Source organism: Carcharodon carcharias, chromosome 32, assembly GCF_017639515.1.
Source record: "Carcharodon carcharias isolate sCarCar2 chromosome 32, sCarCar2.pri, whole genome shotgun sequence".
NCBI lineage: Eukaryota > Metazoa > Chordata > Chondrichthyes > Lamniformes > Lamnidae > Carcharodon > Carcharodon carcharias.
In genome coordinates, this window is record NC_054498.1 from 9,145,148 (window position 1) to 9,216,398 (window position 71,251).

General features: G+C 43.9%; 2 protein-coding genes across 6 annotated transcripts; both read left to right on the forward strand.

Annotated features, from left to right (window-relative positions):
• Window positions 1-2,520: 2,520 nt before the first annotated feature.
• Window positions 2,521-30,684, forward strand: mpi (mannose phosphate isomerase). The gene is made up of 8 exons (XM_041178479.1): window positions 2,521-2,568; window positions 8,249-8,376; window positions 10,151-10,351; window positions 11,903-12,044; window positions 13,865-14,044; window positions 15,444-15,617; window positions 23,282-23,490; window positions 25,121-30,684. Exons 1-8 carry the CDS (start codon window positions 2,553-2,555, stop codon window positions 25,331-25,333), a joined length of 1,263 nt encoding a protein of 420 aa, XP_041034413.1. The 5' UTR covers window positions 2,521-2,552; the 3' UTR covers window positions 25,334-30,684.
• A 1,061-nt stretch (window positions 30,685-31,745) lies between these two features.
• Window positions 31,746-47,267, forward strand: stoml1 (stomatin (EPB72)-like 1). Of its 5 annotated transcripts, none has more exons than XM_041178605.1 (7): window positions 31,746-31,943; window positions 37,712-37,818; window positions 38,907-39,056; window positions 41,265-41,468; window positions 41,949-42,183; window positions 43,308-43,502; window positions 44,876-47,267. In XM_041178605.1, the coding sequence occupies exons 1-7, from the start codon at window positions 31,832-31,834 to the stop codon at window positions 45,070-45,072; spliced, it is 1,200 nt and encodes a 399-aa protein (XP_041034539.1). In that variant the 5' UTR covers window positions 31,746-31,831; the 3' UTR covers window positions 45,073-47,267. The 5 variants fall into 5 exon arrangements, with proteins under 5 accessions (XP_041034539.1, XP_041034540.1, XP_041034544.1 ...); XM_041178606.1 differs by having other exon boundaries at window positions 31,746-31,937; XM_041178610.1 differs by lacking the exon at window positions 41,949-42,183 and having other exon boundaries at window positions 43,298-43,502.
• The last annotated feature ends 23,984 nt before the right edge of the window (window positions 47,268-71,251 follow it).

Consider the following 71,251-nt stretch of genomic DNA (forward strand, 5'->3'; position numbering starts at 1 on the left):
TGAACTCTTGATACTCTTTCGAGTACAAACCTGTTTCCATCTGTTTCAGATGAAGTTACATGTTTCACAGTTTGCCATTGTGAGATTTGAACTCTTGATCTCAGGGTTACAAACCCAGTACCATAACCACTTGGCTATTTAGGCCAAGCCTTACATTGTTTCATAGTTTTGCCATTGTGAGATTTGAACTCTTGATCTTGGGGTTACAAACCCAGTACCATAACCACTTGGCTATTTAGGCCAAGCCTGAGCTAGACATGACCTGGTAGTCGTGATAATGAAAAGCTTATTAATGGAAACAACCCAAAGATGGGTCTTGAAGATTTAAAGTTACCTCGAGCAGTCAGAATAGTCAGATCCGGAATGACGCCCCTCGTCAACACAATTTCAACATTTTTAGCGTATTTAGAAAATCAAATTCAACACATACCTCACCCAAAAGCAAAATACTGCAGATGCTAGAAAGCTGAAATAATAACATAAAATGCTGGAAATACTCAACAGGCCTGGGAGCAAGCACCTGGGTGGATTGCAGCCGTTCAAGAAAGCGGCTTGCCACCAACTTCTCTAATGGGGCAATTAGGTTTGAGCAACAAGGGCTGGCCTTGGCAGTGACACTCATCCCATCTATTAGCGACTAAAAAAAAATCTGCAAAAATTAACGTTTAAGGTTGACGACCTTTCTTAAGAACATGTGTGCCTTTATTTCTTAGCTGTTCAGAAGTTTGTGCGGACAGTCCACACTCCTGAATTCAAACACATAAGACATAACCCAAGCTGACATATATCGTAGAATTATGGAAATTTACAGCGCAGAAGGAGGCCACATGGCCCCAAACAGTAGCTTTCTGAAAGAAAGCTGCATCATCGAGTGATACTAACTCTCAGATGATAAGTTATATCAAAAGGCTGCCTGCCTGTTCAGGTGGATATTAAAAACACTAATCAGGGAAAAAAAAAGTGAGTCCTCTTAATGTTCTAACCAACATTTCTCCCTAAAAAAGCTGGTCATTTATTATTTGTGGTACTTTATTGTATATAAATTGGGTGTCATGTTTGCCTACATAGCAAATGTGGCATTTCATAAAGGCTCATTGGAAGGGCAGTGATTTAGGATGTCCTGAGGATGTGGTAGATTAAATAATTGTTTTATTTTCTTTCAACAATATAAAATTAGATGGGGCAAGTGGAAAGCCGATTAATGGACACTTACAGAGGACCTCTAGGCCAGAATCTTATATGAAAGCACCAACAGCACTACATATCAATTCAAACTGCAATTAAATCCGGAGCCAAAATAAAAACAAAAAAACTGCGGATGCTGGAAATCCAAAACAAAAACAAAAACAGAATTACCTGGAAAAACTCAGCAGGTCTGGTAGCATCGGCGGAGAAGAAAAGAGTTGACGTTTCGAGTCCTCATGACCCTTCGACAGAACTTGAGTTTGAGTCCAAGAAAGAGTTGAAATATAAGCTGGTTTAAGGTGTGTGTGTGGGGGGCGGAGAGAGAGAGAGAGAGAGCGGTGGAGGGGGGTGGTGTGGTTGTAGGGACAAACAAGCAGTGATAGAAGCAGATCATCAAAAGATGTCAACAACAATAGTACAAAAGAACACAAGTGTTAAAGTTAAAGTTGGTGATATTATCTAAACGAATGTGCTAATTAAGAATGGATGGTAGGGCACTCAAAGTATAGCTCTAGTGGGGGTGTTTTTTTTTAAAAATAATGGAAATAGGTGGGAAAAGGAAAATCTTTATAATTTATTGGGAAAAAAAGAAGGGGGAAACAGAAAGGGGGTGGGGATGGGGGAGGGAGCTCACGACCTAAAGTTGTTGAATTCAATATTCAATTGAATTCCGGAAGGCTGTAAAGTGCCTAGTCGGAAGATGAGGTGTTGTTCCTCCAGTTTGCGTTGGGCTTCACTGGAACAATGCAGCAAGCCAAGGACAGACATGTGGGCAAGAGAGCAGGGTGGAGTGTTAAAATGGCAAGCGACAGGGAGGTTTGGGTCATTCTTGCGGACAGACCGCAGGTGTTCTGCAAAGCGGTCGCCCAGTTTACGTTTGGTCTCTCCAATGTAGAGGAGACCACATTGGGAGCAACGAATGCAGTAGACTAAGTTGGGGGAAATGCAAGTGAAATGCTGCTTCACTTGAAAGGAGTGTTTGGGCCCTTGGACGGTGAGGAGAGAGGAAGTGAAGGGGCAGGTGTTGCATCTTTTGCGTGGGCATGGGGTGGTGCCATAGGAGGGGGTTGAGGAGTAGGGGGTGATGGAGGAGTGAACCAGGGTGTCCCGGAGGGAGCGATCCCTACGGAATGCCGATAGGGGGGGTGAAGGGAAGATGTGTTTGGTGGTGGCATCATGCTGGAATTGGCGGAAATGGCGGAGGATGATCCTTTGAATGCGGAGTCTCGAGCCAAAAATCCGGAGCCAGCCCCACTTCAGACCGAGGACTACAACTCCCGGCGGGCACCGCGGCCACGCACGTCACGTGCCCGTCGCCTGCCGGTGAGATGCAACGCGCAGGCGCACGGCAAAGCTGAGCGGGGACGATGGCGGCGGTGAAAGGTGAGCGGACTGTTCGATTAGGTTCCAGTCAGGGGAAACGGCGACACCGAGTGATGGCCGTTTGTGGTACCGAGGTAGCTGCAGGCTGGAGTGCTCGGTAACGGTTATTCGGGGATGAGCGAGGACTGCGTGTTGTGACTTCTGAACGGTCGCATCAGCACCAGCAGCAGCACCAGGGCCACCAGCAGCAGCACCAGGGCCACCAGCAGCAGCACCAGGGCCACCAGCAGCAGCACCAGGGCCACCAGCAGCATCAGGGCCAGCACCAGGCAATCCCAGAGCAGAGCTACAGAGACATCTGCACCGCCCCCCCACCCCTCGCCTTTTCCTGCTGCATCCATGCAATTTTTTCAGTGTTAACCTTTCTAACACAGCAAATTTTAACTTGGCAACTTGATTGTATTCTCTCCGCCTGAGTCAAAAGGCTGGGGGCTGAAGTCCCCCTCCAGAGACTTGAGCACAAAAATCTAGGCTGGCAGTGCGGATGCCCCGTGAGGGTATCCGAGACCGTGGACTTCCACGTTAATCTTGCTCTTGAGGCGTGGATCATCTTTGTTGGCGGTACATTCATCCAGCTTGTGAGGCTCTGTTAAAAAGTATTGTTCTTTGTCTATCCTGATCTCTTCTGTGCCCAAGAAGCTCCAACAGTTTCTTCCTGATCTTGGTCAGCAGAGTTCTTTTGGTCTCAGATTTTACTGGCACCTCTTGTGGTTTGTCCAAGATATCATCATTATTTGCCTCAAAAGCCATGCGAGCATATGAATTAGGAGCAGGAGTAGATGCAACTGTGCAGCCTCAATTCTTCTCTGCTTTGGTTCACTAATCATCTGACACACTCTTCCATGTGTCAAAATTGGTGTGATGTGGCATTCCAGGATTCTCGGCTTTGTTTTCATGGCTAATTTTGAGTTGATCATAATCTTTTCCATTTCTTGAAATGTGTCTTTGGTCATTCCAATCCTTTGTCTTGTTTCTTGGTTGCACTTTCTGTCTGATGTTAACGTACTTCCTAGGTATGTATGAATTAGGAGCAGCAATAAGCCATTTGACCCCTTGAGCTTGTCTGTCATTTGACAAGATCATGAAAAATGAGAGGTGATTTTATTGAAGCATATAAGATCCTGAGGGGAATTTACAGGCTAAGAAGATGTTTTCCCTAATGGGAGAGACTAGAACTAGGGGGCATAGTTTAAAAATAAGGTGCCTCCCATTTAAGTTGGCAATAAACAGAAGTATTTTATGTCTGACGGTCATTAGTCTGTGGAATGCTCTTCCCCACAGAGCAGTGGAAGCAGGGTCATTGATTCCCTTGTTTATCAAGAATCTAACTCAGCCTTAAAAATATTCAAAGCTTATAGGGGATAGACAGGAAAGTGAGGGAGTGTAGCAGTGTTGAGAGGTGCGATTGAGATGTTAAACTGAGGTCCTGTCTGCAGGGGCAGGTGGGTTTAAAAGATCGTTGGATGCTATTTTGAAGAGGAGCAGGGGAGTTATCCCTGATGCCCTTGGTGTTTCAATTGACATCACTGTTCTAAAAAAACTAGTTAATATTGTTTGTTGTGGAATCTTGCTGTGTAAAAATTGGCAGCTGAGATTTCTACATTGCAACAGTGACTACACTTTTAGAGAGTACTGAATTGGCTGTGAAGTACTTTGGGATGTCCTGAGGTCATGATAGGTGCTATATAAATAGAAGTGTTTATTTTTGTCTTCATTTTGCAGTGAATTTGTATGTGATTGCTGGTCTGAATTAACCTACACAGTCGTAGAGTTATACAACAGAGAAACAGGCCCTTCGGCCCATCGTGTCTGTGCCAGCCATCAAGCACCTATTTATTCTAATCCCATTTTCCAGCACTTGGCCCATAGCCCTGTATGCTATGGCATTTCAACTGCTCATCTAAATATTTCTTAAACGTTGTGAAGGTCCTGGCCTCGACCACCCCCTTGGGCCGTGTGTTCCAGATTCCATATACACTCTGGGTGAAAAAAAATTTCCTCAAATCCCCTCTAAATCTCCTGCACCTTTCTTTAAATCGATGCCCCCTGGTTATTGACACCTTCGCCAAGGGGAAAAGTTTCTTCCTATCTACATTATCTTTGCCCCTCATAATTTTGTTTACCTCTATCAGGTCCCCCCTCAGACTTCTCTGCTCTAAGGAAAACAACCCTAGTTTATCCAGTCTCTCTTCATAGCTGAAACGCTCCAGCCCAGGCAACATCCTGGTGAATCTCCAGTGCAATCACATCCTTCCTATAGTGTGGCAACCAGAACTGCACACAGTACTCCAGCTGTGGCCTAACTAGCATTTTATACAACTCCAGCATAACCTCCCTGCTCTTGCATCCTATGCCTCAGCTAATAAAGGCAAGAATCCCATATGCTTTCTTAACCACCTTATCTACCTGTGCTGCTGCCTTCAGGGCTCTATGGACATATACACCAGGGTTCCTCTGATCCTCTGTACTTCCTAGGGTCCTACCATTCATTGTGTATTCCCTTTCTGAGTTAGTCCTCCCAAAATGCATCACCTCACACTTCTCAGGATTAAAATCCATTTGCTACTGCTCTGCCCATTTTACCAGCCCATCTATATTGTCTTGTAATCTAAAGCTTTCCTCCTCACTGTTTACAACACCACCAATTTTCGTGTCATCTGCGAACTTACTGATCATACCTCCTATATTCATGTCTAAATAATTAATGTACACTACAAACAGCAAGGGCCCTAGCACTAATCCCTGCAGTGTACACCACTTGTCACAGGCTTCCAATCGCAAAAACAACTTTTGACCATTACCCTCTGCCTCCTGCCACTAAACCAATTTTGGATCTAATTTGCCAAATTGCCGTGGATCCCATGGGCCCTTACCTGCTGGGCCAAGCAAGGAGGTATGTGCAGATTTGTAGCTTTCTTGACCTGGCTAATATGTTCTTGGAATGATCAGCAACAGATAGATCAATAGGTTTGATGTAGTTGTTGTGAAAACAGTTCAGGGACTGACTTTTTGAGCTCTAATGTATTGTTGCTATGATTTAAAATTGGACTCCATGCACCCTTAATTTAGTCAAAAAAGGACTTGATTTATAGGCAATGAGTGAACTTGTACCTGTTCATCATTCAAGCGACAATGGAACATATGTCATGCTTCATGGCTTGGCAGCATGTAATCAGTTTATGTCCTGGCAAATGAAATGAAAAATGACCTGAAAATTTTAAAATCTACACTGATGTGCAGATTGTGGACTGATTTCTAAACCAGATATTAGTGAATAATCAATCAATCATATCCTTTCTGTGTAATGCAAAAAAAATGAGATCGGTGTCATTCATGGGTATTTTTCCAGAATTTACATAGATTCTCACAGCACAGAAGGAGACAATTCGGCTCTTTGTTCCTGTACTGGTTCTTTAAAAAAACTACCCAATTACCACCCCATCCCCACCCCTCGTGCTCTTTTCCATGGTTCTGCCATTTTTCTTCTTTTTCCTCCAATCCCCTTTAGAAAGTTGTTATTGAATCTGCCAGCACCATTCTTTCAGACAGCATATTTTAGGTCATAACTTGGCGCATTTAAAGAAAAGGTTTCCTCATTTCTCTCATCATTTCTGCACTCATTCATCTTGTCAACAGGTTCATCCTTCTAATCTGAATGTTTAAAATCATTGAACCGAGAAATTGCAATGTTAGGATCCTGAGAGCCATTAAGGATGTTCTGTACGTTATTACGAATAAGTTCTAATATAGTTCTCTGCCTTTATAAAATACAGGTAGAAAAAGCATCTTTGTAACTTGGGTATCCCCTAGACTTTATTAGTCAGTCATTGCTTGATTTTATTGCGGGCCTAGGAGATAGTTTAGAGAGTGACAGGCAAAGTGTTCATTGTGGAGGTACAGCTCCAGAATCTTGGCATGGAAGACATGTCTGCACAAGGATCGAAGACCACATAGCAAAAATTAGTCAGAGGTGGCAACCTTGCTGTCAGATTCTTCCATTACAGTGAACCAGTAGTGAATAGCATTCAGCCAGTCTATCTGCACGGCCAGCAGTAAAATGCAGCCTAGCAGATTAATTAAAGAAAACAAAAGTTTTTTTTAAAGAAAAATTGCCATGGAGTAATTCAATAATCATATAAGCAAAGAAGGACTGTGTGGAACTTTTCCAGTATTTTGTCCATAGTGGGCAAACCCTTGGACATAGGCTTTGATACTGTTTGGAAGGTGCCCAGTTGCTGAAAGTTCACATTAGGTTTGCTAATCAACTTGTAAGATAATGAATGAAGCACATGTTCTAGATACTTGGCAATGATTCCAATGAGATATTCTAGCAACGGAGCTCATATCAGAATTTTAAGGTAGTATAACAGATAACTTGGAATGATTTCAAGTTGGTCATTTATTTTAAGGATTCCGTTAATGCCCAGAAGTGCAATAAGGTTGAATAAATTTTTTATTCACTCTGACAGGGATCAGCTACCTTGTGATAGACTAGGATTTGAATACTCTGGCCTGTAAGAGTTCAGAAAGTCACCATGTGGATTGAGAAACAGGTCTTTAAAATTAAGGTGCTGATTTCTTGCAGGGTACTGTCCCCAAGCCTGTTCAACTACAGAGGGCATTGCAATTGAATATGATTTGTGTCTTTGTCTGTCATTACGATCAGTGGGAGTCACTGAGGAGTGATCGTCCCAAGCTCAAATGTAGCGGCCCAATTGCTGCACCTGCTAACGTCAGAGAGCTCTGGTTAAACTTGGTCACTGTGACTGCATTCACCCACTGAGCCAGCTGGTTGGTTTTTGAATATCACGTGACTCGCAGGTAAGATTGTACTTGTGTAATCATTGCCGGGTGTGTATCCATTTTAGATTTGCTTTTGTGGTTAGAGCAGCTGTCAATGTGATAATATGCTCTGTATGGATGCTCAATGACTGTCAGGTAAAGATTAATAATTGCAACACCATCGCTGCAATGTTCCATCATTAAATAACCCCTAGTTTATTCCTGGGAATTTTTTCCCCCCAGTATATATTACATCAGGTCACAGGGATTGATTAAGTCATGAAATAGTTTATTATTTCCTGGGATTCCAGGGTCTTTAAGTGTTGTGTGGGGATAGCGATACAAACATATGCAAAATTTTTGAGAATAAGGCACTCATGTCCTGGTTATCAGTATTTTAGGTAAAGTTTGTGTCAACATCTGACTTTGTCAATGGCTGTCAACATTTCCCATTTGATGAGCTTTTGCAGTGAGGCTCTGGCCATTAGATAGCTCCGTGTCCTGCATTTCTAAGACCTCTTGTCCACCATTGTCACAATCTTGGAATTTAAAAGAATGCGTACTTATCAATTAATCATGGGCAGTGCTACTGGCAGTTTCCTTGTGTAAGCACATTAAGGTGAGAAGTGTTCTACCTATCTATTCGTGCATCTCCCTCCTGGCTTGTCTGATGCAAATATGAACCTGGAGCTTGGATGCAAGTGGGAGGGGCAAACTCAAAGTCCTGTTTGAATTGTAAAAATAACCTTTTGCCTTGTTCTGTGTAGATTTGCAGCTTTCTTACTGCATGATTGGTTGGAAAGTTAAAACCGAGGCCTGTATCTTTCTTCCAACATGCACCACATGTTGTGTTGTAATTTTGAGACCAATAGAGATCATCAATCTTTTGTTTTTCCAGTGTTCCCGCTGAAGTGTGCCGTGCAGCATTATGCCTGGGGGAAGGTTGGCCTGGAGAGTGAGGTGGCAAAACTCACTTTATGTGATGATCCCTCTGTAGCCATTGAGCAGGAGAAACCCTATGCTGAGGTATTGCTGTTCACTTCACTTTATGTAAACAGAATCTGAGGTGGTTGTTTCGAGTGGGAGATCAGCTTTTAACAAGGGTCATGCTGTCAGTAAACTACTTTTTTGGGAGAGAGTGAACTTTATTTTCCTATTTTTTCGCTGGCTGCTCCATTAATGTTGGTGCCTCTCTGGCCTCCATCAGTGCTGCTTTGAGCCAGGTGCCCAGGAGAGATCACCCTATGGTGGGCTCTCCGTTTTTCTCTCAGCCGTCGTGCTTGGTCTCTGCTCAGTTCTTCAGATAGACCAGAGGTTTGGGGATGTGGCACATTGACTTGAGGCTGTATCTCCACTCTCTTGTGATGCTGTGCTCATAACTACTCTTTAACTGCTTAATTTAGTTTTAAGAGCATTCGAATCAGCATGGCTCAGCAGTAGTGCTTTCAGTTGTCAGAAGTTTGTGTTAGCAAGCTTCATTTCAGTAATTTGAACACGTAATCTAGACTGGCAATTCAGTGGTGTATGGAAAGAGTGCTATACTGTCAGATGTGCCTTTTGGACCAGATGTAAAAAAGGCCTGTTCAAGTGGATGTAGTTACTGGATGTTATGGCCTTCCTCATCCATATTTATAAGACCATAAGACATAGGAGCAGAAATTAGGCCAATCGGCCCATCGAGTCTACTCCACCATTCAATTCAGCCCAATCTAATTTGTCCTCTACGTAGAAAGGTCTACAATTCCCCCCCCCCCCCACCCCCCAGACTACAAAATGCCAGTATCCAACTGTTTCTTAGCCTGGGGTTTTTGCCTCCATGACTGAACCTGAAGGCTTGCTTGATGTGCAAATTCACTTGTGGACAGATACAGAAAAGAATTGAAATAAAAACAGAAAGTAATGGAAAAACTGAGTGGGTTTTTAAAAAAATGTTTTACATTTTTATGAATTTTTTTAAAACACCAAAGAAGAGTTATATTGGACTCGAAATGTTAACCCTGTATCTCTCTCCACAGATGCTGCCAGACCTGTTGAGTTTTTCCAGCACTTTCTATTCTTATTTCAGATCTCCAACATCTGCAGTATTTTGCCTATATTACAGAAAAGAATGAGATGCCTTGTGGTGCAGTGGGTAGCGTTTCCACCTCTGGACCAGAAGCTCCAGGCTCAACTTCTACTTCAGGACTTGATGGCCACGGAAAGTGCATTCACAACATGGCCAAACAGCTTGATTAGCAGCCTGTAAAATCCTTCCAATACGCCTGGTAGCAAACAGTAAGAGCGAGAGAGCTTCCTGGTCAGCCATACTGCAGAAGGCAATGGCATACCACTGCAGTACTTTGTGAAGTGTAATCATGGACCAATCCAATGAAAGTCCATGGTCACCAACGCCCTCTTAGGGCATGGTATCTGAAGGAGAAGGAAGAGAAATAAAAGAACTGCCCCACTTGCTGAAATGTCAGTTCTGCACACAGTGTTCTGGTGACTATTGTATAAGCAGCTGTATTGTGGTAAATTATACTTCTCTGCTCTGGACAACATTGGGTCACCTGCAGTCCAGTTGGGGAAGGAGGAGTGCCGATAAGCTCAGATGGCAGTTTAAAAAATGCACAGAACATGCAAAATTATTCATAACATATTGCAATTTTAATGCTGTTTCCCTGTTAATGAGCAACATCAAAACACAAGAACACCAAAATGTGCAAAATAATTAAGGAAAACATATTTTACAATCTGGCAAAATACAGAAATGATTAGCTTGCTTGAAAAGTGATGCTCTTTTGTTGCAATTTTCTATTAGTTATGGATGGGGGCACATCCCAAAGGGGACGCCATGATCTGCGACAACAGAATTTCCCAGAAGACTCTTGGGGAATGGATTGCTGAGCATCCTGACTGTTTGGGGTCAAAGGTCAAAGATATTTTCCAAGGGCAGCTGCCTTTTCTGTTCAAGGTGCTTTCGGTCAACATCTCGTTATCTATTCAAGCTCACCCAAACAAAGTAAGTGTAGAAACGATTAATTACGACTTTAAGAGTGTTCCCAGTTAAACGGGCAAATTACCACTATGCAAATTTGTATGGAATCTACACTTTGATCTTGGACATATTTTTTGTACACCTAGAATCTTCAGTCCTGAGCAAAATTGTGCTTCTAAGAGAGGAAAGCTTGGTGTGGAACCTGAATGTCATTTCAAAAGGTTTTGTGCTGAAATGTATCACGTGCAAAAGCAAAACTTCTTACCTTTGACAGTGATTTCCATCTCCAGCTATTGACACACTTCCAGATGCCTGTGTCCTGTCTTTTAAAGATAGGGGGGCAGTTGCCCACAGGAAAACGTTTCTATTTTTACAGAATAATATCTTTCTGGTATCCAGCAATGTAAAGAGTTTGTTAATAAGTTAATGCAGAGCTGTCAAAACCTTATGCTTGTTCTGCTTATGCCAATCTGTCTGACTCCAGACTGGCAGAAATCCGTTGAATTCAGGTATTTCCTCATGGGTCCCAGTTTGATCTCCGATTGCAGTGGGAATCAAGTCAAACTGTGTACATTTCACTGCCTTTTCTTTGGGCTGCTAAAGACAATTTTTAAAAAATGTTGTAGGATGGCAAACTGCTTAATTTGGAATCCCGACAAAATTAGTGGTATAGAGTGAAAGAGAATGCATTGGACCATTGCCCACATTGATCAAGCGTATAGGCAGAGTGAGCAACCATGCAGCATTTTGTATATACCCTTCCAACCAGACTGACAAAGTGCATGCACCCGCTTATAATAACCAACTGTGCAGATTCGTTAGATGTGTACATTGACCCATCTGAGCATAAAATAAAATTTAGTGTTTCCAAATATGCTGAAACAAAGAAAATGTTTCAGTTTGTAGTCCTTTTTTGCACAATGGTGACTGTGTGGTTTACATGCCCTACTTTCACCTCTGGTATTTTTAATTCCAGCCAAGGCTGATTGGTCAAAAGCCTCCCATCTCTCTGCCAACTGTAAGGGTCCTAAATGAAGTAAAGTTTGAGCTGTCTCAGTTAAAGACAAATACACAGTACAGAACTATCCTTAATTTAACTGATGCAATCTGATTGCCACTTTCACTGGAGACCATAACTATAGCTGATGTTTATTTACATGGGCACATTAAGGAACTCTCCTCAGGTTGGAGTTAAGTCAGTGAAAGAGCTTTTATATCCACTTTCTACTGTTTATAAAGTCATAAATGTGTTATTTATACATTTATTTATGATTTTGTCGAAAATAATGAAGCAGAACTCTTCCCACTTAATTGGAGCAAAGTGGGTAAAGTTATGCCTCCACACTGTACAGAATCAATTGAGATTGACCCTAAGTTTTTGCTACACTTGGAAGTGCTTCATCCTGTCCCTGCCTCCTGTCCCAGAGCTCAAGCACGTTGAAAAATATAAACGCATGTTTTTTTTTACAGAAATCAACATGCCGTACTGTATTGTTATATAACTTATATGGCCTTTTTCTGAATTGTTCAGAGATTAGTCAGTGCCGCATGGCTCATAGTTTGTGTCTTTTCCAGGAGCTAGCTGTACAACTCCATGCTCAGTTTCCAGATCGCTACCCAGATAAAAATCACAAACCAGAAATGGCCATAGCACTGACTCCATTTGAAGGGCTGTGCGGTTTTAGACCAGTGGAGGAAATTATTGAATTTTTGAAAAGTAAGAGGATTTCTAATGTATTGGTAAGAACTCAAGTAAATTTTGATCATAGACTTATAGATAAAACACTGTGTGCTTTTTCCGTATGCTAAATATACTGTCATGTTATGACTTGGAATCTCTGGAGCAGTTTTGAAAGTTCAGTCCTCCTGTTAATGTTAGTGTGTGTGAAATCTAAATGATCAGTGATCAAGTGGGCTTATTTGGCAGTATTCCTACTGTCAGGACTGAGGGTTCTGGGCTTAAGCCACACTATTGCCTTGAACACATCTGGGCTAACACTTGGGTATGGTAATAAGGGATGGCTGCATTGTTGGAGATACCAGCCATTTGCCTGCTCAGGTGGCTATAAAAGGTTGTGTGTCACAATTTGAAAAAGAGTAAGGAATGCACCTGGTGCTCCAGCCAATCTTTCCTCAGCTAATACCAACAAAATAGTGTTACCTGGACATTCATTGATACACTATGTGTCAGATATTGCTGTATGGCAAATTGGTTGCTGAATTTACCTTTTTAAATTGAATGTTCATCAATCAGCTATAACAAGCTTTGTGATGGACTGAGGATGTGATGAAGCAACATACAAATGCAAGTTCTTTCTAAAATCAATTGCACTGTGCTATCTGTTTATAACTTATTAATGAAAAAGTATTTTGAGAAGTCAATGGCATATCCACTAATAAATCAAACTTAAAAAAATAGTTTAATGACCCTTGTTTCTTTATCCTCTCCTAATATTGTCCTTTTACCTTTCCTTTCCTAATGGGAATGACTTACATGGGGTCATGGGTTCAAACAGTATGCTCCAATACCTTGTATAAGTGGTTATTCTCAAAAATTGAATGTGTTCAAATGTGTGAGCCTTTCAGTGAAACCTGCCCCTCTCCTCATCTAAAATCTGCAGATGTGGCACTTTAGCCATTGTCTGCATTAACTATGAGCAGGAATTTTGGCTGATATTCTGTCTGTTTCTCTCTCTCTCTGCCCTCCCCCCACTCCTCACTGTCCACAAAAAGATAGTCTGCAGCTATAGCAAGTGATTAGGAAGACAAATGGAATGTTGTCATTTAGTACAAGGAAAATCGAATATAAACGCAGGGACGTTTGCTACAGTTGTACAGGATGTTGGTGAGACCACATCTGCGGAACTTGTACAGTTTTGGTCTCCTTATTTAAGTAAGGATAAAAATTCATTAGAAGCAATTCAGAGAAGGTTCACTTGGCTGGTACCAGGGATGCTGGGTTGGTTGGGGGAGGTTATCTCAGGGGGAAAGGTCGACAGGCTGGTCCTGTAGCCATTGGAGTTTAGAAGAATGAGAGGTGATCAGATAAGATCCTGAGGGGCTTGACAGGGTGGATGCTGAAATGATGTTTCTCCTTATGGGAGGAACTAAAACTGGGGAGGGGACACGTTTTAAAAATAAGGGGTCTCCCATTTAATATGGAGATGAGAATTTTTTCTCTCGGAGCATCATGAGCCTTTGGAACTCTCTTCCGCAGAGAGCTGTGGAGGCTGGGTCATTGAATATTTTTAAGGCAGAGGTAGATAATTCCTGACTGACAAGGGGTAGGTGGGGATGTGGAGATGAGGCCACAATCAGATCAGCCGTGATCTTATTGAATAGCGGACCAGACTCGAGGGGCTGAATGGCCTACTCCTAGTTCATTTTTTTGTATCCTAATTATTCTGATGAAGTTTTACACCCAAAGTATTAGCCTGCCTTTCTCTTTCAGATGGAATCTGAGCTTACAGCATTTCGCAAATTTCTGATCTGCACTGTTTTCCTTTTCGCCTCCGATGGGTGTCCGCTTTATTACAGATGTCCCGGAATTCCACGCAGTGATTGGCAATGAGGCTGCAGAAATACTTGAAAATAGTTTGGGTGACTCACACCGGGTATCTGCTGCTTTGAAGAAGTGCTTTACCAGAATGATGAACTGTGAAAAGAAAACCTTTGTTGATCAGCTGAACATGTTGGTGAAAAGGGTGTTGCAAGAAGGTTTGTGATATTAGTAATTCAACTAAAGAACAGGGTTACAGTCAAATGTAAAATAGGTTGTACTTACTGAACTAATGTTTATCGTGAAATTTTTTTTCAGTAAGCGTGTTGACCTATGGAACTCTTAAATGTTTGCATTTACCTACCACGTCACAGCTGTCAGAAAGGTCTCATTGACAATTACTTGAAGTGCAGCTACTGTTATGCAAATATGTGTCACAGCCATTTTACACATAGCAAGATCCCCGAGCAGTAATAAGATGAATGACCAGTTGGTGAGAGAGTGATGTTGTCCAACACACCAGGAGAACTCCCTTTCCTTCAAGTAGTGCCATATGATCTTCATTCACAAGGACTGCCAGTGCCTATATAAAGTGCCTTATCAGCAGGATGGTGGCTTTTGAAGTTAGTATTCCCTTTTGAAGTTACTATTGAATCTCTTTCCACCTTCCATTTCAGGCAGTGCATTCCAGATCATAATGACTCACTGTGTTAAAGAAGATTCTCCTCATCTCTCCTCTGGTACTTTTAATATCCGAACATGTGAATTAGGAGCAGGAGTAGGGCTTTTGGCTCCTTGAGCCTGCTCCGCTACTCAATAAGATTATAGCTGATCTGATTGTGGCCTCAATTCCACATTCCGCCTCCCTCAATAATCTTTGACTCCCTTGTTATTTAAGATCTAATCTACCTCTGCCTTAAAAATATTCATTGATTCTGCCTCCACCATTTTCTGGGGAAGAGTTCCAAAGACTTACAACCCTCTGAGAGAAAGAAATTCTTCTCATTTCTGTTTTAAATGAGAGACCTCTAATTTTTAAACTGTGTCCCCTAGTTCTAGTCTCTCCCACGAGGGGAAGCATCCTCTCAGTATCCACCTGTCAAGTCCCCTCAGAATCTTATATGTTTTAATACGATCACCTCAAACCTGTAACAAAAACAAAAATACCTGGAAAATCTCAGCAGGTTTGACAGCATCTGCGGAGAGGGATACAGTTGACATTTTGAGTCCGTATGACCCTACATCAGACAAACCTGTGTACTGTGGTTACTGACCCTCTCACTAGTGGAAAGACCTTTGTGATTTTGGTCAAATCTGCGTGGTTTAAATTCTATAAAAAAAAACTGCAGATGCCGGAAAATAAAATGCTGTAATTTGCACAATAAGTTGATAAGTTTGGAAAGAAAGAATAGTCATTGTTTCAGACATGCTCCCTCAATGGAACTGTTAAACACGGCCTGCTGGAAGATTAACCTCTACTGACTGTGCTTCGCACTTGTACCATTTTCATGTTTTTAGATTTTAATATTTGCCATTTTAATTTTTTCACTTGCAATGGCACCATTTTATGCAGTACATGGCACAGTTCAGAACTAACAGATGTCCCATGTTGTGTAGCTGCTGCAGGAAAGGACACTACGGGAAGTAACGGTGAGCTGTTACAACGGTTGCATTCTCAGTTTCCGGGAGATGTCGGGTGTTTCATCATTTACTTTCTGAACCTTGTGAATCTGCAACCCGGGGAAGCCATGTTCCTGGGAGCTAATGAACCACACGCTTATCTTTATGGAGGTAAGACTTGAAACCCTTTTATGAACTAGCAAGGCAGGAATGATAAGTGGCACCATTAACTCAATGAAGTGTAATGGTTTGACTGTTTAATGTTTGGCATTGTTGCATAAAAGGGTTCCCCACCCCACTCCACACTCATTTTGACAAAAGCATAATTGTCATCATTTGGCTCTCATTCATGTGGAAAAACAGCCAACAGTCTTTTTTTTAATTGTCCTTTGTGGTGGTAAAAACAATAAATCAACCACTGAGTCTGTGAGCTTCAAGTAAACAAAGATTTTAATCGAAGCATATGCTGGGAGAGATATATCCTGGTTGGTTTCCGTGGTCTCTCTCTCTCTGACACACAGTCTATGTAATCACATTTCACTACGCTGCTTGGTACAAATTTCAATGACTTGCATCATAAAATCTAATTAATGAGCTGGACATTTCAAGCTCGCCGATGTTCCCTGTTATCTCGCCCTTTTGGCCTCTGGAAGTCAGATAGCATCTGGTGTTCAATAACCCCCTTGTCTTTTTTCTTATCTCCTTAACACCTTGTTTACCCAAGCTGTGAAGGCCATTACATTTTATGACTTCCATTCTCACCTAGGTTCCTGCAGTAATGGCTGCACATCCCATCATGCTCAGAAAGAAATTGTTTACTCTAAGGCTATTAAATGTTTTGAGAGACAAATATGAAATCACTGCATTTATCGCACTTCAGTCCCTCCTTTTGTCCACCAGTAGTTCTAGAGATCCTATTTGAGTCCATTGGATTTTGGATCTGTTATCCTACTGATCTCTTATGGCTTTGCCAAAGTCCTAATCACCTAGGCTACGCCTGGAAGCACTATCTCATTAGATAGCAAAATCTTCATAAATGTTCCCAACTTTCATGGTTCCCTGGGAGGGGAGTTTCGATTGTGGCAGATATTGGGGTACACCACTTATTAGTCAGCATTACCATTTGTACCGCTTGGGATACTAGCAATCTCTGGTAGTAGCAAATAGAAAGACTACCCAACAGGACCACAATAGCTGCAATGGCTGCTGCCATCCTCCCTACTTCCCACCAGTTAATACTGCATTCTTGCCATCTTGACTCGATTTCTAGCTGAGTCTTCCGGTTCACCTGCACCCTGCCCCTCAAGATTGCTTGATCGTTTTGTTCCATAAACCTCCTGGTAGTAGTTAGGGCTCTTTCCACCGCTACCTGGGCCATTCTCTCTGGGGCGTTGTCGATATTTAATGTACCGTACCACCATGGGCTGAATATGTAACCAGTGAAGACCCTACCCACAGGATGAAAGTCCTCCACAGTAAAGGAGTCAGTGATGTGTAAGCAGAAGGTGTGATTGTTGTCACGCTCTAATTCTCCACATAGGAATCTTGTGCTGTCCATTTGAAAACACCAGAGCGTAGGGGAGGTTTGGACTGCCTTGGAAGCTCTTTAAAGAGGGCTGACTGAGACCACAATGGCAGAATTGTGATGGGTTTTAGGGTAATACAGGAGCAGATGATGTAATGCTGCGATTCAGTACAACATTCTCACTCTGTCATTAAAAGGGTGCTATTCAAACCTGGGACCAGATATCCCTAGGATCCTACTTCGTGCACCCACCTGCTCTTTTCCACTCCCAGGGTTTAAAACTTATACTCCAACCCCGGCCTACCAATTATTGTGTTCCTTTATTGTGTTCCTGTGGCATATTCATCAGAAATGTTATCGTGTCCCCCACTCCTGGACCCCCGGGGCTATGTGGGTTTGGTAATCCTGGATCAGACGCTGTAACTTTTGTCTTGTCCACCTAGCAGATTCTAAATGATCTCTACAGTTGGGATTGGGTTGAGCCCAAAATTGTAGGTCACCCCTGGGGTAACCATTATAACACCATGTAATACAACTTTGGGTTTCCCGATTCTGACTATACCATCCGGGGGTGGTGACACGGTGGCTGGGCACTTAGTGGGTTTCTGATACCTGCAAGTTGATAAATTAAAGCTTCGCGTATCGCTACAATCACACCGATTAACAGTGTCTATATAACGCTCTAGGCAGTATTGCCCCTCCAGCTCTGGCGCCCAAACAAATGGCGGCAGGTTAGTCCATCCTGCGATGATATTCACTCCTGTGTTGGGCACCCTCAAGTGAATGCTGAGCACAGATAACAGAATTGCCCCACGCCCGAGCTGCTGTTGTACACTAACTTTATGTCCACACTTCCAGCTGTATCATTAGTGTAAGAGGTCGGGGCAATGTTACCTGAGTCAGACTGTCCCCTTTTGATAATATAACCTGAATGACATGATGACTCTATCAGAAACCCATACACTCGGCTTCCTTATCCATTCTCTGCTCCCTCCTTTAGGTAGTTGCACATACTGTCCTGCATGCAGACAAGTGGTTTTATTGATGTTCACAGTGGGCACCTCCCATGCTGCTGTTATTGTTAAGAGTGTGATAGCTGCTGCTGCCGTCCTCCAGATTGGCATTGCTCTGAGGATTTGTCTGAGACAAAATAGTTAAGCGAGCTGCTGATTGCTTTCCTGCTAACAGAAACAGATTGAGAGATACAAGGTTTGCCTGTGACCACTGCTTCCAAACATACACATGTGTCACTGGTCATTATTATTTGGTAAGGTCCTTGCCATTGCTGGGCAAATGCCGGTCATTCTGGTGCCCCCTTAATCATTACCTTATCCCCCACTTCTGGCATGTCTGGAGGAGCTGCTCCCCCTCACTTCTTTCCCAGTCCGCTGCCTCTTGCTGCTGTCTCACTTTGGACCTCAATTCCTTAAGCTGTCTGCACAACTCTACAGTGCATCCTCTTATCCTATTTCTCAACGGCCCAGTGTCTTCACTTCCAGTGGTGGTTCCCTCTGGGAGCCACATAACTTTGCCCATCATCATGGTGTTAATCCTGTGGTCCTACTGGGTGTAACCCGCAGGTGCATTAATATGGTCGGTAATACATCTACCCATCCTTTCCCCAGTCTCACTTTATCTGTATCCATCTTCTGGATAATTGTTATTAAATATTGTTTCTCCTTATCTTTCAATTATCTCAGCCAAAAAGTCCTTGTATTTTACTTTAATTTTTTACTCCCTCTGACCATGATCACCTTAAGATTCTCTTAAAGTCAGTTTTTCTAGTGTCTTGATCATTTAAAATGTTTCCTTACGCATATTCATACATATACTCAAACGTATTAACCATTTCATGTCAAACGGGGGGGTCTCTGTCTCTAGATCTTTGCTTATCTCCTCCTGTAAGATTCCGATGTCTCAGGTGATGGCCGGACTATCAAATTCAGTTCTTTTAAAAAGTTCATATGTTGTGTCCTTTTTCTGAAACTCTGTCTCCAACCCTTAATCATTTCCTCATACCGTTTTACACATTCAATTGTTACTAACTTATCTCTTTCAGTTTATCTGTAGAGACTTTACAGCTCAATAAAATATTCTCATATCTTTAAAACAGAAATTGTCGATTCCAGGCATTAACATGTTTTGCTTCTTTGTCGTCTTCCCCTTAAACAACATTTTATTTTCAAAAAAGTAACCCACTAGATTGTGCCTGACTTCTTTCATTTTAAAATTGTCCCAAATTCAAATAGCAGTGTTCTTAGTGTTTTCTTAGTGTTCAATTTATTTCTTCCAAAAACAGTCCTTCTTTAACTCTGCCACAAATTGGATTTCTGCCAAACTTCCTCAGGACTTCTGGCTTATCTTTATAATTTGGGAACAGACTTACAAGTAAATTTTAAATATACATTTTGAATTAATATCAACTATTTTCAAATCTTTTTTTTAAAAAAAAAAATCCTTTCCTCTTTGAGAGCTTTATTGGGAACCAAACCTCAAATCTTTATTGTAAGAAGTTTCCAACCCAATATGAATCCAGTTCAGGATTTTGTTTCAAAATTACAATTTACATTATGAAAATTTAGACGACCCTGTTCTCATGTGTGAGAATTTATATCCAGATTAAAAGTTCCAATTTATTTCTTTTTATCTTAGATGGCATTATAGTTTTTCAAAAGTATTACTAAAAATGTCTGATACTCATTGGTTGGTGTGTTTATATCAGAACTCCTGTTCTCCAGCAGAAGATAACTAAATGGGTTAAATCATTTAAAAAAAATAGGCCAAGTAAAGCTTCCAGACAATGTCTATGCTGTGGCATTGAAAATCTACAAATAAATCCTCAGATTCTTGAAGCTACTAGAAATGGTTTTACATTTGCGGTTACCTGTAAATAAAAGCACAAAGGCCCTTTCTGCTCGAGGCAGAATGGATTAATTCGGCAGCCTAAAAGCTCAAGTGGCTGGCGGAAAGAGTTAACTCCCTAGCCTGAAAGAGGGCGGTGCTATTCAAACAAAGGAAAAACCCGCTCTATCTCCTTTAGAGAATATTCGAATTGTGATTTTTTTTTTTTGGCCAGAAATCCCAACTCGAATCTTATAATTTAAAACATTAGTTTGTTTAATTATACTTTCCTTTAATCCCATCCCATAATCCTCATTGTGAGGTTTTTAACTCAAAGTGCTGAGACTCCACACACACATTACAATTTAAGGAAGAAAACAGACTAAAGCTCACACACACATTCTTCATTACACACAAACATACAGATAAAGATATATATTTCCATCCTCACATTTATCTTAACAATTTAAGACTTTGGAAAGGCGGCCTTGATTCTTCTTTCTCTAAGAAAAATTGTAATTTAAAACTAAGGAAGAGGTAAATTCTCACAAATTTTCGTACTCCAAACAAATCTTCAAACAGCAATAGGGGGAAATAAAGGGATGTTTAAGGTTTCCACCTACGGGGACAATCAAAATGATTGAAGCACACACATTTCCTCTGCCCTAAGGGTCACTGCCCACTACACCCCTCCCCCTCCATCCCCAGGGGTACCCTCCCCCCCTCTTTCTCTATCTGCTTCTGTCCCCAGAACAAAAAGCTTTAGTGATTTGAATATCCATTCTCTCATACTTACATCAATTTTTATATATATATATGTATATTTTCACCTTTTAACCTCTGCCTGTCCTACCTGACGAGCTTCGAGATAATAGGCATACAATATTACTACTGCCTTCCCATCTCTATCCTTCGACTGCTTATTCCACCATACCTATTACTGTCCCGGTGCCTACTGGGGATTCCAACCTTCCTTAGTCATTTAACTTAGAAACTTCTTGTACTCATTTGCCAAGAATTCAGTTTGTGACCCTTCAGGTCCCCAAGCTAAGTTTTTGTCTGCCATCGCTGATGTTGCATTTATAGTCCGACTCTTACTATTCTCTCTAGGAAACTGGTCTCTCCCTGTTTTACCCTACAGCAGCCATTTGTTAATTCACCTTGGTTTACCCCAAGAACAATTGCAATTATACCTTCTTGTTTACCCAGGGAAACGAATCACGATCTTGGTGCCACACTGTCTTTAGTTACTCCACTCACCGACCTGTTCTCTGGTTGAGGTCCTCAAGTTGGCCCACTGGCTACCCATCTCGAACGCTGGCCTCCCTATCTAATGGGTGGTAAAATGAACCTTCTCACCCATCCATTTATGTCAGTGTTGGATCTGGTGCCAGAGGCCTATATTGTGAGGATCCTGCCAACCATGCCAATGATTGTGGTAAAAACAATAAACCAATCACTCCGAGTCTGTGAGCTTCAAGTAAATAAAGATTTTATTTCAAGTATATGCGGGAGCAATGTATCCTGGTTGGTTTCCAGGGTCTCTCTGATACAGTCAGTGTAACAAATTTATAAATTCTGGGTATCACATTTCACTACACTGCTTGGTACAACCTTTAATTACTTTAACACATACATCACAAAACCCAATTAACGAGCTGGACAATTCAAGCTCGCAGATGTTCCCTGTTGTCTTACCCTTCTGGCCTCAAGAAGCCTGTTAGTGTCAGGTGTCCAATAATACCCCCCCTCACCCGCTTGTTTTCTTATCTCCTTAACACCTTGTTTAATACTGTTAAGGGTATTAATTTTACGATTTGCATTCTCATCTAGGTTCCCACAGTTATGGCTGCACATCCCAACATGCTCAGAAAGGGCTAGCTACATTGTCTACTCTAAGGCTATTAAATGTTTTAATATCAACAAATATAAAATCATTCCATTCATCCCACTTCACCTTCCACATTTGGAGTGAGTCTAGAGAGTTATTTTGACTTATTCGCGTGTGACCAGCAGAGGAGTTTGAAGTGGATAAAAGCAAAATACTGTGAATGCTGGAAATCTGAAACAAAAACAGAAAATGCTGGAAAAACTCAGCAGGTCTAATGGCATCTGTGGAGAGAAAAACAGAGTTAACGTTTTGAATCCGTATGACTCTTCTTCGGTCATATGGATTGGAAATGTTAACTCTGTCTTTCTCGCCACAGATGCCGTTAGACCTGCTGGGTTTTTCCAACATTTTCTGAATTTGAAGTAGAGTTGAGCATTTCACAACTTTAAAGCACATTACCTCCCATGCAGTATTTTTCCTCTGCTGCTGCGTTTGTATCATTGTTGACCTAGCAATCAACAGTACTACATGTTGACACGAAAGTTGACTAAGTTGACAGCAGGAAATAATGTTTTGAGAGTTGGAACTGCAAACAGTTTTTAATGAGTTGCATTGTTCAGAATGGTTGCACCTATATCTTTACTACTTTCCCCATCAATCTTGATTTAAAATGCACAGTGGCACCATTGACAGGATGCAGTGCAGCAGCTCACCATGCCTTCTTCGACAGCACCTTTCAAACCTGCGACCTCTGTCACTGAGGAGGACAAGGGCAGCAGACACATGGGAACACCACCACCTGCAAGTTCCCCTCTAAGCCGCAAACCATCCTGACTTGGGAACAAAACGCCATTCCTAAATTGTCACTGGATCAAAAATCTGGAATTCCCTTCCTATTGCACTATGGGTGTACCTACACCATGTGGATTGCAACATTTCAAGGAGTTGGCTCACCACCACCTTCTCAAGGGCAATTAGGGATAGGCAATAAATGCTGGCCTAGCCAGAGACGCCCACATCCTGCTAAAGAATACTTTTTTAAAAAAAGGATAGTTGACCAAATTATGCAGTAAAAATACCACTCTTATTCTAGAATCCGCTCCTGGTCGAACTCTGAAATGGTGCATTGCCCACACCTGGGGAGGCTGCATTACTCCAGTGTAGTTTCAGACTGAATTTTTAGTGTAGTTTCAGACTGGATTTAAAGGCACTTCAGAGGTCTCTTGCACACTTAGCACTTTTAGAAGCTTACCCAGATTTTCCCCTTTAACTGCTTTGAGTTTGATCCCTCCCCTGACCTCTGTTCACATGTGAATAAACACACACACACACACACACACACAGCTGTCGCCTGTCTAGCCAATGTTTGTAAGTGAGATGCTTCTGACTGCAAATTAATTTTCCAGCTATCAATCTGAGGAATTAGCTTACATAGGAGTAAATACTTTTAGCCAACATCCGTTCCACATATGTATGACAATATTGGGGGAAAAGGCTGTTTAGCCTTGCGGGGTGCTTGTAAGTTTGGCAACCAACCCCAGGTTCCGTGGTCTAATAAATAAGTTATTCTGATTCTAACTACAGTTGAGATATTTAAGCGATTGCACGTGCTGATGAACTTTCTTTTATCTTTTCTAGATTGTATTGAATGTATGGCATGTTCTGATAACACAGTGCGAGCTGGACTCACTCCAAAATTCATTGACGTTCAGACCCTTTGTGAAATGCTCAATTACGCACCGGCGCCAGCGAATGCGAAGATCTTCCCGTCCATTCCGGATCCTTGTGATCCATATGTGTTTGTGTATGATCCTCCAGTGCCTGATTTCACAGTGATAAAAATAGAGGTATGGCATAAACTATTGATCTGGGATTGTTAGTGTGCTACTGCCGAATACTTGATCTTCTGCAGTCCTTGACTGATGCATCTTTGGGTGCATCTACATTCTCGCTCTGGCATTGCAGTGACGCCATTTTCTTTTTGCTGTGACACCAAAATTAGTGTGTAACGAGATAATTGATACGTGTGACCCAAGAGTAGGTTGCACTGTAGAAGCTGCAGTGAAACCTCAGGAAGCTGGCGACTTCACACACAAACTACACATTGCAGGGCGAGTGCACACTTCCAGCTTTGGACTAGAGAAGGAGATTATGTAACAACAGGGCAGACAGTTACATAGTGGTAATGTCACTGCACTAGTAATCCAGAGGCCCAGGCTAAAGCTCTGGTGACATGGGTTCAAATCCCACCACGGCAGCTGGTGGAATTTAAATTCAGTTTATTCAAAAAATGGAATTGAAACTAACCTCTAATGGTGACCGTGAAACTACCGTTGAGTATTGTAAAAAAAAAAACCCATCTGTTTCATTAATGTCCTTTAGGGAAGGAAATCTGCCGTTCTTACCTGGTCTGGCCTACATGTGACTCCAGACCCACAGCAATGTGGTTGACTCTCAACTGCCCTCTGAAATGACCTAGCAAGCCACTCAGTTCAAGGGCAGTTAGGTGTGGGCAACAAATGCTGCCCTTGCCAGCGATGCCCACATACCATAAAAGAATATAAAAAAGGTGAGGATGTAATGGAGGAACTATTTGGCCCTAAGATAAAAGCAAAATACTGCGGATGCTGGAAATCTGAAACAAAAACAGAAAATTCTGGAAAAATTCAGCAGGTCTGGCAACATCTGTGGAGTTTCTCCTCCTCTAATATAGTTTAAATTCCACCACATTTCTATTTCTCTTTAGCTCTGAAGAAGAATCATACGGACTCGAAACATTAACTCTGTTTCTCTCTCCACAGAAGCTGCCAAACCTGCTGAGTTTTTCCAGCAATTTCTACTTTTTTAATAGTTTGGCCCAATATGCCTGTGCTGCTGTTCACCCTTCACAAGCTGCCTCACGTTCTGGTTATTTCGTCCTATTGACCTTTGCTATTCTTTTCTTCCTCATGTACTTATCTAGCTTTCCCTTAAATACATTCTAGTCACCTCAACCGCTCCATATGGAGTTTCACATATCCTCTACCAAAGAGTTTTCTCCTGACTCCCTTATTGGATTTTTTAGTGTCTGTCTTATATTTAAGGCCCCTAGTTTTGGACACCACCCCCGCCCCCCCCAAAGCAATGGAAACATCTTGTCCACAACTACACTATCAAGTCCCTTCATAATTTTAAAGACCACCAGCAGGTTATTTCTCAGTTTCGAGAGAAAAGACAACCAGCCTGTTCAGTCTTTCCTGATAGTTAAACACCTTCAGTTTACAAGGTATCATCCTTGTAAATCTTAATTGCACTTTCTCCAGTACTTCTGTAATCTTTATGTAATATGCAGACCAGAATTTTGAACAGCATTCCAAGTGTGAGCTGAATAAGGACCTGTATAAGTTATGTAATTGTACTGATCTGTATATACTGAGGAGAGGACTAAATCGTAAACCTGATAACTTTATGGTCAAAGATAAAATCTCTTCAACTCAGGTTCCAAGTTCGGTGAAACGGTACATGATATCCTCCATCGATTCTGCAAGTATCCTGCTGGTCATTAGGGGTGAGGCCACAGGCTCTGCTGCCCCATCTGAGATCAACATTCGACGAGGATCTGTGCTGTTCATCGCAGCCAACGAGGGTGTTGACTTGTGCATTCGCTCAATGGATGGGATGCTTCTTTTCAGAGCGTGCTGCATGTTGTAACCTCCTTCAACCTCCATTCCATATCCTTGTGATTAAAAATGCACTGCACCGTAGTACTGTAGACCAGTGGACAGATTGTGCTGGGGCGATGTGTACGAAAGAGGTTAATCTATTATGCATCTGTGATGAGATTCAAAATTTACATTGTTAAAATATTTTATTTGCTAATCCTTTTTCCCTTGCTTTATTTCAGTCGAGATAATATAGTGTCTTTTGTTGCTTTGTCCTGGAACAATATGTTTGTTTTAGTTTTGAAGTGTTCAGTTCCACACAACCCCCCCACCCTCCCCAACTCATCCATCAGTTTGCTGAATTAGCAACGTACAGCCTGGCTGTTTCACAAGGCTTTGTCATAACGATCTGTGGTCAGAAGCCACTTCGTTTGCTGGTGAACTTGGATGCCCAACTCCTGGTTGATGGGGGAAAGAACATGTTTTTAAACTGTCCAAAGAATATTAATGCTTTGGGAGTTGGAGCCAAAGTTGTTGCAATACTGAGGTAATGACCAGTGTTCTACTTCCTGACATTTAATACCTCATTTCAGGACTGTTCAGCTAACCCTGTGATTGTGTAAAAGTGACAGCTGCTATAAATCCTAACCATCCTTTTAAATAGAACAGGGCATTAAGTTTCTTCCAATAAAAGTTTCAGTGCGCTGGTGTTCAGTAAGGATTCCTTCGCCTGTCCAGCTGTCTCATCACACGCAAACCGGATGGTGCACCAGATTTTTCAACTTTAGGGAATTGTGTTTTTGGAAACACTATCTTTTGTTTGGATCCTCCCCCGCCACCACCCCCTGCCCCTGACAATTGTGTTACAAATCACAAAACGTATAGCACAGAAGGAGGCCATTTGACCTCTAGCTCTTAGAAGAAGCTATCCAATTAATCCCATTTCCCTACCCCGATAAATGAATCATTTCAAGTATTTATCCAATAATAACATCGTAGTGTTGATTTTGTTTTTGATCATATTTAAAATCATATCATGGTATATTATTGGGGCCATGATGTGGAGGGTTTGTTCAAATACTTTAGATGTGCCTTGCAATTCAGAAGAAAGGATTTTTTTTAACTGCGCTAGAATATTCAGATGAGAGGCTGTGCAAATTTTGAGTATTTCTCTGAAGCATTATGGCAACGCCTGTCTGACAATACCTGTGGGAATGGCGTCCCTTGTCAGCAGGTTTTCTGGCTAGAGTTACTCACCTGTTAGTTACGCTCCAGAACAAAATACCTCCCGCCCTGCAGCCTGTGCAACACATCTGGGGATTGAACGCTGGCAAGTGGAGGGACATCACTGTGAGGAGGAGGTATAACTACTCAGTGTTCAACCAGGTACTGGAATCACCTGCATAATTTTGTGTTGGGCAGGTGCCCCTCCCCGCCAAATGCAAAATGTAACCAGCGCTTAAGTGCCAGGGAGAAGAACTGTTCTTTGTTTGACAGACTAACTAGCAATTAACTCTCTCCTTCCCGTTCCACATTGTGTCAAATCAGTATCTGTGGATTAACAGCATTACTGCCATTCTGTCCTTGAGTGATTGCTACAGACATATCTAAACAGACGGTATCGAAGGCATGCTGCCTTGCACTACATTTGCTCATTTTAATTACACAATGAAAGTTTACCTCAGACCTGAAACATATGCTGCTGTGAATTGAAGCTCATTGTGTACTCTAGAAGTTGAGAGGCAGAGGAGGAGGAAACTGCTATTTTAATGAAGAAATACAGTTAGACTAGATTTATTTTTCCTTCAGAGTTTTATAAAGCTGAATGAATTACATTAAACCTTTACCTCAAATTGAGAAGTCAAGGATCATGGTGCAGGAGATGATAAAAGTTGAAAACTGTATTAGCATTTGGCTGCTTCAAGAAAAAATTCTGAAGTTTCACAAATTGGAAGGGAAATGTAAATTAATCATCTGTCTTCCACTTTGAGATGTGAATCTACTGCTTAGTCTTTTTTTATATTGGAACTTAATTTAACATTAAAAAGTCTTGAACTGATCTGAGTCAGCTGCCACTGAATTGGTAAAAAGACAGATATGATTGCTAGAAGATAGTTTATGGAGAGATAAGGGAGTAGAGGAAAGATGCACGTTAGGTACAAGGGACTTTGGTGCTTCTGTATGGCAGAGGGAGAATTTCTCTGCATAGCAGACCTAGATGCTCTAGTGCAAGCCAGTGTTCCAGAAGTGTCCCCCCACCCCCCCTCATCCCCCGCCAAGTTAGAGGCCTGTATTTTGGGCTTCCACCAGCAAGTGATCTCCGAAACCTAGATTGCGGCTCCTGGTGTGCTGTTGGGAGATATAGTCTACTTCCTTGCTACTGCTTTGTTCTGGGTGCAGGAATACAGTATGCCTACAGTTGGAGGGCACATTATCAATATACAAGCATCATTAAGCTTTGGCTGCTAATTGTTCAGTTGCCAGCTGCTTTCTTGGCTAATGATTGATCAGTGGTTGCTGATCACAACTAGAAATGTTGGCAAATAAAAAGGAAACTGCTGAAAATGTGAACTGAAATTATAAAACGGTAGAAAATCTGAACTGTTGTTCAGCTGACATCAGAAAAAAGACATGCAAAAGGATTGGGATTTTACATATTCACCCTTCATTTGCTGGTGGAAACATAGGTGGGGAGGGATAGAGAGCAGATTGTCCAGCCACCAAAGCAAGAGGAAGTTAATGGTTAAATGATCTGTGAACTGCTTAACATGGAAGCAAGAAGTAATACCTAGTTTGACAGTATTTACAGCATTGAAAGAGACCATTTGAGCCAACTGGCTTATGCTGGTGTTTGTGTTCCACATGAGCTTCTATCCACCCTTCATCTGATTTCACCAACTCATTTGTTCCTCCTCCGTTTAGGTTTAAATGCATCTACAGTATTTGCATGAACTGCTCATTGTGGTAGTGAGTTCCACATTCCAACCACTCTCTGGGAGAAGCTCATCTTGGTGAGGCAGTGAAAGGAAGATTAGAAAATTGAAGTATGTGCCAATAACTAGGGTGATTAAAAATTAAATAAAGTTATGTACAGGAAAATTAATTCCTCTAGATCTGGACAGACAAAAATGTTAATGCAGTGGGTTCCACCGTTGCCCCAAACCCCCCACTCCTCTTGGCAAAACCACCACTAGAGCTGTGTTCTGGCAAAAAGTCTCGATCCACCTGCCTTTTCACCCAGCAGTTCCAACATTTGTTTTCTGTTCATCATTACATGCCTTGAATTAGCAGTTTCCAAGTTGGCCTGCTGTCAATGGAACCCAGCCTAAGGGAGTGAGCTCTGAACAAGAACTGAGACGCAGGTTTGAAGGCATATTGAGTACCACCAGTGTTAATGGGCAGGTACATTCTTCTGGTAGATTACCAGTATTGTAAAAGCAGTTGCTTGTCAGACACTGACTGTTTTACCCCAGCTGTCTGCTCTGTAGTTGTTTTGCAGTCCCTCAGGCTCATTTTTCCAACTTTTGTAGGCTGCTGCTTCTACTCTTGAATGTTTTACACTTGGGGTTTAAAAACAAAAATAAAATACAATTCTCAAGGAATGTGCTTGTTCTACCCTGTGAGCTTTGGTTGGTAAGTGCTGCACTTGGTGTGGAATTGAGGGACAGAGACCAGGAAGGTCTCAGCGTTGATCCATATGCTGCGTTGTGTCCTTCAGCTGCTCTTGGCTGATGCTGGCAATTAAGGATGTACTATTACTGGGGCAGAAAATTAGAATAGCACTCCCAACCCCAGTTGCTATCTGGTGCACCTGTATTGAATATAGGCCCAAGTTTGCCCTTGAAGCCTGCCCCTTACTGATCTGCCACATCTGTCGATCTGCCTCCCACCACATTGAGGGAAAGAAACTGCAGCTATCTGTTTTTTTTTAAACATTCATTCATGGGATGTGAGCTTTGCTGGCTGGGTCAGCATTTATTGCCCATCCCTAGTTGCCCTTGAGAAGGTGTTGGTGAGCTGCCTTCTTGAACCACTGCAGTCCACGTGCAAATATTATGGTAGTATATCGGCTATGTTACTGCACTAGTAATCCAGAGGCCCAGACTAATAATCCAGACAAAGTGAGAATTTGTATTCAATTTAAAAATCTGGAATTTAAAACCGATGTCAGTGACCAGGAAGCTGTCAGATTGTCATTAAAACTCAACCGATTCACAAATGCCCTTTTAGGGAAGGAAAGATATAATTGCATTAGAAGCAGCTCAGAGAAGGCTCACTTGACTCATTCCTGGAATGAGGGGCTTGGAAGCAAGTTTGAACAGGTTGGGCCCATACCCATTGGTATTTAGAACAATGAGGGGGTGATCTTATTGAAAGATATATGATCCTGAGGTGATTTGATAGGGTGGATACCGGGATGTTGTTTCCACTTCCGGGGGAGACAAAGCCGGGGACACAATTTAAGAATAAGAGGTCTACCGTTTAAGATGCAGATGAGAATATTTTTCTCTGTGGGTTGTTGGTATGTGGAATTCTCTTCCCCAGAAAGCAGTGAAGGCTGGGTCACTGCATTTATTCAAGGCAGAATTAGACAGACTTTTGATGGTCAAGGGAGTGTCGAAGGTTATTGGAGGGGGGGGTCAGGCAAAGTGGAGTTGAGACCACAACCAGATCAGCCATGATCTTATTGAATGGCGGAGCAAGCTCGGGGCTGAATGGCCTACTCCTATTCCTAAGTTCCTATGAAAGCTGCGGTCCTTGCCCATTCTGGCTCATACATGATTCCAGACTCTCACCAATGCCTAGCAAAACACTCAACTGTGTGTAAACTACCCAATGGCAACTAGGAATGTGCAATAAATACTGGCCTTGCCAGAGACCCTGTCATCCCGTGAATGAATTAAAAAAAATTAAAAATCTACATCTTTAAGAAGGACTGAATGTGAAAACAGTGGGAGCAGCCATTTTTGAGACATCCAAGTCTGTTTATCATTTAAAGTCCTTGAATCTAGTCGCTAAACATGGATTGAGGCTGGCCACAAATGAATACTCACTTTCTCCCCTTTTCCTCATGCATGGTGTTTAAGGGCTTAGTCAGAATGGGGGAAGGGAATGAGATCATTACCTGGCAAGCCATAGATGGTATGTGGCCCATGAATTGCACCAAAAAGAAGCACTTTGCTGTTTAGACAAACCTTTGGTTTTAGGTGTAAATTTGGTGATCAGCGTACAATGGGATGAAATGATTAAGAATAAACTGTAACAAAAAGTATGTTCAATTATTTACCCATGTTCTTAGCTGAAAATTGAGAAAAATGTTGATGCTAGTGATCAGCATTCCTTCATCCTGTTGTCAATGTACATGTGCAGTTCGAAATAAAATATGTGATGACTTTCAAATGTGTCAAGAATCTATGTTTTCCTTTTCACAATCATTAATTCACTTGGTAATCTAAAACTGAATGTTTGAAATCTCAAGTGCAAACAGTAAATGCTGGAAAGGTCCATTAGCACATGGAAGAGAAAAGATGATTTTGAATAAGGCCCTTTGTTAAAAGTGTCACCCTTCTTCAAATGTCATCTAACAACTTTGTGGCTGTCTTTTCATCTTTATTCCTTCCAGTTCCTTTTCTCCTCATCTCCCCTCTTTTGAAAGTATTTTGATACTTTTTTTTAAGGTGCAAGTTGTTGGACAGTTGGTCAGGGCCTCTGCTTTCTGCGTCAGTTTTGACAAACGGGCTTTGTCCAAATTATCTTTTTCCAGATGAAGGCAGAACTGTAAGTATCCAGTTAGTTTTTGATTAAATTTATCACATTATTATAGTAAGAATAAAACAGTTGGATGATTTTGATAAACTTTTGACCCAATGACCATCTGCACAGGCGTGCTTGGGAATTTTTTTGTTTACACTTTTTTTTCCATGCAACCTACTACCTTTAACAAACTAGCAGCTTCAGAAATGCATGAAACAGCTATTTTATAAAAGGTTTTCTGGGAACAGTAAAGATTAAGACTACTAGGTATATTCAGAGGAAAAGGAATTTCCTGGCATATGATAGAAATAGATGCCACCACTGAGCTTCTTTCTCGAATGACACCTGTCCTAGCCTTGCACTGAGTATCATGCCCCACGCATATTCTAGGGGCTGTCTATGTTGCCTACCTTGCCCCACCCCCCCCAACCTTGCCACGCCCCCAACCTTGCCCACCCCCCCCTTGCCACTTCCAGGCTTGGCTCTGCTGGCTGCTTTGAATTGGCTGTCTCCAAATCCAGGCATTGAGGAAAATGGGGGAGTGGGACGAATTGGATAGCCCATGCGCAATGGGTCGAGTGGCCTCCTGCGCTGGATGACTGAGTGGGAGAATTGTATGAGTCCTCCCATTCTAGGGGGCGCTGTCGGTCTGACTGTTGCTTTCCCCCCCCCCCCCCCCCTCCCGCCGCTCGGCGCGCTTTGCTCCTTGTCGGCAGCTCTATGGTAACAGCGGCGAAGCGGGTCACAATGTGCGGCCTGGGCGCCGAGTGAGGGAACCGGGCCGGAGGGGCCGATGAGGATGAGCTACCAGCCGGTCCCCAGTACCGAGGAAAACCTTCGGGCCGGGCACCAGAGGAAGGAGCGCAGCTGGGGTCCCGTCCGGAAAGATCTCCGAACCGGTAAAGGTGAAGGGGAAGAAGGGGGGAAGGGGAGGAGGGGAAGAAGGGGGAAGGGGGAGTGGGGGGAAGGGGAAGAAGGGGGGAAGAGGGGAAGGGGAGGAGGGGGGAAGGGCAAGAGGGGGGAAGGGGAGGAGGGGGGAAGGGGAAGAAGGGGGGAAGGGGAAGAAGGGGGGAAGGGGAGGAGGGGGGAAGGGGAAGGAGGGGGGAAGGGGGGAAGGGGGGAAGGGGAAGGAGGGGGGAAGGGGAAGAAGGGGGGAAGGGGGGGAAGGGGAAGGAGGGGGGAAGGGGAAGAAGGGGGGAAGGGGAAGGAGGGGGGAAGGGGGGAAGGGGAAGGAGGGGGGAAGGGGAAGAAGGGGGGAAGGGGGGGAAGGGGAAGGAGGGGGGAAGGGGAAGAAGGGGGGAAGGAGGGGAGAAGGGGGGAAGGGGAAGGAGGGGGGAAGGAGGGGGGGGGAAGGGGAAGAAGGGGGGAAGGGGGGGAAGGGGAAGAAGGGGGGAAGAAGGGGGGAAGGGGAAGAAGGGGGGGAAGGGGGGGAAGGGGAAGAAGGGGGGAAGGGGGGGAAGGGGAAGGAGGGGGGAAGGGGGGGAAGGGGAAGGAGGGGGGAAGGGGGGAAGGGGAAGGAGGGGGGAAGGGGGGGAAGGGGAAGAAGGGGGAAGGGGGAGTTGGGGGGGGGAAGGGGGGGAAGGGGAAGGAGGGGGGAAGGGGGGGAAGGGGAAGGAGGGGGGAAGGGGGAAGGGGGAGTTGGGGGGGGGAAGGGGGAGTTGGGGGGGGGAAGGGGGGAGTGGGGGGGGAAGGGGGGAGTGGGGGGGGAAGGGGAAGAAAGGGGAAGGGGGAGTGGGGGGAAAGGAAAGGTGGGGGAGGGGGGAAAGGGGAGGAGGGGAAATCGGGGGAGGGGGGAAAGGGGAAAGGGGGAGGGGGGAAAGGGGGGAGGGGGGAAAGGGGAGGGGAAAGCGGGGGAGGGGGAAAGGGGAGGGGAAAGCAGGGGAGGGGGGAAAGAGGGGGGAAAGGGGAGGGGAAAGGGGGGAGGGGGGGAAAGGGGGGGGGAAAGGGGAGGGGAAAGTGGGGGGGAGGAGGGGGAAGGGGAGGGGAGGAAGGGGAAGGGGAGGGGAGGGGGGGAAAGGGGGGAAGGGGAGGGGAGGGGGGGAAAGGGGGGAAGGGGAAGGGGAGGGGAGGGGGGAAAGGGGGGAAGGGGAGGGGGGAAAGGGGGGAGGGGAGGGGGGGAAAGGGGAGGGGAAAGCGGGGTGGGAAAGGGGAAGGGGAGGGGGGAAGGGGGAAAGCGGGGTGGGAAAGGGGAAGGGGAGGGGGGGGAAGGGGAAAGCGGGATGGGAAAGGGGAAGGGGAGGGGAAGGGGGGGAAGGGGAAAGGGGAGGGGAAAGCGGGGGGGGGGGAAGGGGAAGGGGAGGGGGGGAAGGGGAGGGGGGAAGGGGAAAGGGGAAGGGAAGGGGAGGGGGGGAAGGGAGGGAGGGGGGGAAGGGGAGGGGAGGGGGGAAGGGGGAAGGGGAGGGGGAGGGGGGGAAGGGGAGGGGGGGGGAAGGGGAAAGGGGAGGGGAAAGCGGGGGGGGGAAAGGGGAAGGGGAAAGGGGAGGGGAAAGCGGGGGGGGAAAGGGGAAGGGGAAAGGGGAGGGGAAAGCGGGGGGAAGGGGAAAGGGGAGGGGAAAGGGGAAAGGGGGGGAAGGGGAGGGGGGTGAAGGGGAGGGGAAAGGGGGGTAGGGGCAGGGGGGGAGAGGGGGGAAGGGAAGGTGTGGAAAGGTGGAAGGGGGGGAAAGGGAAGGTAGGCAAAGGGGGTGGGGAAAGGGGGAGGGAAGGGGGTGGGGAAAGGGGAGGGGAAAGGGGAGGGTGGAGGAGTGGGGAAAGGGGTGGGGAGGGGGGAGGGGAAAGGGGAGGGCGGAGGGGGTGGGGAAAGGGGAGGGGAAGGTGGTGAGTGAGGGGAGGGGGGAGTGGGAGGGAAAGGGAAGGGGGAGGGGGAGGAGGGTAGGGAAAGGGAAGGTGGAGGGGGGGAGGGAGGAGGAGGAGGGTAGGGAAAGGGAAGGTGGAGGAGAAGGGGGTGGGGAAAGGGAGGGGGGAGGGGAAGGGGGTGGGGAAGGTGGAGGGGGTGGGGAAAGGGAGGGGGGAGGGGAAGGGGGTGGGGAAGGTGGAGGGGGTGGGGAAAGGGAGGGGGAAGGGGGTGGGGAAGGTGGAGGGGGAGGGGAAAGGGAAGGTGGAGGGGGAAGGGGGAGGGGAAGGATGAGTGGGGGAGGGAGAGGAGGGGGAGGGGAAGGGAGGGAGAGGGAGGGGGAGTGTGGGGGAGGGGGAGTGGGGGGGCGGCAGGGGGAGGGGGAGTGGGCGGGGGAGTGGGAGGGAGAGGGGGGGAAGTGGAGGGAGGGGGAGTGGGAGGGAGGGGGAGTGGGGGGGAGGGAGGGAGGGGGAGTGGGGGGGGAGGGAGGGAGGGGGAGTGGGAGGGAGGGGGAGTGGGAGGGGGTGAGGGGGGATGGGGAGTGGGGCAAGGGGGAGGGGAAGGATGAGGGAGGGGGGAGGGGGAGTGGGAGGGGGGGAGGGGGGATGGGGAGTGGGGGAAGGGGGAGGGGAAGGATGAGTGAGGGAGGGGGGAGGGAGAGGAGAGGGGAAGGGGAGGGGGAGGGGCAGGGAGGGAGAGGGAGGGGGAGTGGGCGGGGGAGTGGGAGGGAGGGGGGGGGAAGAGGGGAGGGAGTGGGAGGGAGGGGGAGTGGGAGGGGGGATGGGGGGGTGGGGGGGGGAGGAGATGTGATTGGGGTGGGGGATTGGGGGGAGCTGGGGAGATCCAGAGTGGGAATCATTGGGGTCATCCAGTTTGCGGACGGATCTGGAGTAAGGGGTACAGGATCTGGGAGGGTCAGTGGGGTTTTTGGGAGGTGAGTGGTTTAGGGAGATTTGGGGGTGGGGGCTGGAATCTGGGGTTTAGGGTAGAGATGGGGTTGGGGAGGGCGGTGATTGGAGGTTGTATTTGGGAGTCTGGAGTCAAGGGGGAATGGGGAGAGTTGAGGTCTGGTGATGGGGGTGGGTGGTGGTGGTGGTGGTTGTGGGGGGGTGGTGGTGGCGGGTGGGGGGGTGCTCTTGGATAGGATCTGGGACCTGAGTCAGGGGAAAATGGGAGAGTTGAGGTCTGGGAGTGTTGGGATCAAAGGGTGTCCAGGATCAAGGGAGGAAGGGAGAGTCAAGGTCCAGGGGGATGGGGAGGGGTTTGTGGTTCAGGTAACCACTGAACAATGGGAGCAATACTAGAGTAATAACTAGAATATTCCTCATTATAATGAAATGATAATGCATTGTCATGAGATTTTATTATAATTAAAAATCAATCTTTTTGGGATTTCATAGCATTAAGACAGTTTAAAAACATTTGTACATTTTTAAAATAGTTTTTCAATATATTGTCTATTTTTATAAAATTAAAAATGCAAACTGTGACCCAGCAAGAGTTGGTGCTTTAACGAGTAAGGTTAAATGGGCACTTCAATTTTTTTCCCCCGAAGTTGATTTCTCATTCCCCTTAAACGTTTTACTTTGCAATCCGTCTGGATTTTGTGCAATCTGCTCCTATTGCTAACGAGTACTCTGTATCAGGGACATGACATCCCCATCTAATATTTCTCATCGTTGCCCTATCCTACAGCTTTTACTCAGATTTGGAATGGGTTGGAGAAAGGATCAAATCTACTTTTGTATCTTTTACAGAAGTTGTTTGTGTCTAAGAGTGGAAGATGCCAAAATTAGGCTATGCTTATGAAATTGAAGTGAGTCGTTACCATTACTGATGGGTATCACTTGACTTGTACACCTGAGACACATCACACACGTAGGCATGTGATGTTTTTTTGTTTTCAGCCACAGCTGTCATCTTCTAAAAAAATTCCTTAGATTATTTACCTGCCTGTATTGTGACTTGGGAAAAGTTGGTTTATTCATTGCAAGAAGAGGATAGTTCATTGGTGAAAAATAAAGTTGTCAAGTGGATCTCTGCAGTGCAGAAGACTCTATAGCTCTTTTAAAGAGCTGGCACACTTGTAATGGGCTGAATGGTCCCCTCTTTGCTGTATCATTCTATGAAGACACCTGAGGATAGCAATTCCAAAATGTATTGCAAGCCTCTTGGGTAGAACTTACAGCACAGAAATAGGCCTTTTGACCCCCTATGCCAGTATTTATGCTCCATACCAACCTTTTCCTACCCCTCTTCTAATCCCATCACTGTAACCTTCTATTCATCTTCCCTTAGTGTTTATCTATGCGTCCATGCCTTTTGTCTTGACCGTTCCTTGTAACAACAAGTTCCGCACTTCTATCGCTCTTTGGGTGAAGAGTTTACTATAAATATTTACTACAAATGTTTACAGCTTTGTCTGAAATTTCTTTAGTGTAAGTGTATTAATACATTTATGTTAACACTTCTGCCATAATAGCAGAGAGGATGTCCAGATGACTGCATTTGTAGTTTTATTCCACAGTTCAATTTCTGTGGCATTTAGCTCTGGGAATAAATGTAACTGATGACACTTTTGGCTCCATTCCAATAATCCTCCTTGTGCTTAATGCAGGAATCAGCTTTCATAGACAAATCCATGCCTCGTATGAGTTGAAACCTGACATAATACATAAAATTAAAAAAAGAAAGACTTGCATTTAATAATGCCTTTCATGACCATCAAATATCCCAAAGCATTTTACAGCCAATGAAGTACTTTTGATGTGTAGTCAGTGCTGTAATGTAGGAAGTCATTTGGCGCACAGCAAACTTCCACAAGTAGCGATGCGATAATCACCAGATAATCTGTTTTGTGATGTTGATTGAGGAATAAGTATTGGCGAGGACACTGGGGAGAACTCCGCAACTCTTCAAAATAATGCTTTGGGATCTTTTACGTCCGCCTGAAAGAAGATAAGACCTTGGTTTAACACCTCACCCAAAATGACAGCTTCCTCAGTACTATACTGGAGTGTCAGCCTTCACTTTTGTGCTCAAGCTCTGGAGTGAGACTTGAACCCAAGGGTGCTAACAACCGAGCCGCAGCTGACATAACATCTAGGATGGTGTTGGTCCAGGACAAACAACTTACTGTTCTATTGCTGGGTTAGGCAACAGAAAAAAATATATGGTTCATCCCGCATACAGTTCAACTTTTTCTTTAACAGCCTCAATTGGATTGCTATCTGAAAATAATGTGCATGGTTACGGGGATAAGGGAGGGGAATGGCACTAGGCAGAATGCTCTTTCAGAGTGCCAGTGCAGACACGGGCCGAATTACCACCTCCTGTGCTGTAAAGATTCTGTGATTCTTAAAACAGCCTTCCACCAGCAAATGTAGCTCAGGCTAAGTTGAACTAAGTAATTTATTATCAAAATGTATGATTATATGGAAGCAATAATAATCAAATGTTAAATAGTCCTTGATTATTACCAATATTTTAAAACCCCTTTTCTTAAACCAAATGTTATATTTTTGTTAGGCATGATGTCAAGGGATATGAAACAAAAGGCAGGAAAATGGCATTGAAGTATAGAACAACCATGATCTAATTGAATGAGAAGGGACTGAAAGGCCTACTCCTGTTCCTATGTCAATTCCAGTAATCAGAATAGGCACCCTTACATTACAGTCAAGTTTTTCAAATGATGTTTCTGGTTTCAATTCAACAGATCACAATCTATGTGTGTTTAAAAAATTTTGCATCAGAAAGAACCTTCCACTGTTTATATTACCTTGATTGTTCATTCTAAATCCGCTGTCTCCTTTTTTAAATAAGGTGCCATTCCTCTTTCAGATAGTACCCAGGGTTGTCCGGAGTTGATCTGCAGTTGGATTCTGATCGTCCTTACTTCTCTGTTGATGATACTCACTTTTCCAATCACAGGATGGTTTGTTCTAAAGGTACACAATCCAAAACACCAAATCTGATTTGCACTCCCCCCCCATAGTGGCCCCTTCTGCAGCAGAATTAAGAGAGTAGGAGGCTCTCGGTTACCAGTCAGCACTGAATTATCTGATCTAAGTTGGGACACTTGTGGCCTAGGATTGGAAAATATTCAGCCAGAGTGCCCCGCTCTTAGGTGTCACCTTTTGGCAAGTCTGTGATGATGCTAAATACCATCAGCTTTGTGGTACTGGAATTCTGATTACAGTAGAAAAATGTCCTCTTGAAATAAAATTGTAAAATTATATCACTGAAAGTGCCTTTATATAGCACCTTATATCTCTCCACGTACAAGCTTGAACAGGCTGTAATAGAAGCAATAATACTGCACATAGTAAGATCCCACAAACAAGAATGAAACTAAAGACCAGGAAATCTTGAGTGAGGAATATTAGCTAAGCCACCAGGGAATTCCCTGCTCTTCAGGTATTGCTGTGGGATCTTTAACCTATCACAACTATTGAGTTAGGAAAGAAGCGTCTTGGCTTAATGTTTTACTTGAATAGCAGTGCAACACTTGGTGCTGCACTAAAAGGTCGGCCTACATTTGTGTGTTCGAGCCCTGGAACGAGGCTTGACTCAAAACAATGGGCGAGTGGAAGACCACTGAGGGAAATGAAGGTTGGTACAAGGGGGGGGTCAGTCTTCCAGTATTTGCTGCTTGTGCCCCCCCATGGCCTGCCCTGAAGACAGCTTTCCATTCCTCCAATAACCCAACCACCACATTTTCAGCAATTTGAATAATGCCAGGACTTTGGTGGCTACGTTTCATGACCAGAAACACTAGTTTTCGGCGTTTCTTTTTCTTGTTAATACATTAAATTCTGCTTTGACCGCATGATACTCCAGGGGCTTGTACTGGTGTTTGAGATTTACATCCTGGGGTTCTTCCCCATTTTCCCATGGTAAATACAAATTGTTCACCCCAGTTATGACTTAGGAACAGCTCCGACTGAGCCATTGAGTTCTAGGTGCTTTGTGTGGGATGTTGGGGACTGCAAGTTACTAATAGCATTTTACCCACTGTTTCTGTTTTCAACTGCAGTCAGTGCCGAAGTATGAGCGATTTGTTGTGTTCCGCTTAGGGAGGATCATTGGCAGCAAAGGCCCCGGAATGATCCTCTTGTTGCCTTTTATTGACCACTGGCAGAAAGTTGACCTCCGATCTAAAACTTTCACTATCGCACCGTTTGAGGTACGTGACCTTTTCGGCCCTGATTTCTGGAAGGTAAATCTGAGCCACTAAATTACGGCTGGCGGTCTTAACAAACCAAGTGCCAAATGTTGCATCTGGCGGGGTGCCGAGACCACCGATGAAGGCGAGACGAGATTTCAAATGATACCCAAGGCTGCCATTTGCCCTAAAACAAGGAACTGCAGCATGAGGAGCTTATAACATTGCTCAAAATGTGGTATTTAGCCCACTGGCCTTGTTTCCAGTATCTCGATTTGTTTCCCTGTTCACGTGTGGAAAAGTTCTCATTTTTATTTTCTGTTTTTTTTTCGGTGCTGTGGATTAACTCGCTGGCTCTTGCTGTGCTCTCATGATCCTGTTGTGTGGTGACTTTGATGCAAGAATCTTGCTGCCTGATGTTCTTTTCCGGTTTTTGCTGAGATCTGCCTGTCAGTAGGCCCCAGGTTTGACTGCTGGTGGTCTTCCAGGTGAACAGACCATGGGAATGGTAAACCTTATGCAAGAATAGGATGCTTGTCACTGTCAAGTAAGCTCACTGTTTCGGCTTGAGTGTGAATTTGTTATTGCTCAGATCTTTATCAGAAGCCAGCATTTTCCTGGACCGTCTGTACAAATTTGGGGATCTTGGTGCCGTAAGTTTACCTGTAGCTAAGTGTAGCGATCTGTCCGATGTCACTATGCCCAAAATGATCGGTGACCCACCTGTATGTGAAACTGGAGGATGCCCGGTAACTGTGGCAATTAAGAAGCAAGCATCAGGGCCTTCTGCAGGTAGAACTTAAAGTAGACATATTGTTGGTTTTCTGGAGGCATCATGTGCAGTTACTTACATGGGAAATGTGTGCCCAGTTCAGATCACACACAAACAAGTAGCTGGTGTGTGTTATGTACCTGAACGACAGTCAGATTTCAGTTGTTGTGGCCCAGTGAACAGAGAGTTCTAAACGGTAGTCAGAGCTCTGAGAGTAGTTCACTTTTTCTTTCTTTAACCGCATCCCCCCCACCTCCAGTTTTCACTGCTCTTCTGTCAGCATTGCCTCATTCATGTGGGAGCATGGTTCCATGGGAATCTGGAATAACTGGCATATCTTCCATGGCATTGCTCATGGTAAGTCCGAAGATGTCCTATTTTACCAGGAGTGGAGCATTACACCATTTTACCAACTGTGTTAAAAATGCTGCTTTTTGACGTTTGATCTATCTATCCTTTTTAAGGCTGCAAAGTTGAGTTTCTTTAAGTAGGCATGGCCTGAGGTCAGTTAGAGATTAAATGCGGGTAAAACACTTCTTGAGCTCAATTACAGATTCTTTTTAGATTGGCAACTGCTTGTAAATTCTTGCAGTTTCCTGCCCAAAGTCTAAAGACACCACAAGGAACTGACTGGCGTTTTGATGTGTGTGGCCTGGAATTTTGCATATGAGGCAAATTGTGACACCTGAAGTGTCACAATATTTTGGAATATCGCCACAGAATACATTGTTTCATAAGAAAAGGCACAATGTAGCCCTTAAAATACAGCATGTCAGACTGTGGGTGTGTGCCCCTTAAAGGCTCCACAGTCTAACTGCGGTGAAGTGAGCGTAATAACAAAAGAAACAGTAGCAGAAGGAGGCCATAGAGCCCCTCAAGTCTGCTCACCATCCATTAAAAGCATATCTTAAATCTCAACTTCACTTCCCTGTCCAATCCCGATAAAAACCCTTCATTGCCTCAGTGTCCAAAAACTGACCAACCTCAGCCGTGAATGCACTCAGTGATTGAGCATCCACGGCCCTCTGGGGTGGAGAATCCCAAAGATTCACAAGCCTCTGAAGAGTTTCTCCTCACCTCAGTCCAAAATGGCTGATTCCTTACCCTGAGACTGTGGCTCCTTAGTTCTAGACTCTTCAGCCAGGGGGAAACAGCTTTTCAGCATCTACCCTGTCAAAACCCTCTAAGAATTTTATAAGTTTCAATGTGATCACCGCTCATTCCCTTAAATTCCAGCGAGCATGCACCCATTCTATTTAATCTATGGCTGAATTCATCCAAAGATCAATTAAAGCGCTGCAGACAGTGAATTCCTTGATTTCTTAACACTTCTCTATCAAGTGTGACACAGGAAGTTTAGTGTGCCATTTTGGTACGTAGCAGAGAAATAAAACATTATCTAATCTCTTGGCACATCACGCAGAAGGTAGGGTAAACTTTCAATCTCTTTCACACAGGCAACATGTAAAGATGGAGCTGTGATCATTATTGGTGCAGAAGTCCACTACCATATCTGGAATCCAGTCCTATCTGTGGCAGTAGTGGAGGATATCGACAGCACTACAGTATTCACTGCCCAGAACATGATGATTCATTTCCTGCTTAAGAGAACGCTGGCAAAAATCCAGGCGGACAAGAATAAATCCGGAGAACAGTTAGCAGTGAGTATGATGTCTCCTTTTGTTTTGGCTGTTGTATCAATCACTGATACCAGGGCCGCAAGGGTTGTGTCCAACGGCCTTGCAGCTTGTTGTATCAAAGTCTCTACTGCTGTTAGAATTTCACTGTAAAATTGTGCCTCAGTAAACGAACAGCACAGCTGTCAGTGGTGAGCAATGTAAATCGGGGATGTCCAAGAAGTCTGAATTGGAGGAATGTAGCGATCTTGGCGGGTTGTAGGGCTGGAGGAGATTACAGAGAGGGGGGAATGCCAGCTTTCATTTAAAGAACTGGGTGAGTCATCAGCTAACACAGGGTGTCCATGGAATTGTGCTTTAAATGAGGTAGCACCTACAGGAGAAGGTAGGGAGCACAGGAGGGGCAATTTAATATGGATGTGCGTTTACTTTAAAAATCTAAACCTCGACCACAAGCCTTGAATGCTCTAAGTTCATTTTGTTTTGACTCATTTTCCTATGCAGATTGAGATTAACAAGAAGACCAGACACTGGGGTCTGGAAGTGCAGCGAGTAGACTTGATTCTGCACAGGGTGATGAAGCAACCACAAAAGATTCCCAAAGAACCTGTGGAGACTCCACCCAGCACTCGACTAAACAAGCTTCCTGCCCCTTTACGGAAGTTAGCTGCACAAATTAAGCGAAGCAGAAGCCCTCCGCAATTGGAAAAGCCTTCTTCACAATCTAGTGAGATTGGTGGTGAGCCAAAGTTCTTTTTAACAGACTGAATGAAAGTATATTGTAAATTCAGCTCCCACTGCCCCCCCACACTCTCCAGAGGTGTCATGAAGCAGATTCTAAGCACTTCACCTGCTGGGTATAGAGTTTGAACCTGTGTTCCAATTAATTGGCTTGAATTTCAGCTTGCCTGTGCTATCAGATTTGGTGTTCTGTGTTATTATTTATCCACCAGTGAGTCAAAAGCACAAAGTGCAGTCCTTTCCAAACCGCTTGGGCTACTGAACGCAAATAGGACAAGCCAGAGAACACTAAATGCAAGCGCAATTAGGACTGAGTTACCAAGGCTTCTAGGCCACATAAACACAAGAGTTGTAATCTAGACAAGGGCAGTCGAACCCGTGAAGACAATGTCCAGCCAAAGTTGGCAATCCTGCTGGGATGTGGGACCAAAGCCAGCGTTGTGTATTAAACAAGAATATGAACCTCGACCTAGTTTGCCTTTCCTAACTGTTGAGGCCAGTTATATTGCCTCTTCTGCCCCCTTGACTGAGAGATCAGCTACCTCAGACTAAGTCTGTACAGTCCAAGCTACTCTCAACACCAACAATTTGTATTTACACAGCACCTTCAGTGTAGCAAGCATTCACAGGAGTGTTAACAGACAAAATGTGACAACTCACCACATAGAGATATTGGGGTAGGTGACCAGAAGCATGGTCAGAGGCTGGTTTTAAGGAATGACTTGAAGGAGGAGAAGGTGGATGTGAGGTAATGGGAGGGAATTCTAGAGCTTGGAGCTTAAGCAGCTGAAAGCAAGGTTCCAAAATTGAGGATGCACAAAAGGTCAGAATTGGAGGGTTATAGAGTTGGAAGAGGCAGCAGAGATAGAGGGGGACAAGGTCATGGAAGGAATTGAACACAAGGATGAGAACTTTAAATTTGAGGCACTGCTGGCCTAAAAGCCCATGTAGATCAGTAAGCACAGGGGTGAGATAGGTGAACAGGACTTGCAAGTTAGGTACTGGGCAGCAGAGTTTTGGATGAGCTCACTTAGGGAGGGTGGAAAATGGGATATTTGTAAATTATATTCTCTCTTAACCAGATGAGTAATCTCTCTGAACTGCTGTTTGAGTTCCTTATAGACAGTGTTCAGGCCTCACCTGAAGAGTCTGGATCTGAAGAATTTGAGAGTGACATTGTCAATCCAGACTGGATACTTTCTAAAGTGAAGGCGTTCCTTACTGAGGATCTTGTGAAACAGATTGGAGCCTGTTATCTTTTCACTGTTAATCAAAAGGATGGAACTCAGAATTTATATTATCTGGACCTCAGCAGAGGTAAGCCAAATGTTTCTTCATTTGCATTGCGTAATGCAGCTTTGTACAGAGGTAATACTCTAATGGCGATATTGCTTTTTATTGAAAAAAATGAGATTACATTTTCATTACAGTATTTTGAAGAGTGTAATTAGACTGTTACTGGAACACACCAGTAACAGTACTGCTCTATCACTTGTTAAGTGACTCATTATCAGTTTAACAAACTGAATGCCGAAGTGCATTCCCTCACTCCCGTCAGACTGCAGCTTTCTGACTACAGGATACCTACATATAAAGTCCAGGAACCATGGCTTTATATTTAATGCAAATTGAAACTATATTTTGTCACTTGATAGTACAGAATTTGAGTATTTCTGAAAAAAGAGACACACTTGAAGCTTTTGTCTTGCACTCATGAGGACCTATGCAGATCGTATCAAACAGCAAGTCCCTTTGGCTGTTCACAATAGGCAGAGTATTCAACCAGCTTGCAAAACTTAACGTAATGTGTAATGTCAGATGTGATTCTACAGTTGGACAGCACACACTGAACAATCCCGAGTGTGCTAAGAATTACACTAACAACCAATTTTAGATTATCAGTCAGGCTCACAATGTGGCTCACTTACACTTGCTAGAAGCTACAAATATTTCATATTCAGGAAACTGTCCTCTGCCAGCAAGAGGAACACGTTCAGGCATTGCGCCTTTTTTGAATTAAACAAAAGCATGGGGGCAATAGTTCCCTGCTGCATTCTCCATGGCAAAGCCTGGACCAGAGTTGACTTGCCGACCAATCAGAGTTGACTTGCCAACCAATCAGCACCCTTTTCTCATGCAGTATTAAATGTTGCTCCCTTTGAAATTTGGCATTCTTGCATCTGTCCTGATTGTAAGATGAAAAGCTTCGACGGCATGTCTCTTTAGAATTTTGTGCTGATTTTTAAGATGTAACTGTAAGGATCATAGCACTTCAAGAAGACCCACAATTAATGCCACCACCATCTGAGTTCAGCTAGGGTTTCAGCAATAAGCGGGGTCTTTGCTACATTAGTCACATCCCGAAAGCCAATTCAATAAAAATACAGACAGTCGCATGAAGTTAAAAGTATACTTTTGTAAGATATTTGATTGAAGTAAACAAATTTCCAAAAAAATGCAACAATATGCTTGAAGATCAGTTACAGTAAGATGTCCTCTTGAGGTTGGGGCTCAGCCTTTATATGTGACCAGAGGGTGTTTAATGTTGTAAAGACTTCATTGCCCTGTGCCAATATTCTTCAATTTTAAAAAAAAAGCAAAAAAAGTACTTACAATGTAAGATGTTGAGATTAGTTAAGACGCTGAGATTAGTTATTGGCTGTCTGTAACTACCTCTTGTTAACTTTCAGATTCTGGCATGGCAGGCTATGGGATGCCTGAAGGAGACCCTGATGTCGCTTTGGAAGTGACAGAGGACACTATGCAGGCTTTATTCTTGGGGGACCTGAAACCTTTTTCTGCCTACATGAGTGGAAGGATACGTATACAGGGCGATTTGAAACTTGCAATGAAGCTGGAGGATCTCATCAAGAAGCTGAATCGATGATGCAGAAGAAACGTGATCCAGTGCCTGCCTCAGGCACAGACTTCTGAGTTTCACGCCTTGTATTTTATTTATTTTTTTTGTTATTTTCTTGAAAGTGCTGTAGTAGCATATTGTTTATAGTTTTTATGGATTAATAATGCATTCCGGGGGGAAAAAAAATAAACTTGTGATACTAGATTACATTGCTACACTATACTGTTCAACTCTCAGGTACTAGGCTCCGGTTAGCTTTGCTATTCTCTCTTCTGTATCTCCCGTGTGTTTTTAACACTGGTTATGCACTGCCTAAAGAGGGTGTTGGAGGCAGATTCAATAATAACTTTCAAAGGAATTGGATCTGCACTTGGAAGAGGAGGTTTGTGGTGGAGTGGGACTAATTTGCATAGCTCTTCAAAGAGCCAGCATTGGCATGGCATGTTGATTGGCCACCTCCTGTAGTTCCAGGTCTTAACAGGTGTGTTGACCTGCTCACTTTGTAAAGTAGGGAAAAGAAACTTAAAATGATTCTGCCTTAATTAACAAATGGCTGGTAATGAGTTCAACGAGACACTTAATACCAGAACCCACTTGGAGTAGAAGTGGGTAAGGAGTCACAGTTGATGGTGCTGTGAAATATCCTCTTTATATTTCTGGCTCGTGTGGATGCCCTCCGGTTACTCACAATTAAAGCACCGGGAGAGTGCTGAGACTGCATTTATATCTGTTGAGTTTTACAGATTAATGTTACTTCCCTCTGAATCGCATTCTGCAGCCTGACCACCATCTTCCTCCAGTTATCTGGATGTAAATTTCTTGCTTCTCCCACAGGGCCATCTTGGCTTCCAGCATACCTAGGAAAACAAGGAGTATGCTTAACAAAACAAAAACAAAGATTCCTGGAAAAACTCAGCAGGTCTGGCAGCATCTGCGGACAGGAGCACAGTTAATGTTTCGAGTCTGAATGACCCTTCAACAGAACAAGGAGTATGTTTTAACCTGGAATTCAATTGGATCTTCGAAGGCGACGTTGCATTGATTGAGATCTAAAGAAAAGTGACAATTGTGTGAATTTATAAAAAAATTCCTTTGTAGAGAAGCTAGGGTCATTGAGAGACAGATAGGTATCTGACCTAAAGGGCCTGATATCTTTTGTTATCTCTTGCTTTATCTCTCCTGAAATGGTGAGCGGCAGATTTAAAATAGTGACTGATTTTGTATAACGTGGAGCTTTTATACATACATTTTTGGTCAATTTGCAGCTGATGTGTGCAGACAAATACTACCTTGTGCCACACTCCAGCTACGTGACTAGCTATGTTTCTCTGTTGTTATGAGGATTACACTGTCCAGGATGCATCACACTGTTAGGTTGAAATTCATTCCCCCCCTTTTTAACAGAGCTTTTAATCCGTAGGTAAATGCTGCTGATGGTATATACACGGTGTCATCCGAGATCCACTGTGATGTGGACCCATGATTCTGATCCCTGGCTAAAGAAGCTGGTTTCAGCCTTGTAAATGCAGGACAGCTGAGCCCACATGCTTGTTCCCTGCGAGTTTATGGAGTCCGAATGCATTTAAGAAGACCAGCCCCTCTCTTCCGAGTAGCGAACGGGCACAAGGTTGAGGTGGCCTAATTGCCCGCTGGCTGGGAAAATGCAGATGGGCAGTGCCCTTGGCCTGCCTCAAATTTGAGTGACCCAAATGAGATGGCGGGAGAGCTTCAGTCCTTCTATTTAAAAGTAGATGAAATATTTTTATTTAAACATTTGTCAAATTAGCAATCCTATTACCAACAGTGGAGATTAAGTACACTTCTAAAGCAGATGATTTGGTCGTCATTGTTTGTGGGAGCTGCTGCATTTCCTACATTACAACAGTGACTACACTTCAAAACTACTTCATTGGCTTAAAGTGCTTTGGATGTTCTGAGGCCATGCAAGGGTCTCTTGTAATGCAGACTTTTAGAAGGTGAATTGCAAGTTTGCAATTTAGTTTGATGTGTGCACACTTGAAAGCTGTTCTAATTTTTGCAAAATAAGAATCCGTTTACAATTGAATCAATGGGAAGAAGCGAGTGCAATTTTGATTGTGCTTGTAAAAATGTGATCAAGGCTAAGGAGGAATTGTGATTCATTTCTATGTTTATTCGCCACAATTTGAAGCTCCAAGATACCAAATTTTTGTACTGAGATCAAAATAAATTGTCACACTCTTCATATTTTGGGGTCTGTGCTGTTATAATTAATTCCATACTTAAGGGCTGTATGAATATCCTGCAGTGTCCACTATACTATACTCATTTTCTATAATTGGCTGCACTGTTCTTAAACGTTTTTAATTTATTATTTATGGGATGTGGGCATCACTGGCAAGGTCAGCATTTGTTGCCCATCCCTAATTGCCCCTGCATTGAGTGGCTTGCTAGGCCATTTCAGAGGGCAGCTGAGAGGCAGTCACATTAGTCCATGTAGTCCAGATCAGGCAAGACTGGCAGATTTCCTTCACTAAAGGATAAAGCCAGATGGGGGTTTTGTGACAATCAGTGATAGTTTCATGGTCATTGTTTACTGAGACTAGCTTTCAATTCCACATTTATTAATTGAATTGAATTTCATTTAGTTTGAATTGAATGCAGTGGTGGGATTATGAATCTCTGTCCCCAGAGCATTAGACTGGGCCTCTGGTTTATTAGTCCACTGACACTACCACTACACAATGATCTCCCTCGTTGACTGTGTGGGGGCCCAGAGCTTTGTTTCTTATTCCTGGGTAAGTTTTTCTCTTTTTCTATATAACTTTACCCACCATCTGAGGTCTTGCAGCTGAGAGCACAGGTTTAGAGCCAGTATCCAGGGACTAAACGCAACCCAGACCTGACTTTCCCTCTAGTTTGTCCTGACACCTCCATGAGGAGATGCTCCAGTGTTTGAGGCTCAAATCAACTGAGACCAATGTGTCCAACTCTGCTCTGGAGATGGACCGGAAACATCACGGATGACCACCGGATCAAGCAAAGTCTTCAGGATTTCACACAGCTGAAACTAACTGAATAAGTCTTCAGGAAAGGATGTCCAAAATCCTTGCTGGTGAGAATCCTCATCAAAGAAGCAATTGTCCCTAAACCAGTTATTAAAGGATTGACCTCTTGTATTGTGATGCAACCTACAGAATGTTTGGGATCATGAAGGTGATCTTTGTCCAATGGCCTGGTACAACTTTTGTCATTTCTACAACTCAGTTAGATCCAGTCTGCCCTGAGTGGTAAGCTTGGAAGGCTTGAGGATCACCTTAATTGAGATAAAACTTTGGGGATTTCTCATTCAGAGAGTAAGAGAAGAAAATGAATCACCCTCACAATCTCTTTGGTGCCACCTACCCAGAGCTTTTTGATTTAACCTTTTTGACTCAAACACTTTTCAACCTTGGTGTTGACTGTCTATTTGACCCTTTGGTTGTCACACAGGTTCCCACAAATTTCCTTTTGGGAATTGTCGCACAACTGTCCCACGTTGGAATTAAAATGGAAGTTGTGGAGATGGGTGGTTTGGTTAAAGAGCTTGCTGGGTTTAATCCCTAACTCTAATCCTTACCTGTTGAGATTCTGAACATTACAATTGGAGTTGGCCAATGACTTGGACTTTGTGGTTTCTTCTTCACCTCCACATGAATTCAGTTTGGGAGGAGCTCAGTCAATGACCTTCACCCGACTGAGGACAGGCAAACTTCACAGAATCTCACTTTGCTTTCCTCTCTGTAGGTTCATTGGTTGTTAACTCAACCAGGAATATAGTGCTGGAAGCCTACTTGTCCAAAAAAGATAGCCTTGTATCCCTGGAGAAGGGGTACCCCAAATGTCCATTTAAATTTTTTGTAAAACAAAAACAGAAGTACCTGGAAAAACTCAGCAGGTCTGGCAGCATCGGCGGAGAAGAACAAAGTTGACGTTTCGAGTCCTCATGACCCTTCAACAGGACTAAGTAGAAATAGGAAAGGGGTGAAATATAAGCTGGTTTACGGGGAGGGGGGTGTAGAGAGAAGGGGGGCTGCTGTTGTTGGGACAAGCAAGCAGTGATAGGAGCAGATAACCAAAAGATGTCACAGACAAAAGGGCAAAGAGGTGTTGAAGGTGGTGATATTATCTAAAAGAATGTGCTAATTAAGATTGGAGAGCAGGACGAGCAAAGTAGCTCTAGTGGGGGTGGAGTGAAATAAACCATGGGTGGAATACATTTAAGTTTTTTGTATTCTTGGGTTTGGGTAGCTTTACAAGTAAGAATGCTGCATAGTTAATGCACTTGGTAGATCCTGTGCAATATATCAATTCAACCTTTTTTGGAGATGTGAGATTTATACATATGCATTGCATCAACAGACTGCAAAACTACTCTGGCTACAGTTATCCCATTGCTCCCAGTTTGAAATCAGCATTTGTAATTCAATGTTGGCGATACCCTTGTGTCTACCATTGGTTCTAAATCACAGGAAAGAGTTTGGTACAGTGTGGATTTCCACTCCTGGTTGGCAAATTTTGAATGTCCTGAGTGCACAGGTGGGAGCAGCCACACTCCTCTATACTAGTTAGGAACAAAAATAGGCCATTCAGCCCCTCATGCCTGTTCTATCATTGAATTGCAAAGTATCACCATCCCTTCACTATGGCTGGGTCAAAATCCTGGAACTCCCTAACAGCACTGTGGGTGTACCTACACCGCATGGACTGCAGCAGGTCAAGAAAGCGGCTCACCACCACCACCACCACCTTATGGGCAATTAGGGATGGACAATAAATGCTGGACTTGTCAATGATACACATCCCAAGAATGAATTCTAAGTAAAATAGATTATGGCCGATCTGCGCCTCAATTCCTTTTACCTGCTTTAGCTCCATATCCCTTGATAATAAAAATCTATCTGCCCAAAGTTTCATCAGAGTGCCCAATCTTTGTATGAATTTGAGCAGAGAATATCACAGGTGTTTTAAAGTAAATCCATATATGAAACAGGAGGAGGCCATTGAGCCCCTCGAACCTGTCCTTTTCAATTAGATAACCGCCGATCTGTATATTAAGATCATTTTGCCTCCTATAATCCGTTGATAGCCTTGAGTAACAAAAATCTATCAGTCCCAGTTTTGAAACTTTTAACTGAAAAAGCCTCAACAGGTTTTAAAGGTAAAAGTTCCAGATTTAAAATGAAATGACAATTTCTTGATGACAGTGGAATAACTAATTATATAACTGATCGACTATCAAAAAACACCAAAGAACTCGACTTCTTCCAATTGAAAGTTACTTTTCAAATTATGACAGTTCGACTTTTAACACAATTCTCACTTTGCTGGTTGTTGGAAAATTTACATTTTTAGTGCCAGTTTCGGTTAACTATCAGGAACAAACTGTAATTCTGGGTGAGCAATTTGTTGTGGGCTTGATTCGGGAATTTAACAAAGCAGCAGGGGGTTCGAACATCCAGGACTGTACTTAGCCCCAGATGTGCATCAATGTTACGATGCCTTTCTACTTAGTTCTGTTGAAGGGTCATGAGGACTCCAAACGTCAACTTTGCTCTTCTCCGCCGATGCTGCCAGACCTGCTGAGTATTTCCAGGTATTTCTGTTTTTGTTTACGATGGATGCCTATTAATTGCAGTTGGGTTTTGTGACGCCAGATGGTGCCAAGTTGCTGCGAATTGCAGAGTTTGCTTACAGTTGACAATTGGGTAAGATCGGATAGAAAATTATCTTTCGCATTGTTAGAGGGCGTACTTTATTCCCATAACAGGCGTAATGCAGCCAAAATGCCTTTCTAACCGTTGCGCAGGGAAAGTTAACAGACAACAGTGTTTGTTACAGTAATCACAGGGTTAATGTTCCATTTTGGAATTTGGAATGATCTTGCAATCAATCTGGGATGAATAGTCCAGATTTTTAAATCAATTTTATCAACGTGACGGATTTTAAAACATACTTTAATGAAAAACATGATATGCACTGGCAGCTGCTGCTGTCAGCCTGACTCAGTGGGTAGTGCCCTTCACCCCTGTGTCAGAAGGTTGTGGGCTCAAGTCTTGTTCCAAAGGCTTGAGCTCAAGGGTCCACGCCAATGCTTCAGGGGCAGAACTAAGGGAGTGCTGCACTGTCGGAGGACCCTTCTGTCCGCTCAGCTTGATGTAAAAGATCCAATGAGAAGGTGAACAGGGGGTGGGGTTTCTCTCCCCACTTATCCCTCAACCCACAGATTACCTGGTCATGAACTCGTTGTGGTTTGTGGGAGTTTGCTATGCAATTGGCTTCCGTGTTTCCAGACATCACCAGGACCATACCTCAAAAAAAGTACCTCATTGGCTGTAAAAGCGCTTTGGGATGGCCTGAGGCTGTGATGGGTACTCTAGAAATGCAAGTTTTTTTTCTTTGTGTTTGGGAAGTAATTCAACATTAATATATGATTTTAAGTTGTTTGCTTGCCTTCTGTGCCTTTTCAAGCTGTGAATACCTTGCTGGCTCAAAGTCCTATTCCCATAAAACCAAAGGAGAATTATAGAGGGGCTCACTCTTAAAGGTTTAAAGAATTTGCTTCAAATTTCCATGGTTCAGAGATTCTTTTTGCTCCAGTTTTATTCCAGGGTTTCATGGTATCCAGGAATTTTGTTGTCCATTAAATTATTAACCAACCCACATTAACAACAGCAGATAAAACGCTCACTGTCATTCCACACTTTAATTTTTTAAAATATAGTTTCATGGGATGTGGGTGTCAAGGCAAGTCGGAGGGTTGGAGCTCCCGCTTTCTGTGCTATATATTAATGATTTGGACGTAAATATAGGGGGAATGATCAAGAAGTTTGCAGACAACACAAAAACTGGCCGCGTGATTGATAGTGAGGGGATTGCTGTAGACTGCAGGAAGAAATCAATGGTCTGGTCAAGTGGACAGAAAAGTGGCAAATGGAATTCAACCCAGAGAAGTATGAGATGATGCATCTGGGGAGGTCAAACAAGACAAAAGAACACACAATAAATGGGAGGATGCTGAGAGGTGTAGAGGAAGTGAAGGACCTTGGAGTGAATGTCCACAGATCCCTGAAGGTAGCAGGACGGGTTGATGAGGTGGTTAGGAAGGCAAATGGAATCCTTTCATTTATTAGCTGAATCACAGAATATAAGAGCAGGGAGGTTATCCTGGAACAAAATAAAACACTAATTAGACCACAACTTCAGCACTGTGTGCAGTTCTGGTCACCTCATTACAGAAAGGATGCAACTGCACTAGAGAGGGTACAGAGGAGATTTACCAGGATGTTGCCAGGACTGGAAAATTGCAGCTATGAGGAAAGATTGGAGAGGCTGGGGTTGTTTTCCTTGGAACAGAGGAGGCTGAGGAGAGATTTGAATGAGATGTACAAAATTGTGAGGGGCCTGGATAGAGTGGATGGGAAGGGCCTGTTTACTTTAGAAAAGAGGCCAGTGACTAGATTTAAAGTGATTGGTAGAAAGATTAGAGGGGAGATGAGGAAAAATTATTTCACCCAGAAGGTTGTGGAGGTCTGGAACTCACTGCCTGTAATACCTGTAGAGGCAGAAACCCTCAACCCATTTAAAAGATGTCTGGATATGCACCTCACGTGCTGTAACCTGCAGGGCTATGGATCGAATGCTGGAAAGTGGGATTAGGCTGGGTGGCTCATTTATCAGCCAGTGCAGACACGATGGGCCAAGTGGCCTCTTTCTGTGCTGTTAACCTTTTATGATTCCAAGTCCAGCATTTGTTGCCCATCCCTAATTGTCCTTGAACTGAAGTGGATAGGCCATTTTAGGGGACAGTTAAGAGTCAGCCACATTGCTAAGTCTTGCATTTTGATAAGTCTTGCATTTAAGTGCAACATCAGTTACCAGCTGGCACTTAGGGACAGTTTTGAGGCAAAACACCTTCATAAAGCAATATTGATTTTCTTGCGTACATATTAGCGCAGAAGATGCCTGTCTAAATTATTCAGCACCAGGCTAGATAGAATGTGTTGTGAGTATTCAGGGAAGGGAAAATTCCTTCAACATTTTTGTTTGGATATTGATGTAAAAAAAATGGATTGCAATTCTGACTTGAGATATTTTATGTATTGTGTTAAAATCAACTGTAAGTAGATTGCTTCTGAAGATCTGCATGCAAACCTTTTGTCATAAGCATTGCAATTCTCTGAAGGTAGTGACGGAGAAACTGAGGGAATGAGACTGATTACAGTTTAAACAGACAGCAAATGGGGTTTGTGACAAAACTGTGCTTCGCTGAAAAAACAAGCTGGTCATTTCAATCTTGTGTGAAGGATCTGGTTAATTGGTTGGTCGGTAATCGGAAAAAAGCCACAGCTGGTGTCAAACATATGCAGGGGGGAGAGAGAGAGAGAGAGAAAAGCAATTAATATCTCTCATCCAACTCCCACCCCACCAGACAATACTCAGAAAAGACAAACCAAAAATTTTAAATAAGACCTGAACAGAAGTAGAAATTTGCAAGGTTAGAGAGCAAGGGAGGTGAAAATAACTGGATACCTTTTTCAAAGAGCTAGTATGGAAGTGATGGGCTGAATAGCTTTGTTCTGATGATTCTATAAAGAGTAAATACTGCTCTTAAGGATGATGGTGGTGTAGTGGCAAACTCACTAGACTAGTAATCTAGAGGCCTAGGCTAATGGTCTGGGGACATGGGTTCAAATCTCACCAAGGTAGCTGATGGAATTTAATAGTAATCATTTGTTATAAAAACATGTCTGGCTCACTGAGGGCAAGGCCCACAGTAATGTAATTAACTCTTAATTGAAATGATTGAGCAAGCCACTTAGTTCAGGGGCAATTAGGGATGGGCAACAAATGCTGGTCTTCCTAGTGACACCCACATTCAATGAATAAAATTGGGGATGTGGATTCAAATCCCCCACTGTGGCAGCTGGTGGAATTTAAATTCAATTAATAACTTCAACTCATTAATGGAATGAATAGTATAATAGTGACCATCCTAAAATAGTATTCTGGTTTAGGGAAGGAAATCTGCTGTCCTTACCTGGTCTGGGACCCCACCAACATAGTTGGCACTTAAATGCCCTGGAAGGGCAATTAGGGATGGTCAGCAAGTGCTGGCTTTGCCAATGACACCCACATCCCATGAAAGAATAAATGGGAAAAACCCCTTATTTAGTTTAAAGGAAGTCTTAGTGTGGATTGTCAAATAATACAAAGAGTCATTTGGTAGTACATAACTTGAGTATTGCTGATAAAAGAGATGTGTCTAAGCTTTTCGTCTTGTACTCATCAGGATACTTCACAAGAATACCAGTGTAAGGGGGAAACAACAATTTATACTGTATGTGAAGACAGTGCTGATTGGTTGGCAAGTAGACTCTGGTTGGTAGAGGCATTGCCATGGAGAATGCATCAGTGATGGTGATAGACAGTTAACTGCCAAGCATTGTTTAAAATTTAAACCAGGCAGCTTGACTCTGATTGGCCCACTTACCAACCAATCAGCACTCTCTTCACATACAGTATAAATTGTTGTTTTCCCCTTATATTGGTATTCTTGTGAAGTGTCCTGATGAGTGCAAGATGAAAATCTTCGACATGTCTCTTTTTTCAGAAATAATACATAATTTTTGTTTTTGTATATTACATATTATATATGTTTAAAAAGCGCACAGTGAATTCAGCAGGCAACTAAAAATATATATAAACATTCAGTGATTAACCACATGTAAATGGTACATATATAGATATATATTCTATATCATATTTCAGAGTAAAGTGTGTTTTGAAATTCATCAGCTTATTAATATTGATTCTAATGGCTGTATTATCGGCAGTCATTAATTTAATAGTATTGCTTGTAAGATCATTTTTTATGGAGCTAAATAAGGAGAAACTGTTTTCACTGCCAGGAGGGTCGGTAACCAGAGGAAATAGAATTAAGGGGATTGGCCAAAGAACCAGAAGTGAGATGAGGGGAATTTTATGATTATGCAGCTAGTTGCTGCTGTCTGAAAGGGTGGTGGAAGCAGATTTATTAGTAACCTTTAAAAGACAATTGGATAAACATGTGAAGGGAAGAAAATATTGCAGGGTTGTGGGGCAAGAGCAGGGGTGTGGGACTAATTAGATAGCTCTTTCAAAGAGGCAACACAGGCACAATGGGCCAAATGGCCTCCCTCTGTCCTGTAAGGCTGTACGAAATTAGGAAGTTCAAGAAATGTACAACACATGAGTCAGCATCTGTGAGTGTGTTTACGCTACAGGTGTAGTGTTACTACAATACTTGTTTCTGCTCAGGCATTCGTTATTGTTTAATATAACACGGGGAGACAGTGGTGCAGTGGTAATAATACTGGGCTAGTAATCCAATGGCTCAAGGCCCATGGTCTGCGGACATGGGTTCAAATCCCACCACGGCAGCTTGTGGAGTTTAAACTTAATTCATAAATCTGGAATTGAAACTTGTCTTGGTTATGGTGGCCATGACAACCATCACCAATTGTTGTGAAAACCTGTCTGGTTCACTAATACCTTCTAGGGAAGGAAATCTGCCGTCCTTACCAGGTCTGACCTACATGTGACCCCAGATCCACATCAACGTGGTTGACTCTTAACTGCCCTCTGAAATGGCCTAGCAAGGCACTCAGTTCAAAGGCAATTGGGGATGGGCAACAAATGCTGGCCTTGCCAGTGACATCCACATCCCAGGAAAGAATAAAGAGAAAACACAAAATCCAGCATCATCCCCTGAACTGAGTCCGATGGACAGTAATCCCTCCAGTTTGATGCTGAACAGAGTGTTGATCAATTATGATTTCAAAGTGGATTCCCCCCCCCACCGCCCCCAAGCCTCCTGGACATTCCTGTTGCTACTTTGCAGTTAATGTAAGTATTTACGGAATAGAAAATCATAGAATGGTTTCAGCCCATTGTCTCACCGCCAACTCTCTGGAAGAGCTACTCATCTAGTCTCACTTACCTGTAGTTGGACAATTTTTTTTCCCTCCTCAGATAATTATCTAATTCTCTTTTGAAGGCTTCAATGGAATCTGCCTCTACCACACTCTCGAGCAGTACATTTCGGATCTTTGTTGGTAAAATGCTGAGATAAAAAGTGGAGTGTTGTGTGTGTTTTTTTTTTGGTTATTTATAGGCACTGACATGGTGAACACAGTGGAGTCAAGCTAAGGGCTGGATGAAGACTGCGGTCTGGGTGGAGAGTGAGCTCTGGGTGGAGAGTGAGGTCTGGGTGGAGAGTGAGGTCTGGGTGAGAAGTGAGATCTGGGTGGAGAGTGAGGTCTGGGTGGAGAGTGAGCTCTGGGTGAGAAGTGAGATCTGGGTGGAGAGTGAGCTCTGGGTGAGAAGTGAGATCTGCGTGGAGAGTGAGGTCTGGGTGGAGAGTGAGGTCTGGTGAGGAGTGAGGTCTGGGTGGAGAGTGAGGTCTGGGTGAGGAGTGAGGTCTGGGTGGAGAGTGAGATCTGGTTGGAGAGTGAGGTCTGGGTGTGGAGTGAGATCTGGGTGGAGAGTGAGGTCTGGGTGGAGAGTGAGGTCTGGGTGGAGAGTGAGGTCTGGGTGGAGAGTGAGGTCTGGGTGGAGAGTGAGCTCTGGGTGAGGAGTGAGGTCTGGATGGAGAGTGAGGTCTGGGTGGAGAGTGAGGGCTGGGTGAGGAGTGAGGTCTGGGTGGAGAGTGAGGTCTGAATGGAGAGTGAGGTCTGGGTGAGGAGTGAGATCTGGGTGGAGAGTGAGGTCTGGGTGGAGAGTGAGGTCTGGGTGGAGAGTGAGGTCTGGGTGAGGAGTGAGGTCTGAATGGAGAGTGAGGTCTGGATGGAGAGTGAAGTCTGGATGGAGAGTGAGGTCTGGATGGAGAGTGAGATCTGGGTGGAGAGTGAGGTCTGGGTGAGGAGTGAGGTCTGAATGGAGAGTGAGGTCTGGGTGGAGAGTGAGGTCTGGGTGGAGAGTGAGGTCTGGGTGGAGAGTGAGGTCTGGATGGAGAGTGAGGTCTGGGTGAGGAGTGAGGTCTGAATGGAGAGTGAGCTCTGGGTGAGGAGTGAGGTCTGGGTGGAGAGTGAGGTCTGGGTGAGGAGTGAGGTCTGAATGGAGAGTGAGGTCTGGAAGGAGAGTGAGGTCTGGATGGAGAGTGAGGTCTGGATGGAGAGTGAGATCTGGGTGGAGAGTGAGGTCTGGGTGAGGAGTGAGGCCTGAATGGAGAGTGAGGTCTGGGTGGAGAGTGTGGTCTGGGTGGAGAATGAGGTCTGGGTGAGGAGTGAGGTCTGAATGGAGAGTGAGGTCTGGGTGGAGAGTGAGGTCTGGGTGGAGAGTGAGGTCTGGGTGAGGAGTGAGGTCTGGGTGGAGAGTGAGGTCTGGGTGGAGAGTGAGGTCTGGGTGGAGAGTGAGGTCTGGGTGAGGAGTGAGGTCTGGGTGGAGAGTGAGGTCTGGGTGGAGAGTGAGGTCTGGATGGAGAGTGAGGTCTGGGTGGAGAGTGAGGTCTGGGTGAGGAGTGAGGTCTGGATGGAGAGTGAGGTCTGGATGGAGAGTGAGGTCTGGATGGAGAGTGAGGTCTGGGTGGAGAGTGAGGTCTGGGTGGAGAGTGAGATCTGGGTGAGGAGTGAGGTCTGGGTGAGGAGTGAGGTCTGGGTGGAGAGTGAGGTCTGGATGGAGAGTGAGGTCTGGATGGAGAGTGAGGTCTGGATGGAGAGTGAGATCTGGATGGTGAGGTCTGGGTGAGGAGTGAGGTCTGGATGGAGAGTGAGGTCTGGATGGAGAGTGAGGTCTGGGTGGAGAGTGAGGTCTGGGTGGAGAGTGAGATCTGGGTGGAGAGTGAGGTCTGGGTGGAGAGTGAGGTCTGGATGGAGAGTGAGGTCTGGGTGGAGAGTGAGGTCTGGGTGAGGAGTGAGGTCTGGGTGGAGAGTGAGGTCTGGGTGGAGAGTGAGGTCTGAATGGAGAGTGAGGTCTGGGTGGAGAGTGAGGTCTGGATGGAGAGTGAGGTCTGGGTGGAGAGTGAGGTCTGGGTGAGGAGTGAGGTCTGGATGGAGAGTGAAGTCTGGATGGAGAGTGAGGTCTGGATGGAGAGTGAGGTCTGGGTGGAGAGTGAGGTCTGGGTGGAGAGTGAGGTCTGGGTGGAGAGTGAGATCTGGGTGAGGAGTGAGGTCTGGGTGAGGAGTGAGGTCTGGGTGGAGAGTGAGGTCTGGGTGGAGAGTGAGATCTGGGTGGAGAGTGAGGTCTGGGTGGAGAGAGAGGTCTGGATGGAGAGTGAGGTCTGGGTGGAGAGTGAGGTCTGGGTGAGGAGTGAGGTCTGGGTGGAGAGTGAGGTCTGGGTGGAGAGTGAGGTCTGAATGGAGAGTGAGGTCTGGGTGGAGAGTGAGGTCTGGGTGGAGAGTGAGGTCTGGGTGGAGAGTGAGGTCTGGGTGGAGAGTGAGGTCTGGGTGGAGAGTGAGATCTGGGTGAGGAGTGAGGTCTGGGTGAGGAGTGAGGTCTGGGTGGAGAGTGAGGTCTGGGTGGAGAGTGAGATCTGGGTGAGAGTGAGGTCTGGGTGGAGAGAGAGGTCTGGATGGAGAGTGAGGTCTGGGTGGAGAGTGAGGTCTGGGTGAGGAGTGAGGTCTGGGTGGAGAGTGAGGTCTGGGTGGAGAGTGAGGTCTGAATGGAGAGTGAGGTCTGGGTGGAGAGTGAGGTCTGGGTGGAGAGTGAGATCTGGGTGGAGAGTGAGGTCTGGGTGGAGAGTGAGGTCTGGGTGGAGAGTGAGGTCTGGGTGGAGAGTGAGGTCTGGGTGGAGAGTGAGGTCTGGGTGGAGAGTGAGATCTGGGTGAGGAGTGAGGTCTGGGTGAGGAGTGAGGTCTGGGTGGAGAGTGAGGTCTGGGTGGAGAGTGAGATCTGGGTGGAGAGTGAGGTCTGGGTGGAGAGAGAGGTCTGGATGGAGAGTGAGGTCTGGGTGGAGAGTGAGGTCTGGGTGAGGAGTGAGGTCTGGGTGGAGAGTGAGGTCTGGGTGGAGAGTGAGGTCTGAATGGAGAGTGAGGTCTGGGTGGAGAGTGAGGTCTGGGTGGAGAGTGAGATCTGGGTGGAGAGTGAGGTCTGGGTGGAGAGTGGGGATGTGGATGAAGAATGGGGGTGTGGATGGAGAGTGGGTGATGCGGGTGGAGAATGGGGATCTGGATGGGGTGTGGATGGAGAGTGGGGATCTGGATGGGATCTGGATGGGGAGTGAGGGTCAGGATGGAGTGTTGGGTCTGGATGAAGTGGGGATCTAGATGGGGAGTGGGGGTCTGGATGGGAGCGGGGTTTGGATTGGGAGTCGGGGTCTGGATGAGGTGGGGGTCTGGATGGGGAGTGGGTGTCTGGATGGAGTGGGGGTCTGGATACGGAGTGGGTGTCTGGTAGGGGTGGGGGGTCTGGATGGGGAGTGGGGCTCTGGATAGGGAGCGAGGTCCGGATTGGGAGTGGGGGTCTGGATGGGGTGGGGGTCTGGATGGGGAGGGGCAACTTGATGGGGAGCAGGGCAACACCTATAAAAACTAAAAGAGTTGTTTGCCTTTTGATGTCAAATACAATAAATTCAATGTTATTTATTTAGATAAACATATCAGACATCCTTCAAATTTATAGCATCAGCATCACAAACATTACAGAGACAGTGAGCCAAGGTTCAGGCTATAGAGCTGCAGGAGGGGTCTGCACGAAAGCCCCAGGAGTTTTATCCCGTGCGGATTTCTTCCGAAGCTAACAAGCCTTCAGCAAAATTCTGACTTGGTGCAAGAACGAAGGCTGATTCCTGGTGACACTGACATGAGCTGAGCTATAGGAGCTGGGGAAGTTTTGTTTTTCTACCTAGTTTTAGACTGCAACAGAACTGGCTGTATTTGTACACAATTTAATCAATTGCCTTTTTCACTTTAATCTGTCACAACAGAGTCACTTTGTGTTACTTGTGCAGTTGATGATCCCCAGGAAGTCGCAATTATGACAATTGAGTCAGTATTAGTTTGTTACCTGCTCTCTGACAGACTCCAGTTGTCACATTGCCACTGCTGTTGGCCAATTTGTGAGACCCCCAACTGTGGGAGCTGGAGGGCAGCACTGTTAAATCTGATTCACAGCATCCCTTGCAGCTGAGTGCAGCTCACCCTCTGGGACCCCAACCACAACTCACACCTTAGGGTGGTTTAGTGGGTAATGTTTTTTCTCTGAGGGATGGTTGTGGGTTTAAGTCCCATTCCGGAAACCTGAGTGGAAAATCCAGGCTGACACTCCAGTGAAGTACTGCGGGAGTGCTGCACTGTCAGAGATACCGCATTCAGATTAGCCCCATCAATAAACAATTTCATGTGTTTGAAATGCTGCTCAGTGACAGAGATAAACTTTATTCTAAGCTAGCTGACATCAGTCAGTTGCTTCATTGGCCCAGTTACACTGAAGCCTCGACATGCAACAACACTTTCAATTCTTGGAAGCTGTTAGAATTCGGGGCTGCCAGCGTTAATTAACCCTTTAATCACTTCACTCTCAAGGTCTGAAATGACTCAAAGTGACATCCTTATTGGTGACAATGGTTATATTTTATTCAGTACATATGATGTCAGATGTCAGTTGTGGATCTGTTGGTAACACTCTAGCTTCTGAGCCTAGAAGGTTACTGGTTCAAGTACCCCTTGAGTGTAAAATAAATAAATCAAAGATGATATTCCAGTGCAGTTCTGAGGGTGTGTTGCACTGTCAGAGCTGTTGTCTTTTGGATGAGATGTTAAACCAAGGCCCCATCTGCCTTTTCAAGTGGATATAAGATATTCCATGGCATTATTTCGAAGAGGAGTGGGGGAGTTCTGCCCTATATTTATCCCTTAATCAAATCATAAAACCAAATTATCGGGCCAATATCACATTGCTGTTTGTGGGAGCTTGCTGTGCACAAATTGAATGTAATTTACTAAATCACAACAGCGGCTACACTTCAAAACGTACTTAACTGTTTATAAAGCAGTTTTGGAGACCTTGAGGTGAAAGATGCTTTTATAAATGCAAGTTCTTTTTTTTCCTATCTCAGGACATTTGCATATTTTTCTAAAAGCCTTTCTTTGAAATGATTTCACCCCAACTCCTCCCACCACGTTCTCTCCCGCACCGCCCCCCCCCTCCCCTCACCCCTCCAAGTTTACTTTCTAAACACAAGGGTTGGTGTTATGTGTGACCACACTGACATCTGGTCTCCTACTCATTATTCATCATGTGCCGAGATAAAGTATCAGTGGGATATTCAACCATGGAAACTATCACAGTTCAACAAGTCCACACGTGCATTTTCCAGCTGGGCCACTAAATGACTATCAGAAGCAGCAATATTGGCTGATTTATTTCCTCCCATCATTAGCCAGGCCACTAAAGGCTATTAGTGACTTCCTAACTATTGCCTGACATGAGATTAGCTAACTAAGCACTGAGGAGGGATTGAACCTGAGTGCTTGCCGAGACACTGGTGGAGGAAATGTGTATTTTTAAAGTGTTACATTTTAATTTAACGGTATTTAAAGAGGATTGTTATTGCTTTGAGGAGGCTTTCACGTTTCCCCATTGGCATTACAGCCAAGTGCAAAACTCCCATTCATGAACAGTTTAATGTGTTTGAAATATAGAGATAAATTTTTTCCAAAGCAAGGTGACATCAGTCAGCTGCTTCATTGGCCTGGTTACACTGAAGTCTCGGCATTCAACAACACTTTCAATTCATGTGAGCTGTTAGAATTCAGGGCTGCCGGTATTAATTAACCCTTTAACTGCTTCACTCTCAAGGTCCGAAATGATTCAAAGTGACATCCTTATTGGTGACAGTGGTTATATTTTATTCAGTACACTTGATGCCAGATGTCATTTCTGGATCTGTTGGTGACACTCTGGCCTCTGAGTTACAAGGTTCTGGATCCGAGTCCAGGGCTTGGGTACAAAAATCAAAGCTGACACTCCACTGCAGGACAGAGGGAATGCTGCACTGTCAGAGCTGTTGTCTTTTGGAGGAAATATTAAACCAAGGCCCCGTCTGCCCTTTCAAGTGGATGTAAAAGATCCCATGACATTATTCCGAAGAAGAGCAGAGCAGTTACTCCCCTGTGTCCTGTCCAATATTCATCACCCAGTAAACATTACAAAAACGGATTACTTGGTCATTATTACTTTGCAGTTTGTGGGAGCTTGCTGTGTGTAAATTGGCTGCAGCGTTTCCTATATTACAACAGTGACTACGCTTCAAAAGTACCTCACTGGCTGTAAAACACTTTGAGACATCTGGTGGTCATGAAACGTGCTATATAAATGCAAGTCTTTTTTGTTTCTTTTTCAAATAAAACTTGACACAAGCTAATGCCTGAGCAGTTGTATCAAAGCACAACATAATTATTGTTACCACCCTGGGTAGAAGAACCATCTCCAGGTGGCTATTCCCAGTGGTTGTGTCCCAGCATTGTCACATCAGTCAATGCAACACTGACACTTGAAATCCCTTTGCCAGGTGTCCTTCCGCGAGGGTTCACCTGCAGGCCCCTGGCCAAAGACCAATACCCCTTGAATGCTTGGAGCGGCCTTTCTTATACTCTGGCTACACCGGTGCATCCTAAGGAGACCAGTTTAACCCAATCTTTGCCTTGCTATGATTTGAGCTGCCCAATTGCAAGAGATGTCTCGTGCCCCATTTGTTGGCCCAGGCCAGCTCAATGTCTCATGATTCCTGTTGGCACCTGTTTTTTCTACTCTTGGACCATTATCAGCAAACTGGCATTTCAATGCCAGCGTCTGCTAAAACATGGTCTTTGTATCAGCTACCTTGTCTAGGATTCAAGGCACTGCTGTTTCTCTAGCCTCTGTCTGGGCCTCTGGAATTGCACCAAGGTATTATCTTTAGGTTCCCATGCGGTAAACTGTCTGTTTTACTACTGAAGTTTATCTTTTTTGCCATTTGTCTCCTTTTAAACATTTGGGGTTAATGAAGACCCAAAGCTAAAATTTCTCACCATGCAGGTGGATGAAATAGGCTCCTTCTGTGCAGTAAATCTTTCTGTGTCACCTTTTCACAAGCAGGGTTCAAAATATAGTTCAGTGTAAGCGTAACTAGCGAAAACTCTAATTACAATGAGTCAGTCATTACATGTTTAAGTTGGTCATTGATAATTAGCCATAGGCCTGAATTTTGTGCACAGCAGGCAGGGGAGCAGATGGGAAACTGCATCCCTCCCACCACGATCGGCCTCCAACCACGATTTCACGCTGGCTGGTCAATTGACAGCCAGCCAGCGTGAAACGCGCCCGGAGAAAGGCTCAGCACAGCAAGAGGGCGGGCACCGACATCACCTCGGCTGCTGGTGAGCACTTCCACTGAGCTCCCTGGAGCCAGACAGAGGCTTCAGGGAGCTGCAGACCTCCGAATAATGAAAGAAAGCCCAAAAACTGCTGCGTAAAATGTCCATGCAGCAGAGTCAAGCACCTGAAAGCAGACCTGATTTTAAAAAAAAAAGGTCCCCAGATATTTCTTTTCATTTTAAATCCTAACAGTGGTTTCATCCCGCCCTTGGATGAGGTTTCATCAAACATGTGAAGCCTGCCTGGCCGATTGGCCCATCTGACGACCGTAAGGTTGGATGGGCCAATAAAAATTGCTTACAGTTGGGCTGTTAATGAGCTTAATTGTCGGCGGGATCTCTTCCAACCTCTGTGCACACCCGCTGAGTGAAATTTCGCACAAGTGCGTGATGATGCTGGGAGGCTCGTCTGACATCATCTCGGGCATTTTAGGCCCGTTCAGGCTGGGCGTGTATCCACCCACGGGAGGTGAATTTCTGGCCATAGTCCACATCATCTCTCTCCATTAATTATTTAGCAGCGTCAATCGTATGTTAATTGTATGCAAGTGATGGCAATTAATTGGAGATTCACTTGTGCCACTGGGAAGGTCTTGCAGCTCAGTGTGTAGTGCCCCTGCAGTCAGAAACTTTGGGTTCAAGACCCACTCTAGGACCTGTTGGCCATGAAGGTGCAGTCCTAGCACAGTTCAACAGGCTGACAATCCTTCAAACACTTCCCCTAAAGTGGGAAAAAAAAACAAGTGTGTGAAGACACCAAACAATCTTGAGACCCTGCTGAAAATCTTATAAAGGTGACGCTCGGCCCCAAGGGCACTCAGGGTGGCTCAGATGTGTGGAGCACTCATGTCTGAGCTGACTCAATTCGGACAGAATTTCACATCAGTGCCAGACCCCAAATCCTCCTTCAGGAGCCTTGGCTCCACAACCTGAGCTGTCTCTTGGAAATCCGTTCCATCCTGTACGGAAGGCTCTCCTGTACAGGCTGCACATCACCCACTTTGTCGGCCATCTGGACAAGCCGTGGCATTCTGTCCTACGGTCCGGAGGAGGTGGGGGTTGCCAGTCGGAGGGTCTCTATTTAAGAGCTTTCCCTTGTACATTGGCGATTTGGTGTGGAGAGTGTTGCATGTGCAGTCCCGTGCGATAGCGTTTGAGTCAATTCATGGACTCCCAGGCTGCCTGTCATTTCTGCAGCTTGAAAGAGTCCAAGTTTCATATTGATGCAGGATGTGTTGTTCCACAGGTGGATGTACATTTGCTGAATCAGGCAACAGAAGACATTCTGTGAATCACAGCTGTTTTATTCTTAAACAACAGTCTAGTAGAAATACCAGTTTCCACTCTTCCCTCCAGAAAAAAGAAAATCCCAACTGGGGAAAACCCCAGCTTTTAATTACAGGCTTCAGAGAGCATCACCTGCTCTCAATTCACTCTGAAGCTTGTCCTGGTTTACGCTGAAAGGGCCCTGCCTTTCTAACATTGTCAGTGTGACAGTGCCGCCTCTCTTCCATTATCTGAAAGGGCCGCTTCTCAGTCGCTGGCTGCAGTTCAGTCCCACACGTGACCTTTGGCCACCCGGTGTGGAGCCAGAGAGGAGGAGGGCAGACTGGGAGACCTCCTCATGGGACTGCTCCAGGGCCTGGCCAAGGTGGCCATCAACAGGTCCTGGCAGTGAGTGGTCCGGGTAGTCATCCGACCTTACAGCCCTGCTTCTCCTTCCCAGCTAGGTCTGCACTGGGGTGTCCCTGGAAAGGGAGCACGTGGTGTCCCCTGGTACATTTCAGGCCTTCCATGACCGATGGGCAGCAGGGGGACTGGAATGTATCGTCACCCCCGGGATATATAGTTTTAATCTGATTAGCTAAATTTCCTTTAAAACTTTTTGGTGTTTGTTTTGTTATAGAACATCAGTGGTGCTCCTTTCAGGGAAGGCACTCTTTATCGGTAACCTTCTGTTTGGATCGAAAGAGATATAAATACAAATGGACTGCAACTGTGGTTGTTAGGTTAGGAGGTAATTGCTTGTAATCTGCAACTGTGTAAATAAATGTTTACCAAAGGAACAGATTGAAACTATGATTGTTGGGTGGGGAAGTATTTGCTTGTAATGTCTATCGCTGCAAATAAATGCTGATAAAAATGTATAAAGATTGTCCACAGGATTTCTGGATTATTACAAATAGGACAATCTTATTTAATACAGATCAAGAATCAGATTACTTAGTCTGCATCAACAGATTGAATCTAGTTGCATGCCATCTTAATCTCACCATGACCTCAAAGAAAACTTATTTAGCTCCTTCCTCCTCCCTAATAAGGATAGTCATAGTGTCTGAGGTATGTTGGGGCATGGTAGAGGGAGGTTAATTTTATTCACAACTTGGTAGTGACTTATGTTGACACTGGTTGTCTGAATTGGAAAAAATGATCCATTTTGTTAGGAAATAGAGATAGTTTAAGTAAGTTATATTTGTATTTGTGGGTATTAGGAATGAGTTTTAGATTTAAACTTTAAGTTTGATTTGTATTTCTGTATTTGTGTGTTAAGAAAAGGTCAAGTTGAGTTTTATTTTCACTTTACAAAGTGCCTGTAATTATAATGAGAGTTTATGACTGTAAGAGAAGTTAAACAAAGAAATAAAAGTTAGGATCTATCAAGCTAGGTTCCACCCAGGGATCAGGCTTGTCCAGTTGTAACCTCAGCTGAGGATCATAACAAAGTGGGGGGCTCTTGCAGGATTTGAAATGTGGGCAGTGGCTGATTGGACGTGGAATAATAATTGGTTCAGGATTATTGGTTATAAGGTGGAATTGGAAATCCTTGAACATTGGTGGGGTCTGTGAATCCTTATAAAATGAGTACATGGAGGTAAAGAGGTACCGGAGATAGGAATTGGAGTTGCTGTGAGGTATTTTATACTAGTTGGAATTCGAAATGGCTTTGGAGGTTGCTAAGGTATTTTTACAGATGGAGGATTTAACCTTGATTGGTTTACAGAAATTAACTCAGAGTAAGCTAATGGAATTGGCGGATAAGTTGGAGTTAGAGGTACCCAAAGGGGCGAGGAAAGCAGGCATAGTTGAAATATTAGAGCAGCAACTGAAACTGGAAGCGATAGCAGAGAGACCACGTTCTCTAGGGGGTGAGTCAATTGAGTCAGCTAAGATCCAGTTGCAAATGAAGCAACTTGAACGAGCAAAGGAACCGAGAACAACTTGAATTAGAGGCAAAGGGAAATAGAAAAGGAAAGGGCAGAAAAAGAAAAAGAAAGGGCGTTTCAAAAGGAGCAAGTGGAGAGAGAAAGGAAGCTGGAATTGGAATTTCAGGCAAGGGGGAAGGATAAAGAAAGAGCAGCTAGAGAATGAGAGAAGGAATGAGAAAGGGAATACCAGCTTAGAAAGCTGGAAGTTTAAAAAAAAAGAGGCCTCAGAGGTCGAGGAAAGTTCTGATGATGAATAAACGTTCAACCCAAAACCTAGTGGTGAGATGTTTAAGTTTGTGCAAGCTCTCCCAAAGTTTGAGGAAAGGGATGTAGAGGCATCCTTTATTTCATTTGAAAAGTTAACTTGGCAAATGAAGTGGCCAAAAGAAATCCGGACATTGTTCTTACAAAGTAGGTTGGTCGGTAGAGCTCATGAGGTTTATACTTCACTTTCAGAAGAGGTATTGGTGGATTATGATGCAGCGATAAAGGTAATTCTGTGTGCATATGAGTTAGTCCCTGAAGCATACAGTCAGAAATTTCGTAACATAAGGAAACAGCCTAGTCAGACCTATATTGTGTTTGAGAGGGTAAAGCAAAGTAATTTTGACCATTGAATAAGGGCATTAAAGGTAGAGATAATGTAAGAAGCTCTTAGAGAAATAAATCTCTTGGAATAATTTAAAGATTCACTTTCTCTTGTAGTTAGAACCTGCCTTGAAGACTGGAAGGTTAAGGCAGCAGAGATGGCTGACAATTATGAACTGGTCCATAAATCGAAACCCTTTTATCATCATCCTTTTAAACCCAAGAAGACTAAAAGATGGGAAGGTGAATGGAAGGTAAATAGCCAGGGAAGAGAAGGGACCATTGGGAATTCCCAGGAAATTTCTCCTCAGACCAGAAAGGAAGGTGCTGAGGGTGGAAGTCACTTTCAAAAGCCTGAGTGTTTTCACTGTAACAAGGTGGGACATGTTAGGGCAGATTGCTGGAGATTATGTGATAGATCTATTGCAGTAGTAGGAATGCCAAAGGAATCCTCAGGAAAGGTAGCATCAGAAAAGGAAACGGTCGTTAAAACTGTAGCAGTGGTAACAGGTGAAATGTGTTCCCTCAGAACATACAGGAAAGGGGGATATGGTTCAGGATAGTCCAAAGAATTCTTCTTTATTGGTGAAGGAAGTCAGTTTATTAGAGGATCTGGATGTTTTGTCTAAAAGGGAGAAGTATTCCCTTATTCCTCCAACTAAACAAGGAAACAGATTAAAATTTTGAGAGATACAGGGGCATATCAATCATTGATGGTGGCTGATGATACATTCTGTATTCCAGGCAGTCTTAGGAGAGAAAAAGTATTGGTAAGAGGTAATACTGGAGTTTATGAACCTGTTTCTTTGTGTAAAGTTAACTTACAAAGTCACTTTGTAAATGGAATTGTTACGGTGGGAATTATTCCTAAATCACCTATTGAAGAGGTAGAATTTATTCAGGGTAATGATTTGGCTAGTGGAGCCAGTAATGTGGCAATGACTGTATTGCAGCAGATGGTTGATCATATTGATCTTAACCAACTTCAAGAAATTACGCTGGCCAAAAATGAATCACTTATTGCTGATAACAAGAGACTTGAAGGAAAACCTAATTAATGTAGAAAACTAATTTTCATGTATGAAAGAGGTGTTTGCTAATGAAAGAAGAGAATTGTTGAGATCAACTGAGAATCAGTCACTGAACGTAGAATACTTGACTGAGGACTTGAAATATCTAAATGATAAACTTGTGGAAGCAAATTTAACAAAGGTCAATCTTCAGTTAAAGCTTGGTGAACTTCAAGCATCAGAGGTTGTTATGAAAAATCATGGAAGATTCCTTGATCGGGAAAAGGAATTGTTGGTAAAACAGAATAATTGGTTAAATGCAGAATTAAAAACCAAAACTTAGAACTTCGTTGTGACAAGAGCAATGAGATTCTCGAACATCAGTGCAAACTGGAGAAGATGAAAGAGAAAATGTGTTGATATGGAGTGTCACAGTTCCAAAGTTGTTCCTGTGAATAAAAACTCTTTACTGAATTGTGGTCCAGTTGAACAGAGAAATGATCTAAGTAAAATTACTGATATATCAGCCTCAGTAATGGACAATATGAAAACAACTAAAGTGCATGCAGCATTGGATATCAAGAAATCCCAACAAAAAGGACTGAAAGCGCAAAATGGTCTCAAAAAGTCAACGAGCAGAGACATTGATTTACGAGTGATTGCCAGTGCTCATACATAAGGTAAAGCAGTTGGAATCCAGGCAAGTGGACAGTTTGCGAAAGGCCATGCAAAACCTGGAAAGGAGTGGAATAACATAGTTCATGGATTATACAAAAGAATTTAAAGGTTGGAATGAACTATGAAACTCCACAGGGAAAATATATATTGCTCAAAGAGAAGTGGAAAAGACCTGTTCGAAATGAGATTGTGAGAAACAACAAGGTCATAAAAAGTTTAAAAATCAAACCAAGCAGGAATACGAAACCATTTTGTAAGAAACATCTCAAGAACATCCTTTAAATGGCAAAAAGAGGTTTTGACCAGAGAAGAAATGAGGTGCTAATGCACAAAAATGCCATTTTGACTTTGTTAATTGGAAATGATAATTTACCACATTTGAGTTCAGAAAATGAGCTCGGGGATGAAATTATGCATACAGTTAACAAGAAGGATGATTGGGCTGTGGAATGAAACATTCTTTGCTGGGTTAAAGACTAGGAATAAGAGGAAAGAGAAACATAAGGGTTGAATTATGATAATACTATGATATACAAATTCTGCTAATCTTATTGCATTGATTGACTTTGTTTTGCTTAAATCTTTGTAATTGTACAATATAACAGGTAATTGTGATGAGATGTGAAATATATTGGTATAGTAAGTATTAAGCTATTGTTAGAGGTTTATGATGTCAAGTTTGTGTGAGGCAGATTTAAGGTCATTGTAAAAAAACCTTCACTGTTGTGAATCTATCTTTCCTCCAAAGGGGAGGCTATTAGGAAATATAATTTAATTAAGTTATATTTGTACGAGGAATGAGTTTTAGCTTTAAAGTTTAAGTTTGATTTGTATTTCTGTATTTGTGTGTTGAGAAAGGGTCAAGTTGAGTTTTAGTTTCACTTTAAAAGGTGCCTGCATTTCTAATGAGAGTTTATGACTATAAGAGAAGTTAAACAAATGAAAAGAAGTTACAATCTATCAAGGAGGGTTTCACCCTGGGATCAAGCTTGCCCAGTGATAACCTCAGCTGGGGATCATAATACTTTCCCAGGACTTGGATTCCTCACCTTGATCAGTACAAATACATGGATAAGAATTGGTGGGGCGGGGGGGGGGGGGGCCGGAAACGGAACAAAATGCCTTTAAATAAATCAAATAAATTTCAAATTTAATATGTTTATACAGAGTCCAGGGATGCATTAATAGTTATTTTTTTTTAGCAGATCATGGTTTGCCTGAACAGAAGGGTGATGAAAATTGAGAACATTAAAAAAGCTCATAGGCAGACATGTCTACAATAGTAAAAGATGAAATAACTTTATCTGAACTGTATGTGATGTAGTCCCAGCAGAAATGACTAAACACCCATTGCAATAGGAGTGTGACAGTAATTGAAGCACAGCTTCACATGTCTGAAAATAGGAAGTGTGTAAACATAATTTCTTTTTTGCTAGTGACAGCAAGTTCAAAGTCTTTCCCTGAAGTTGCCAACAACAAAAAATACACAACCAGAGACAAATCATATAAGCCTACCCTTGTGTTCTTCTGATGCATAAATGCTGATCCTGTCTCTTTGCATCTTTCAAAACCTTTCAAAACCCATCTCTCTGCAGGGGAGGCAGTGGTATTATCACTGGGCTAGAGACCCAGGGTAATGCTCTGGGGATCTGGGTTTGAATTCCACCACAAGCAGATAGTGAAATTTGAATTCAGTAAAAAATCTGGAATTAAGAGTTTGATAGCAACCACAAAACCATTGCTGATTGTCATAAAGACCAATCTAATTCACTAACGCCATCCTTACCTGGTCTGGCCTACATGTGACAACATGGTTGACTCTTGTGGGCCATAGACATCCTATGATTGAATAAAACAAAACATCTGCAGGACTGTGTGGAAAGGGGAGGAGAATGGGACTAATTGGGTTGCTCTTTGAAAGAGCTGGGCACATGAACGATGGGCTGAGTGGCCTCCTTCTGTGTATTGTATCATTCTAATTTTTTGGGGTAATGTGGGTATAGCTGAAACATCGTCACTAAATGGTAACCGAATGATAACTGATCACTAAATGATAGCTGAATTTTACTTCAAATTACAAGGGCAAAAATCAAAAGCGTTTGAAAAGAAATCACAGCGAACGGACAGCAATGGGTTGTCGTTCACGACGATCAGAACCGTTCCCTTGGAAGCTGCAAAACTGAAAATGTTAGAACTGGATCAAAAACTGAAAATTCTGTCAGCACAGGGTTCCCGCAAGGAGAAACGATGTAATAATAGCTCAGACGCATACGCAACCGTTAATGAGATTTGAAAATGGGGGTGAGATGAAAAAGCACTTTAGTGAGACAAGTGGAATTGATACGGAACTGTACAGAACATTTCTCTCCCCCTT

What these genes read in the sequence shown, in the direction of transcription:
- mpi (XM_041178479.1), top strand. An exon ending in AATTATTGAATTTTTGAAAA is followed by an intron (nt 12,045 to 13,864) that starts GTAAGAGGATTT and finishes GCTTTATTACAG; the next exon opens with ATGTCCCGGAATTCCACGCA. An exon ending in GAAAAGGGTGTTGCAAGAAG is followed by an intron (nt 14,045 to 15,443) that starts GTTTGTGATATT and finishes CATGTTGTGTAG; the next exon opens with CTGCTGCAGGAAAGGACACT.
- stoml1 (XM_041178605.1), top strand. Translation starts at nt 31,832, where the DNA reads ATGAGGATGAGCTACCAGCCGGTCCCCAGTACCGAGGAAAACCTTCGG. An exon ending in AGATCTCCGAACCGGTAAAG is followed by an intron (nt 31,944 to 37,711) that starts GTGAAGGGGAAG and finishes TTCCTCTTTCAG; the next exon opens with ATAGTACCCAGGGTTGTCCG. An exon ending in TCACTATCGCACCGTTTGAG is followed by an intron (nt 39,057 to 41,264) that starts GTACGTGACCTT and finishes TCTTTCACACAG; the next exon opens with GCAACATGTAAAGATGGAGC.